Source organism: Peromyscus leucopus, chromosome 2, assembly GCF_004664715.2.
Source record: "Peromyscus leucopus breed LL Stock chromosome 2, UCI_PerLeu_2.1, whole genome shotgun sequence".
In the NCBI taxonomy this organism is placed as follows: domain Eukaryota; kingdom Metazoa; phylum Chordata; class Mammalia; order Rodentia; family Cricetidae; genus Peromyscus; species Peromyscus leucopus.
In genome coordinates this window covers 72,204,504-72,276,592 of record NC_051064.1, presented here as the reverse complement: position 1 = coordinate 72,276,592, position 72,089 = coordinate 72,204,504, and the positions used below count along the sequence as shown (strand labels likewise).

General features: G+C 44.9%; 1 protein-coding gene across 2 annotated transcripts; it reads left to right on the top strand.

Moving 5' to 3' along the window:
- Positions 1-47,305: 47,305 nt before the first annotated feature.
- Tex48 (testis expressed 48) lies at positions 47,306-70,802 on the top strand. 2 transcript variants are annotated; one of them, XM_037202663.1, is made up of 5 exons: positions 47,306-47,384; positions 55,989-56,080; positions 56,557-56,676; positions 59,233-59,343; positions 70,474-70,802. In XM_037202663.1, the coding sequence occupies exons 2-5, from the start codon at positions 56,077-56,079 to the stop codon at positions 70,575-70,577; spliced, it is 339 nt and encodes a 112-aa protein (XP_037058558.1). In that variant the 5' UTR covers positions 47,306-47,384; positions 55,989-56,076; the 3' UTR covers positions 70,578-70,802. The 2 variants fall into 2 exon arrangements, with proteins under 2 accessions (XP_037058558.1, XP_028748496.1); XM_028892663.2 differs by lacking the exon at positions 70,474-70,802 and adding an exon at positions 60,465-60,805.
- The last annotated feature ends 1,287 nt before the right edge of the window (positions 70,803-72,089 follow it).

Sequence of the window (72,089 nt, the reverse complement as noted above, 5' to 3'; positions counted from 1 at the left end):
GACTGGCGCAGGAGTCGGTCACAGGTTCTTGGTCCACATGACCATAAGGATACAGGAAGAAGTAGCAGAGAGGAAGGGAGGTATGGTCTTCAGAAACTCTGCCTTCTTCTAGACCTTCTTCCTTTCCTACCATCCCACCTTCTTCAGATCCCACCATACATAACATAAGAAGCCAGAAGGAGTAGCAAGACCCTGCTCATCAGTTACAAAGTCAGAGCAGGGGACCGCCATGAAACAGGCATTACAACCCATACCTGAAGATGCTGTATTTTGTAACTCTTGCTAGGGTTCCCAAAGAAGTGTTGTCGCCTTGGCATCAGGGGTCAAATCCATTCTCTAAAATTCAATCCATCTCTATTGAAGGGAAAACACCAGTGAACTCTGTCCACCGAAAACAAGGTCAGGGGTCCTAGGAGACAACGACTGACCTGATGTTTCTCTAAGGGCAGACAGTTGAAGAAGCAGGGAACACAGCCGAGAACACAGGTCTGTTTGGTATGTGGAAGGCACAAGCACCCACCCCATGTCAGCTTGAAAATGTCTCTAGGAAATTCATGGTCTTCTTTGGCATCTCCATATCCCAAGAAAGTAAAACTGCAAAAGCTCTCTTTTGTAGGGGCAGGGCACCCCCTTTCACCACTGTTAAGTGCAGGACATTAACTATAGGCACGATGGTGTTGAGTAGGCTGAATGAGCTTCAGGGGCCGTGTGACTTTCAGCAAGTAGATTAGCCTATCTGTACAGCCTTCGTCTCCCTAACTATTGAGACAGCACCTATGTTGCAAAGTTATGTAGGAATTAGAAAATCCACAAATTCAGCTTCTATTGGTGACAAATGGACTTGCACAGACGGACCCTGAACCACTGTCTGAACTCCCGCAGGGCCCTTCTCTGTGACTCCAAGCTCCTCACACACAGGGGCGCCCACTAACTTTCGAGAGCTCTCGAGTTCGTGGGTCCCAGACTGAATTTATAAAGGAGGAGACTGACAGACAAACGGGAGAGGGAGCTGGCCCCCCATCACACCGAGTCTCGGGTGAGCGGGGCTTTGTCCCCAGCAAGCAGAGTTCTTCACACCACGCGACTGTCCTATAGAAAAATCTTGCTAGTGGAAGGTAAGGCACCCTTTCAAAGAAAGCTTCTGTTTTTTCTGTCTTTTTAGATCTCTGTGCACCTTGGAGGTCTGAGAAGAACTTCAGAAGGCAGTCCTCACCCTCCCCTTTCTCGAGACAAGGACTCTTGTTTACTTTTGCCTAACTGCAAGCTTCTGGGATACTCTGTCCTCCATCTTCCCTACTCTCGTGTCTGCGCTGCCACCTCAGCTTTCACAGGTTCTGGAGATCCGAAGCCAGTCTGGAATACTAGATGCAAGCTTCACCACTGAGACATTTCCCAGCCTGTGTTTTCTTTTGAAAAGGACACTTGAAGTAAGACTGATGAGTGAGGGATTGGAAGGAACATTCACATGTGACGACTTGCTGCCAGAGGTCAGGTGCTCTGGAGTGTTGCTGACGGGGCTTTAACTTCTTCATCCATAAGATGCATTCTCAGAAACATGGCTTTGAAAGGGCCTTCAGGAGAAATGTGGACAATGGGGACCCACAGTAGCATTACACTCATTCATGGATATACACATTTAGCTAAATTTTGTTTAAATCTTTTAATTGACTATAATCATTCTGAGTGTTGAGGGTATCTTTTTTTTACAAAAAAAAGAACAGGAGAAAATAAATCTTGTTAGAAAAAACAGTCACTGGTCATCTCCTACCTCATCCCCAGAGATGCTGGTAATCTATGTCTTTGGGGACTTAATTGGCAATATTTAAAATTAGCACTGGAGCGCCATCGTCCCTCCCTACTGTCATTTCTGAGAGGTATTACAGATTGAAGAATTGTCTGTAATGATGATGGAATAACTCATCTTTAAAATCATGAACTGAGAAAGCAGGTTTACTGCCTTGTCTTTGAATAGTGTAGGCCTGAAATGAAAATCCTGTCCTCTACCAAACAAAAGGGGAGAAGTAATTATCTGAGATGAAAAGCCCCCAGCCCATCACCAGGCCTACAGAAGATGGGACACATTGATTAGAGTCCAAGTGCCAGGTCTGGGTAGAAAAGAATAGAGAGCCTGCATCATTAACTTCAATAGGCTTTAAAATAATAGGATGCAGCCAGGCGAAAACACGACAAAATCTCATGTTCCCCGATCCCTAAATTAAATGCTCCCAGAATGCAATGGGGTAAGGAAATGCATTTTGCTGCCAGGAAGCAGGGCTTTCAGAGGCACTGGCTTTCTCTTCTTTCCATTGTGATATTTCAAACCCTCAGAAAATGAAAAGGATCCAATAGCAAACATTAACACACTGGTTCAGTTTTAATCCATGCTGACATTTGGCCACACACACTATGGACTGTTTTAAAGTAATAAGATGGTTGCTGACAGAGACTCCCTCACTACCAAGTAAGCTGCCCATCCCTCTTCCCTCTTCTCCAGAGGCTGCCTCCAACCTGATCCCTATATGTATAGTTCCCATCTACCCATCCATATGCATATGGAATATATTGTGTGTATATATATGGATATATATTTCACATATATTCATATATGCATATTTCCCTGTTGTGGTATATATGCAATATCATAAAATTGAACATTGTAACTATTTGGGGATTTTTTTGGTTGGTTTGGTTCTTGGTTGTTTTTTACACACTGGACAGTGAACCTAAGATGTCACACACTGGTCAGATGTTCTACCCCTGAGCTACTTTTCCCAGTGGTTTGGTTTGTTTCTCCTCGGTTTTATTTATTATTATTATTATTAGTGTGTGTGTGTGTGTGTGTGTGTGTGTGTGTGTGTGTGTGTGATATGTGTGTGAGTGTGGGTACCCTCATGATATGGTGAAGCATGCAGAGGTCAGAGGACAACTTTTGGGAGACAGTTCTCTCCCTCTACCATGGGATCCTGGGTTGAAACGCAGGTCATCAGGCTTGCACAGCCAGGGCCTTTAACTCACTGAGCCATTTTGCCAGCCCAATCATTTTGAAGCACACAGCTCAGAGGCACTGAGCACATTCACAAAGGTGAACAGTCATTACCACCATCTAGTGATGGAAATGTCACAGTACCATTGGGAGGAAACTTCATACCCTTTAAGCTGTAATTCCCCATTCTTTCCTCTCCTCGGTCCATGGTAGCCATGAATCTGTTTTATCCCAGTAGATTAGCTCATTCTGGATAAGTCATCCACTATGTGACTTTATATGTCTGGCTCAGTTCACTCAGCAGGATGTTTACTAGGTTCATCCATGTATGTAGAAACCTTTTCTTCATTGATACATCCAAATAATATTCCATTTGCTAGCCATACCACATTTTGTTTGCCTATTTATCTGTTGATGGACTTAAGACATTCCTGTTCCAGCTGTTATGAAGAATGCGGCTATAAATATTCACAGGAAATCTTTTTGTGCATGCGTGTTTCCAATTCTTTGGGGCAGCAGAGACCTGGGAGTGAAAGAGAGGCCTGATCTGGTATCTCTGGGTTTAGCATTTTGAGGAGCAAGCATATAGACTGTTTACAACACTGTGTGTTTGGAATTCATGTCACATCTCATTTTTCCATTCACCATGAAGTTTTAGAGAGCCCCCCATCTAGTATGCAGCTGTGGTCAGTCTTTATGGTGGTACAGAGTGCCATATGTGAGCAAACCACTGTTCACCCGCCAGGCCCTGCTACCGAACACCACTATAGTACTTCTGGTTTTCCAATTCCGGGACTAACAGCGCTGTGTTAGCTCCTCACTGTTGTGACCACTGACAAAGGCATTGAGTCGGGGAGCAGTTCCAGCTCAGGGGTAAGTCGGGACGTAGTCTGACACCATGGGAGGAACAGTGACAGAAGCAGACAGCAGACCAGGCTCTACAATCTGTTCACATTGCATCCACACTAACACACATTCACACACTCAGTTACTCACACAAACACTTGTACACTCACTTGCTCTTCTACACTCAGACATCAGTCACACTCACAGACTTACACTCACACCCAATTGCATATTCTCACACATGCTCACATGCTCACACACACACATTTACTCACTCACTAACTCACACTTTCTTACTTACATACACTCATATGATTGTGCACACAACAGGTTCACACTATCCTCATTAACACACATACTTTCTTACTCACATGCTTACGTACCTTTACTTTTTACTCTCACACCCACACACTCAAAAACACATATCACATTCATATATGCACACTCATAGTAACATTCAGAAATACATATTCACACACTCAACAACATAAATTCTACCTCAGTCTTACACACACTCTCACACACTGATGCACTGATAGCCACCCACATAGTAATACCCCCTCACACTCATCAACACATAGTCACCATTTCACAGTCACACTCATACACTCAAACACACATTCACACATTCATACACACTAATACATCAATACACATACTGACAAACGAATTCACACACACTCACATTAACACACTAACACACATTCACACTCTCACACATATTCAAACTAACCCAGGTACTCATACACACTCACCACTTACTAACATACAGTCATGCTTTCCTGCTCACACACTTGCACACACAAGCACACTTTCACTCCTGCTAGCTTACACATGTACATTGATACACTCATAAACACACTCATATGCACACACTCAAATGCACAAACTCACAAAAATACACACATATGCACTCACATAAATCAGTCTCACACTCATAACTTCACACTTGCACACAGATACACTCATTCTCTCTCTCTCTCACACACACACATACTCTCACAGTCTCTTACATATTCATGTACTCATACTCACAAACATACACACATTCACTAACTCACACACTTTATTACACTCACATGTACACTCACACTCTCACAAGGTCACACACCAATACTTATTTACACACACAGTCATGTACATATTCAAACATACACATTCACACACCCACTCAAACACACATTCACACACTCACAGTAACACACTAACTCATATATCTTCTCACGCACGTGAACACTCACATAGTATCATATTCACAATCTCACATAAGATCACACAGCCACACATTCAATTGCTGTGTATTTTTATCTCAAAAGTTGGGCAGATTCCATGAAAATGAGTGGCAAGGCCATCATCCCTTTGAAGCTTGCAGTCTGCTGAGTTTGGAGATGACAGACAAGCAGATCACGGCATGGTGAACGTGCAGAGGGAAAGGATCCCAGCTGTAGTTGTCCATCCACTGAGGTTCCAGGACTGACTTCCTGAGAGAGGATGCTGGACAAGAAGTGTCAACCTTCAAGGCAGGGAGAAGGCGGCTCCAGGGTGAGGGGTTAGCAGAGCAGACACGGGGAATCCTCAGGAGCAGGCACTGTACAAGAGGAAATCCAGGAAAGCGGGAGCACCTATCTTTCTTCCCATCTGGAAACAGAGTGTCTCACCCTGGTCTCATGCCCTGTTTGTGAAATGATGGAGTTGGGATGGGAGCTGAGACACTCCTCCTGGGCTCCTGGGATCTGAATCCAGATGCCAAGATCTTTTCCTTCATGCATCAGGACCGAAACATGCAGTCCAAACATGTTCCCATCACCTCTCTGGGTACTAGTTTCCTGGTCCACAAATAAGGAGAAGAAAACTGATGGGCTTGCATTGGCTGAATTCTGTCACTTTGCCAACCCTTTCTCCTATAACCTCTTCTAAAAAGCTCTTTCCTTTAACCCAAGGTCTGGAAGTCAGCCCTCTTCAGGCAGAGAAGCCCACCACTTTACAAGGCTCCCTGGCCCCACCCCTCTGTTAGACTCTCATTCTGCTTAATCACCTCTTTAAAGATTTTAGATACAGTCATACTCTGAGACTCTCAAGGTTAGTACTACAGCATATGAATTGGAGGTGAGGGACATCTTTCAGACCAGAGCTTCCATCACATGACATCTGGCACACAGTAAGCACTCAGAAAGTGGCACTAAGCATGAACAATGATGGAGATGATGGCTCTCTATGTTGGAAACCCCTTCACAAGGTGAGAAGGCCCAGATCAGTGCCTATCAGGAAATTCCCCTGAGACAATAGGAAGAACCAGGGTTCAAAGGCCATCCATTCCCCAGACAATTCATGGAGCCACATAGGTCCAGACCCTCTAGGCAGTACAGCCATAGATACTGTTGACTTGGGCATCAGTGTTACTCGGGGATTAATAGGATAGATGAAGAGGGCCCAGCAGTGACAGTTAAGAAGAAAATTCTTACTCTCCACATGTGATGCTAAACCAGAGGTAAGCCTCAGGAGACTGCTCGGTGGTACGTTGGTTGCCTTGCATGAATGAAAACCTGAGTTCAGTCCCCCCAAAATCCACATTAAAAAGCCGAGTATGGTGGAATGTGTTCATAATCCCAGCAATGGCAAGGTAGAGATACTTGAGTTCCAGGGACACACTAGCCAGCAAGCCTGGCCTATTTGATGGATTTCAAGATAGTGTGTGTGGGGAGGGGGGGGGGAATGCCTCAAAAGAAACAGAAGAAAATGGACTGTGACTGAAGAAAAACCACCCAAGATTGTCCTCTGGCCTCCACATACACACAGGTACACATGTGAATGCACCCACACAGACTTACATGCAAGTGCACATACACACACACACACACACAGAGAGAGAGAGAGAGAGAGAGAGAGAGAGAGAGAGAGAGAGAGAGAGAGAGAGAGAATGACATGTAAATAATAAAAACCAGAGGCTAAGCCTCAGTCTGGCAACTGAGTGAATCACTCTGGGCCTTTTCTGCTCTCAGCCATGCAGGTTCTTGATCCTGGACTTCTATCCTCAGAGCAGAGCTGTGTCAACAGTGAAAGGCTGCTGTTTAAACCCCAGCCAAGAACACCACCTTCTCCCATGTGCTCTTGGCTTAACCGTGACTGCCTCCTCTCTTGGACCCCCTAGCATCCTGAGTGGCGATGAGGGCAAAAACCACCCCAGCACAGACATCCCCAGCATCCTCTGAGGTGTTGCCTCTTGCCTGCTTTCTCCCTTTCCCCTTTCTCCTTTTTCTAATCTGCCCTCCGATCCTTAAATGCCTTCAATTCTAACCTCACATCCACTTATTAACTTTCTCCTGACCCCTACCTGGCATCTCCAGCCCTTCCTTGGCCTTCTCCAATCAGGAGTGAGTGTCCTCTTCTTTCCCAGACCAGAACATCCTGTCCCTCTCAACCTCCCCATTTATATCCTAGACATTCCACTGTCCAGCAGTGAGACCATCCTGAAACACATCTTCAGGTCCACTGTCTCTCTTCTGGACAATGGAAGACTTCATGCAACTCACAGCTTGAGGCCACAGTCAGCAAACAGTTGAATAATCAGAAAGTATGGCTCAACTCCTCTAGCCACAGGATTTGAATACTTGGCAAGAGTGGCCAATGTGAGTCATGAAACCACATGAGCCCCATCGCTTTGTTTTTCTTGGAACTGGTGTGTGGGTGTGAGCACTCAGCAAGACCTCTACAGCTCAGCAGTGCATCCTAAGAGAAGGGAACCAGCTGACCTGCACAGGGCAACTGTAGTTTCCACAGAACTTTCCCATACCTGATTCACACCCTGGGATGGGGATTCCAGATTACCACCTTGCCACTGGCCTAATGGTAGTATGTCTTTCTATAACACCAACATACCACAGGGGCCAAGGCTTCTTCCTTTAATTGCTTCTATAAAGGCCCTGTCTCCATCAGAGTCACTTTGGGGATTAGGGCTTCCAAACACAAATGGGGAGAGATTCAGTCCATGGCAAGAGGGTAGAGGTGAGATGGAGAAGGAGAGGATATAGGGAAATGGGGACTGGCATTACAAGTAGTCTTGCAACAAACACTAGCAGAAGGGTCTCCACCTGGAGGCAAGATCCCTGTGCCCTCCTCTGCCTCCACTGGAAGTAGATTCTGACTCACCCCATCTCTGGGTCCCATTTTCCTAGTCCCCATAGAGACTTATTATCTATAAGATCTATAAGATAATATTAGGCTCTCTAGAGGGAAATGGTCCTGGAGCTGGAGACCAAGGGAAGAGTATTTCAAAAGGCCTTCAGTGGTAAAAGAAAGCAGGACAGAGGGCAGTGAAAGTGGAGGCTTTAAACCCTCTCTGAATGACACCTGAGTGCCTCAGCAAGCTCATGAACAAGGGCAGAGGCCATCTCCTCCAGACCTCAAGAACTGCGTGACTGTCTGCCTCCACTTCACTCCCAGACTCGAACTTGTGAAGTGTTGAGCTACAGACACAATCTTGAGAGCCACTCAAGGCAAAGACTGACTTGCTTCTTTGCATGTTTAAGAGAAGGCTGTTTCCATGGGGTGGGCCACTGTATCTCACATTTCCATTGGTTCTATACCACATCCACAGAAGGGTAGAAGAGACCTAGGATGGAAGAGACAGGCAATGCCAAGAGAAGGTGGCTTCACAGAGCCAGTAGAAAGAGGGAGAGTCTGGCAGGCCTTAAGAAGAACTCCTGCCTAGCTGAACTAGGGGTAGGAGAGGAATTGACCAGGGAATGCGTAGGGCATCATTCCTAGCAAAACCCTGGAGGAGAGATAAATGCTAATATACTTGAACTCTGGTCCAGGGTTGGAGAGAAAGGCATGGGAAGTTGAGGCATATCAGCAAGGGAACTCTATGGTAAAGGGTGAGCTATTTCTGGAAGGCAGTAAGGAGCTCATGAAGACTTTGAGCAGAGCAGGAACTTGATCCAGCTTATTTTGTTTACTCCTTTGTGTTTTTGAGGAGCTGGAAATTGGACCCCAGGTATAGAGAATATATCCGTGGTCTTGTTCATCATCATCCACCTTTATGAGCTCCCCCTCGCACTCTGTCTCCCACCTTTGATTTACTTTTTATTTGAGATAATATAGTTTTAGTGCTCAGTTCCACCAAGCCTCCAAGGCACACTTTGTAAAAGGAGCTTGCAGCCATTGTTTTGCAGAATCAAACAAGGAGCAAAAATTAGCTCTCTCATTTTGGAAACCTGTTATAACCACGATACTTAAACATGACTGAGATGCCAGCGTGAAATAAAATCAAATTTAAATAAAATCAAATAAAACAAAGTTAAATGTGGACATAGTTTTTTTTTTATCTTAGCTAAAAGGCTGGCAATTTAAATTCAGCAATGTAGAAAGTATCTGAGTATCAAGGAGTCTCACAAGATTTCCTTCATATAAGCCCTTAATGGTGTGCATCTGTCCTAGCCAAACTATGTCAGCCAAAATTTGTATACTGAAGCCAGAACTCATACTACCTCTGAACGAGACTGTGTTTGAGGATAGCATCGTTAAAGAGATAACTAAGTTGAAATGAAATGGATCCTAATTCAGTGGAGCTGGTGTTCTTGTGCATTTGGAGGGGGAACATCTGTAGAGACATCAAAAGCAGACTATCTCTGAAACAATCATAGAGGCTTCTGGAGAAACCAGCCCTGCCACACCTGGATCTCAAACTTCCAGTCTCCAGGGCACCGAGGAAATGAATTTCTGTTGTTTAAGCCATTCAGCCTTTGGAGTTTTGCAATGGAAAGTTGACCAAGCTGGCAGAATACAGCAGTAAAAAATAAATAATAAATAAAAAGGGGATGGGTCAGGGAAGTGCTTGCCTCACAAGCAGGAGAACCTGAATTTCAGTTCTCCCCGTAACCCACATAAAAAGAAATCTAGAAATGGAGGCATGTACCTGCAATCCCAGGTATGGAAGGACAGGGGATGCAGACAGGACCCAGGAAGCATGAAAGCCAGTTGGCCTTGCCTACTTGGTAAACTTCAAGCCCAACAGAAGAGTCTCTCTCAAACAAAAGGTGGGAGGTTCCTGAGGAATGACACCCAAGGTTGACCTCTGACCTCTACACTCATGCTATACATATATGCATGTACATATCAAAAGTAGAAAGCCTATGCAAGGCATTAGGGGATTATCTCAGTTGGCAGAGTGCTTCCCTAGCATGTATGAAACCCCTGGACTGCATAAGCTAGCTATGGTAGCACACACCTGTAATCACACCCTTTGGGAGGTAGGAAAGGCAAGATCAAAAGTTCACGGTCCTCCTTGGCTGTATAGTGAGTTCAAAGTTAGCCTGAGATACATTGAAAATCTGTCCCAAGAAGAAAAGAAATGAAAAGAATGGAGGAAGAAAGGAAGGAAGGAAGGAAAGAAGGAAGGAAGGAAGGAAGGAAGGAAGGAAAGAAAGAAAGAAAGAAAGAAAGAAAGAAAGAAAGAGAGAAAGAAAGAAAGAAGAAAGAAAAATCCAAATAAATCTATCAGTATACAAAAAAAAATTTTTTTCTAAAATCTAACTGCTTTGGAGACTTTCTGTGAAGGATAACAGACCTAACAGTAAATCCTAACTGTATGATGAATTTTCACCAATTCACAATTATCTGACTTTCTCACTTTGCCAGGCTAGTCATGGGGTAGCGATTCATTATTGTGTTCACGCTCTCTTTGGAGTGTGAGTCCCTGTTCATATACTGATGAGAAAGTGGCTCTTTCTGTAAAATGTTTATTTGTCCAATTCTCAACTGTACTCCTTGCCTTTTTCTTAACAATTCATGAGGCTTCTTGTTTGTATGTTGATTTGAAATGTGACATCGTAAGTGACAGCCTGTGGCAACAGAGTCTCTTAGTTTCAGCATGATTGACATTTGGCCAGATGTTCCTTTGCTGTGGAGTTGTCCTGAGAATTATGGATGCTCACACAGCTCAGTGTGACATCCAAAACTGTCTTCAGAAATTGCCAGATATCCTGGGAGAGAGGGACCAAAATCTTCAACTGACAGCTATGGGTCTACGGATTATCAGGGAGAGGCCCATGGTATCTACATCCATGATTAGAAATGCATCATTTCCAATAAGAATCCATCACTCTTCACAGTAGGGTTTGGGTTTGAAAGGTTTTCTTCAGGAGTCTTTGACAGTCCTAGGTTACAAAAATGTGTGACTGTGTGTCTGTGCTTTTTGTTGGTTTCATAGCTTAGCTTTTCACATATAAGTCAGCCTCAGAGTTAGAGATAAAACAGGAATGGAATTAGACTCTGATGTAGGTAGTCAACCCATCCTGCAAGTCACCTGCAAGTCGCTGAAACCTTCCTCATGGATCTGTTATGACATATCTGTCATGCATCAAGGTCTTACATACTCATGGATATCTCTGACTCTATACTCTGTCTCATTGAGACACACTTCTAGCTGACTTCAGAATGTATCTTACTGTTGACCCAGGATGGCCTCAAATTTCCTATGTAGCCAAGAATAATCTTGAACTTCTGATACTCCTGCCCTTATATACTGAGTGCTGGGATCACAGGTGAATGCTGGGATAGCAGGAGTGCACTACCACACTGGCTTTTTGCCATGCTCAGGCTTGAACTTCATGTTAGTAATTGAACTGCAAATGAACTACATCCCTGGTTATATTTTACTGTGTAAGAGATGAATCTCGGAATCTAGCCCCGGGCCAGGATACAGTAACAGCCACAGCTTCCTGCCATGCCATGCAGCTGGCAGGGTAGTACTCACCTAGGAGTAAGTGAATACAGGATGACGATATGAGAGAGAGAGAGGGGCAGAACGAGTCATGTATGTGGGAGAGAGGCAGATTTGAAGAGACAAGGGTGGTGAGGAATGGGTTCACAAAAATGTCCTTCCGTCACCCAGGGGCCAGATGTCTGTGTCTGGGCTCCTGCCAAGGGCCATGCTTGGTCGGTGATCCTAATGAAGGCAGAGAGGATAGGGCTGTACAGAGTTGGCCCTGCCCCTCACCGGCTGAAGCACTCAAGAGAGAGGGCCCTACACCTCACCTGGGCAGCAAAATAGAGCTGACCCTGTTCTCAGGGGCGTAGGGGAGTTGGCTCTGAGGGCATGAGAATGGGAGAGCAGGTTACACCCCTCTCATCTGACATGTGGCAGCATGGGTGAGGGAAAGATGCCCTCCTCCTCTCACCCTCGACACCTGCAGTAGATGCGGGACCTGCCCAACCCCTCACCAGCAGCTGCAGCACTCAGGGAAACAGATCCCGCTCATCACCTGGACAGCACAGTACAGTTGACCCTGTAGACGGAGGCGCAGGGGAGCCAGCCCTGAGGGCGTGAGAGGGGCATACCTGGCATGGCCGCTCTCATCTTCCGTGCAGGGGTGGAGATGAAGGAAAGATGTCCTCCCCCTCTTGCCCCTACTGTCCCCAGCTGGCGAGGGAGCTGACCCATTTATCAACTGCAACACTTGGGCAAGCGGGCCTCGAACCTAATCTGGACAGCACAGCAGAGCTGACCCTATTGACGAGAGAGAGCACAAGGGAGCCAAGCCTGAGAACATGAGCACGGGAGACCTAGTCCCACCCCTCATCTGCCACATGGTGGCATGGGGGAGGGAGATGTCCTCCCATCAATGCCTCGGGCAGGTGGGAGAGCTGTCCCTGCCCCCAACCAGCTGCAACACCCTGAAGAGCAGGTCCTGCACCTTGCCTGGGCAGCACAATAGAGCCAACCCTATCCGACATGCGGGTGAGCCAGAAGTTGTGAGCATGGGAGAGCTGACCCCACTACTTGTCTGTGATGCAGCTGTGTAGGTGAGGGAGAGATGCCCCCCCTTACACTTCGCCCCTCATCACATGCCACAGATGAGCGAGCTGACCCTCCGCCTTACAGCTGTAGGACTCTGGAACGTAGACCCTGCACCTCGCCTAGGCAGCACGGTAAAGCTGACCCTTTTGATGGAGGTGTGGGTGAGCCAACCCAATGTTGTGAGCCTAGGAGAGCTGACCCCATTACTCATCTATCATGTGGCAGCACCGGTGGGGGAGAGAATCCCCCCAACCCATCATCACCTGAGGCAGGTAGAAGAGCTGGCCCTGAGGTCACAAGAGCAAGAGAGCTGTCCCTGCCCCTTATCAGCACTGGGAAGAGTGGCCCCTGCACCTTGCCTGGGCAACACAGTGGAGCTGGCCCTGAAGGTGTGGGTACACCCAACCCTGAGGGTGAGAAAGCAGAAGAACTGGCCCTGCCTCTTGCACATCTTGCACATTGCTCCAAGGGGTGAACTCGCCAGGGCAATGCTGGAGAGTTCGCCCTGGTGGTGAGGACAGAGGAGAGCTGGCGGGCTGACCAACCCTGAAACTACCCAGGCCCAGAACCAGGGTTATGTGTTGGCCCACCCCAACATCCACCCCATTTGTGATCTGCTGGAGCATGGGGAATAGGTATCGCAGGCCCAGGGCTGCAGGATCTCCATGACACAGAGCAGCAACAGGATGTCCGGTAAGAGACATTGGGCCCGGCATCGAGGGTGTAGCAGAGAGCAGGGGCGTCTTCAAATCAGACCAATGGCTCTTTGGGATGAATGCCTGCAGGTAAGAATGTATGAATAAAGGGTCTACTGTGTGACTCACGGTGTCATACTGCAGCTCCCATGATGAGATTTTCTTTCTCCCCTTTTAATCCTTCTTTCACTTAAATTTTATTTTGTTTTATTGGGGGGGATGGGTGGGATCAGGAGGCATGATGTGAAAGATAAAAAGAAAAAATAAAAAAGAAAGTAAACAAAAAATAAAACAAACATGCTTTCTTATCTAAGGATTTGAGAAGAATGTGGTGCTAGATAGTTTAATTGTAACCTTGACACAATTAAGTGTCACCTTGGAGGAGGGACGCTTACTTGAAGAATTTCCTTCATCAGATTCTGGTCACGTCTGTGAGAGATTGCTGTGACTGATGTTTGACATGCGAGGGCCCTGCTCACTATGAGCAGCACCATCTCTAGGTAGATGGGCCTGGGTGCTGTAACAAAGCTAACTGAGATGGAGCCAATGAGACAGTAATAAGCAGTGCTCCTCTATGGTTCCTGCTTCAGTACCTGCTGGCGTTCCTGCCCCGACTACCCACAACGTAGAACTGTGACCTGTAAGCCCTTTTCCCCCCAGCTGATGTTTATCACAGCAACAGAAAGCAAACTAAAGCAAGTGTGAAGTGTTCAGACTTGAGATGGAGTTTCTAAAGTGAGTCCATTCAGGAGAGCACCATCAACAACTCCACCAGGAGCTGTGCTAGCTGGGTCTTTAGGATTTTTCTCCTGAAGCATACTTTCACTGCACAGAGACTAAAAACTCCCAGTGTCTCATTATGAACAATGCTCAGGACCTTGGGCCCCTGTGGGACCTCAGTTAATATTTCCTACCAGCAACTGTGTTTCTCCTCTCATCTTTTCCCACCAACCCTACTCCCAGAAGGTGGGTCCACCTCCTGCCCTTCCTTGATCTGGTAACACTAGCAATGTATAAGACCTACCCAGTGGCCCCAAATACATCAAAAATGTATCAGTTCATTTCTCTAGTACAGACTATTTATCTCCTGGAACTTCACCCTCACCCCATATCTAATAGACATTCCCATTTCATCCTAAGCCTACCTAAAACACTCCCTGTGGTTTCCCACAGCCATCCAGGAAGGTACTCTTCTTTACATCATGTCCTGAATACCCAGTTCCATCCCTATGCCAGTTTGAATACAAAATCCAAGCAATTTTCACATTTTGAAATTTTCTCTCAATCTTTATTTCAAGTGAACATATTTATAAAACAAGATGAGGAAAAGGGTGTCCAAAACAACCTTCTATCTGGATGTATCTGCCTCTCCTATGGCTTCAAGTCTTGGCAGATGACCTCTGTGGCACCTGCCAAGAGTACATCCCCAGATAAATGTGTCTAATTTTCAAAATTTATGGTTAAAAACATTTTCTTCTCAATATTCTGTTTGAGATGTAATTTCTAGTATGATCTGGCAACTGTTATCTTCCCTGTAAATTCTTCTACATCTACCTATCAGCCACTCTCCTCAGCAATAAAGCACCCTTTTTATTCCCCCTCAAAAGAGATGAATCCTTTCTCTTTTAAAAACTTGACCCACCAGTATATGCCCTTAATCCCAGCACTTGGTGGGTAGAGGCAAGTGGATCTTCACTACATAGACTAGCCTGGTCTACATAGTGAGGTCCACACCACCCAAAGCTATGATTGAGACCCTGCCTCAATCAAAAGACCCAGATATTTATGAATCTTATTTATATAAATAAATATATATTTATTTGCCTCAGAACAAGTCTTTCAAGCTTCTCAACCCATTCATCTGGAATTCACATTCAGTTTCAATGAATTTATAAATTAATCTGAAAGGATTTGACATCTTCAAAATGTTACAATATTCCATCACGAACATGGAATATCTCCCCATTTATTCAAGTCTTCCCTTTATGCTGTTTAATTGAATTTAATTTTTTCTTCCCCAGAGGGCTCCTTGACAAATTGATTCTGGTGAACAGTGTCTTACATTCTATTATGTTTCATGATTGGCATCTGCTGACGAGGAGACACGCGATGGGTTCCGTAATTGCTTTTGTGTCTGACCATCATGCAGAAACATCTTATTAGTGCCCACAGAGGGCTTACTGGTGTGCTTGGCTCTCTCTGTGGTTGACCCTGGCCCTGGCATGTAAGGATAGCTTTATCTCTCCCTTGCAGCCCTCACACCTCCTCATGAGTCTGCTAAAGCTGCCTTACCAAACTTCCACAGATTAAGTGGCTTCAAGAGAACTTTATTCTCTGACAGTTCTGAAGGCTGAAAGCTTGAGATCAATGTGAGAGTGTGCACCTCTTTTGATTTAATGTCATCTCCATGTGTCTCTACAATATCCTATCTGTATCTTAATATCTTCTTACACAGATATTCTTAAGGGAAAACATAAAACTCAACTTTTTTTAAGGATGCTGTCTTCAAATACAGTCACATTTTGAGGTCCTAGTGATTGAGACTTCCACACATAAATCAAGGACACAGTCTGTCCATTACTGCCTCTTGCTGCTTGTTCACAGGTAGAAAGGATTGGATTGGTGGCTGATAACTGTCTGGACCAGGGTTCTCAAGGATGTTGGGATGCAAAGAGAATTGGGATACAAGAGTCTTGTGTTTTATTGCTGTAACATTGTCAGTGGAGGTGCCCTTGCCTGAGATCAGCAGTGCGGACAGGGGATCACAGTTCCTCAGTTCATATGCACAGACTCAGCTCTTCTTCTAGTGATGCCACTGTGTCAAGGAATGAAGACACAAGGGACCAAGTGAAATGAGCTTCAAACAGTATCACTATGTCAGCCCTGGGAGTAAGGAACTGGTAAGACAGAATTGGCTGAGTAGAGCCAATCAATTCCTTCAGCCTAAAAAAGTCTTTAAGGTTCCTGGATGCATTTGGAGTAGGGTGGGGCCTGAATGTCCTACTTCTTGGGATGAAGAGAGCTCCTGTAATGAATTTCAAAGATGTCATGAACAACTCAAGTACCAACAACACAAGAATGAATAATTAGTGATGTTGCTCCACAATGAATGACTAGATACTTTGAAAAATGGTTTGACAAGGGCACCTATGGGTAAAATACCATGTTCAATGAAATATCAAAAAGGCGGGAAATTAAATCATACTTATGACATGAGATAGTTTAAAATACTGCAAAGCAATGCTTGTGGGCATATACATGCTGGTGCAGTGATAGGTTAAGAGATGAGCAGGAATGATAAAGACCTCCTTCAAGAGTTTGCCACCTGGTCTTGTGGGGTGGCTATGTGGAGGAGAATGGAATAGAAAAGAGAGTCATGGAAATTCCTGAAGTACTAGAAATGTTCAGTGTCAGGTTAGATTGGGTCACCCACCTGGCACATTCTTCGGGTCTTGTGCCCTTTGAAAGTTATTGCCTCACCACTTTTTGCAATCAGGTCTATATCTTAAGCTAGGGAGAGCATTCATAGCTCCCCCATTAGTTAATAATGTTGTCTACCCCCACTGAGGTGTGAAGATGCTCCTCCTTGAAGCTTATGATGCCAGCTTTGGAGGTGTTTGTTACACAAGAGAGAACTCTAACAAAGAATAGTTTGAGTGCTGTTGAAAAAGGCAGGGACTGTGAAAGTGATATTTCTCTGGCTCTTGTAGCCTCATGAGGACAAAAAAGCCACCTTTAGTTTTGAGCTGCAAAGCCCCAGATGGCTAGCCCAAACCAGGAAGAGCCAGCTTCTGACTGTGTAGGCAGAGTGAGTGTTAGCTTGTGCTTTTCGTGTAGCCTAGGCCAGCCATTTCTGACCAACTCTTCACCTCTTTCAACCAAATCAACTTGCCTCAAGAAGACACCCCTAGGGGAGTAAGAAAATAGACTCTTAAGCATCTCTGCAAACCTCCAGAAATCCATCAAGAATAGAGAAAGGGTGTGACATCTCATAAAAAAAAAGAAGAAAAGATCTCCCCCTGTGCAGCTGGGAAGCAGATACGATGAGGATAAAGCTGATGTTCCCAACTTCGCAGCAACCCTTGTAGCTGGTATGATCCTGCTCCTAGTTGGATGTCCCGTATAAAAACCACACTTCCTGTGATCACAGAGGGGTCTGGATGGGAAGAGATGGCACTGGGTAAAAGCAATAGATTCTGATAAGACAAAGAGAGCAATCTCTTGCCCTGGTGCCTGTGTCCAGAACTCTGCTGGTGGTGAATAATGGACTTTTCCTCAAATGAGCTTTTGAAATGGATAACTGTGTGAGGGGGAGGGAGGGGATTGGTCACAGAAAGAGAGACAATTCCTTAAGTAAGAAACATGTCTCTTCCGTCTGATTTGTTGTTAGGAGCTCAGCTCATGAATGGAGTGGAAGACCTGGGACCAGATTGAACGGCTTTTCTCCACAGCTCCATTTATCTTCTCCACTGCTGCAGGACAAAGAAGAGGAGGAAAAGTGTGAGTCTTACTTTAGTAAGAAAACATGTTATCCCCCAAAAGGCTGCAGATAATAATATTGTTTGGGAATATTTTTGCATCTTACAAGGTCTTTTAACAGATTACAATTTAAGAGCAAAGACAGACCTCAAATTTGACCAGAAAGCAGAGAGGATTTTATTCTCTTAGGAGGCCCCCAGAGACACCCTCTTCCTGAATAAGTGGGAAATGGTGGAGCCAAAGCCACAGCAAGATCCTCGTCAGGAGTGGAGAGAACCCAGGGACCCACGGGGTGTAACATCTTGAAGCGCTGAGTCTGAGCTGGCCCAGCTGATCTGTGGAACAAGCATGGAGAAGAAGAATGGTACCCTAGGCAGCATCCTCTTAGCACCTGAGGAAAGAGCCTGGTCACATGAGGTACTGAGAAGGAATGAGATCTGGGAAACAGGAGCCAGTGGGCCCAGAGCACACAGGCAAGCCAAGCTTCTTAGTCTCTGAAACTGAGTTTGCTCAGGCCTGGACCAGCGTGGACTTCCCCAAACTCTGGAACTGAGGTTAAGTCAGTAAGCCCTGCTTGCAAGAGAGAGCACCCTAGGAGGAATGCCAGGGCAGAGGCAACAAGTGGGTCGGCTCAGTGCCAGTAGCCTGGGACCAAGGCAGCCGTGGGATCCTCGGCAGCTCGGCATGCTGCTCTACCCTCCACCTCCTCTGTTTAAAGTGAAGAAACATGCATCTTTCAATGAACTCAAAGTGTAAATATTTTTAACACTTGAATACTGGGAAAATGGGAAACACCCCACACAAAAACAGAGACACAAACCTGCCCACACAGATCATCCTTTCATCCTCTTTACAGTTTTAGCAGCCCTAATACATACCCCTTTCCTGATAACTGAAGTTCTAGACACACCCTTCACCTTGACCATCAAACCCACATGAAACATCCCACCAGACTGCCCCTTGGCTCTCCAATGGGCAAGACAATGTCTCAATGGATTTGGGTACCAAAGTGCCCTACCTCACTGTCTTAGTGAAGAGATACCATGGCCAGCAACCTTTATAAAGAAAAGCATTTAATTGGGGCTTGCTTACAATTTCAGAGGTTTAGTCCATTGTCATCATGGCGGGAAGCATGGCAGCTTACAGGCAGACATGGTGCTGGAGAAGTAGTTTAAGAGTTCTACATCCGGATCTGCAGGTAACAGGAAGAGAGAGAGAGACACTGGGCCTGACTTGACCTTTTGAAACCCAGTGCCCACCCCTAGTGACACACTTCCTCCAAAAAGGACATGCCTCCCAATTCCTGTCAAGTAGCACTACCACTCCCTAATGACCATGCACTGAAATACATAAACCTATGGGGACCATTCCTAGTCAAATCACCACACTCACCCTCATCTATACTTTCCCTTGCCACTCCAATGACACACACACACAAAAACAGTGAGCCTGGGTGTGGGTTCCAAATCATGCAGAACTGGGCTCAATCCCTGCTCCTGTCTCTAGCCGTCTGAGTGAACTTTGTCTCAGACAAAATACTAAGTTTCCTAAGCCCTGCTTCCCCATTTGTGAGGCTTCAGTGATAACAAGTGCCTGTTTTGCAGGGTGGTGGGGAGTTTAAGAGGAGAAAGCACTGCTGGGTGGAGTCCACTAAGAATCAAGTGGGCTGCCCTCCCATGGGAGGGATAGGTGAGGAGTCTTGGAAATTCTAAAAATTTCAACTATTACAGAAAAACAAGTGCTTGTCAAAAGTCTGTTTGGGGATCTGCAGGATGGTTCAGAAGGCAGAAGAACCTCCGTCCAACCCTGATAACCTGAGTTTGATATCTGGCATCACATAGTAGGAGAGACAGATGACTCACATGATATGCTGGTGCAACAGTGGTACACGGTTGTGTGAGTAACTATTGACTGGATTTAAGGCCACTCCATGAGATACATCCCATACCTGACATTGCTTAGGAGGCCAAGAACCTAGGACTAGACAGGCCACAGACTTATGGGAAAACCAAACACTATTGTTCTGCTAAAGAAATATAGCAATATAATGACTCCTAACAACATACCCAGAGATCAGTGTCTTCCTCAGCCATCTTCAAAGAAGCTTCCTCCTGGAGTTCATGGGAACAAATTCAGAGACCCACAATTGGACAATGTGCAGAGAATGAAAGACCTTGAAACAGCCAGTTACAAACAGATTATCTCCATCAAACCTCTCCTTGCAGAGCTCAGGGAACTTTGTGGACAAGAAGATAGAAAGAATGTAAGAGCCAGAGGAGGTGGAAGGCACCAAGGAAACAATGCCTTCTAGACAAAACAGGTCTGACAGACATATGAACTCATGGAGACCGTGATAGCATATACAAGGTCTACACAGATCCAAGCCAGATGGGGTCTCAGTGCTCAGAGGGAGAAGTGGACACCATCTCCCACTCCTAACCAAGAAGCTGACTCCCACTGACAACCACTTGCAAAGGAAAAAATAATCTCTCCAAGGGAGTCTCACTGGGTGTACAAACCACACTTAAGGGTGGGTTCCACACACAGAAGTAGATGGTAAACACAAAACGAACTCAAGGGGATTCAATAGATTTTCTGCCTCCAATTGCTTTGTTTGGGGCACTTTTTGTCTTACTGGTCTTTGGTTTGTATATTATGGTTTCCAATTCTGTGTCTTTATGAGTTTTGTTTTTGTATATTGTGTGTCTATGTATCTGTGTGTTTCTTGTGCTTTTTCTTTTTTGTTGTTTGTTTGTTTTATTCTGGTTTGGAGAGCTGCTTGTTTGCCTGTTGTTTTTTAAGAGAAAGAAAGAAATCATAGAGTTGTATTTGTTTGTTTGTTTGCTTGCATGTTTTGTTTTCTTTTGTTTTGTTTTTTAAGAGAAATAAAATCATGAAGTTGGTTGTTTGGGGAGGTGGGAAGTATCTGGGAGATGGGAAAAGGGAAACTATGATCAGAATATATTGTATGAAAAAATTATTTTCAACTTCAGAAGGGCGGACTCATGTCCAGAATATGTTGGATGAAATGAGTGGCCAATGTAAAGAGCTTTACTAAAGCATCTAGAATATGGTAAGTGTTTAAAACGTCAGGGTTTTTTGTTCTACTTTTTTTTTAGATGCCCTTGAAACTCAGGAGCCTTATAGTACTTGGCTATTTGTAGCTAATGCTCTGTCTTATGTCTTATGGCATGGGATGTGAACTCCTAATTCAAAAATATGCACATTCCAAAGCCTGAAACTTCTTGGGTTCCACCATGACCCTCACGAGTTTGAAATTTTGTAGAATCTTAGATTTCAGATTTCAGATAGCTGAGGGATGTTCACACAGCAGAGTCTATGCAAATAATCCAATATGAAGGAATTCCCAGTCTGAAGCACTGCTGGTTGAAAGCATTTGGATAAGGGACCCTCAAGCCTGCACCTTCTAGTACTATTTTTGCTATTGAGAAACAATGGTTCCTGAGTTAAGGGCTGGTCCAAGTTCCTACTGAAAATAAATAAATAGAAGTGCGGGTTGTCTGAACCTCACACTGAAGAGCTGGTCTCTGGCCTCTGGCCACCCCAGCAGCGGGGCAATAGACCAAGAGGGCAGATCCCATATAAACCTGAGGCAGCATTCAAATCTCAGTGCTTTTATAGAGGACTAAGTGTGACTCAGTTTCCCTACCCCACTCTCTTACAGCCATCTAAGCCTGGGCCTGGGTCCACACTGACAGTTGACTTCAGTGACAGCCCCAGCCCACTCACCCCCAAACCCCTCCCCCATACATACACTGCCATAGGTCTTCATGTTTCCTTCACTGTTTCCCTAAAGCTGGTGTAGTCAGTTCTAGTTAGGCAGATCTGATGCCACAGGAAAGTCAGAGTCCTTCGCCCACCATTTCCACGATCTGATGGGGGTGGCTGCTCCTCATTGCTGAGGGGATGATGGTTCACAGCACAAGGCAGCATTTACTGTTAACTCACAGCTTCCAGCACCAACCCGATTAGCCACGCCCCTCCTGTTCCCTTCAGATACAGGACCTCTGTCATCACCAGAGCCCCCATCAGGTATGTAAACAGCACATCTGAAGTCTCTGGGCAACTGGGACCATGTGTCTAGACCCTGCGATTTAGAGACGGAAGCCCCTCAGACTGTAGTCCAGGGACGGGCACACTTCTATAAGGAACTTGATTGTGACTATGTTAGCATTGGTGAACCACACCTAGTGTCTGCCCCATATTTTGTTCTGCTTTCACAAAGTCCTTTAAGGATACAGAAAACAATCTCAGCTCAGGGGCCAGACAAAATCAGGCCGCGGTTTGCAGCCTTCTGCCCCATCCAACCCTCTCTCTATGCCACACAAGTGATAAACGTGAGCTCACAACAGTTTAAACACACTTGTCAATGTGATTAGAGCTGCCAGGCATACTTAGAGCTGGCTGGGTGTAATCCCCCTCCGCCGCCCCCACCCCCCCCACCCCCGTCCCGTGCGCCTCCAGAATTTAAAACGTCCTATTTTATTCCACTTCTTCCAAAATTTCTTAACCTCTGGTTCTTAATAAAAATGCTTAATAAATTGTTTTTTACTAGGTTCAATCATGTAGATATCAAATATGGTGCCACAGGAGAAAAAATAATTTAAAATCAAAAGTAGCTGCGGCTGTCCCTGCCTTCCAAAGAAAGACGATGATGAATCTGTGCGGGCCCTTTTGTCTGGCAGGGCTGAAAGAAGAGAGGATGGAAGGAAATGGCCTTCCATGGCCTTACACGGGTCTCGTACTAAGTACAGGAATGGGGGTGTTAGAGAAAACTGCCTAATGCTTTGCAGAGTTTGGGGTGTACAAAGCGAGGCCCCACACTAGGCGACCTGCAGCATCAGCCTAAATTACTTGGAAAAAAAGGAGAGGGGCTGGGAAGTCTGAGAGTGAGAAATCTGGGGAGACAGAGAGGAGAGAATGGTGGCAGATACCACGCGGTACTCAGTTCGGACCAATCTTGGCGTTCAGTGATTTGTATTAAAAGGATCTGCACTCCTCCCTGGCTCCTGGCCCTCTAGTAAAGTGTGCTGCATACATCTACCTCAGTATTTTCAGGTTTTCTTTGCTTTCGTTGTTTTGTTTTGTTATTTTGGAGATCACACAGAAAGTTGCTGGGGAAACCAGAAGTGGACAGGGAAGGCTCATGGTGATGGCTGGTTGCTGAGTGACCCATAGAGAGCTCAGCATGGAGGCAGCCAGGCACACAGCTTCCTCTGCCCACTGCAGTCCCCTTCCCAAGCCAGTCCCCATCTTGCCATCTAAACTTCTGCTCCGTTTGGAGCCCTAAACTGTCCAGCTGTGTTCAAGATTCTGTATCCCAGTTTCCCTTGCAGCTAAGATGTGCCCTGTGGCCATAGTTCAGATCGACAAGACCCCGGCAGGTGTTACAAAGGAATTCTAGAAGACAGTTTATTTGATAAAAATGAACCAATGTGGCTCATGCCATTGCCTTCTCTCTTTGAATATATATGTCTTCAGCTGCTGTTTCACTGTTTCTGCCATGATGGAAATGTCCCCATCTTTACTGACTCATGATGGAGCCACAAGTCACTTGAAAAGTGCCAGTGTGACTGAGCACTAGATTATTTTTCTTTCATTTCAATTCATCTAAACTTAAATGGCTGCCTGTGGGTGGTGGTTACCTCATTGGGCAGCTCAGACTAAAGAATGACAAAATCTCTGACTCTGAGGTTGGTCCATCAATCTTGACTCATTGTTACATGGGTAAAATAAATCCTCAACTCTCAAATCACTATCGATCAAGTTGTCGGGTCCCTCAGCTTCATGTACTGTTACTGATACTGCTAGGGAGGGAGACTGGAATGCCAGGTGAAAGGGAGGGTGGAACAGAGGCCATCCCATCCCTCTCACACCCACATCCTCTCTGACTCAAGGCACAAATTTCTCAAACAACCACAGCTACAGTAGATGTAGCCAGGGGCTAAGTGGTTAAAGCTAGAGGTTCCAAGCACCGACATGTCCTGGCTAGGTGCCTCTCCTGCCATGCCTCCTGGACAAGTCATTTTCCCTCTGTTTGTGTGTGTTGTTTGTTTTTTTGTGTGTGTGCGTGTGTGCGTGTGTGTGTGTGTGTGTGTGTTGTTGTGTGTGTGTGTGTGTGTGTGTGTGTGTGAGAGAGAGAGAGAGAGAGAGAGAGAGAGAGAGAGAGAGAGAGAGAAGATAATAAAGTGTCTCCTATGTGACTGAAGGAATTAATGTAGAGCTCACCTCAAAATGGATAGAAACACAGGGGCAGGTGAGGAGAATTCTGGAGTTCATTCAGTTCAGGGAAGATGGGAGCCTTAGAAAGTGCCCCCCAACTTCTCTGGGAATCCGAGACCCCTAACATTCTACTCTGACTGGGTCCCTAAGCCTGGGTTTTTTTTTCTTTTAGTCATAGAAGGTTCTGCCAGCCTTGGGGATGATGCTGAGGGAGTTGAACTCCAATGAGCCAGCAGGAATCAAGCACAGCAACCATCACTATGCATGGCCTTCTCTGTTGGTACCTGAAATGACTGTGGATTGATATCCTCAGACACCACCACCAACACAGCCCTCCCTCACTGCTCCACAACAGCAGATTCACCACCCCCGTCCTGATGGAGTGAATCTGAACACACAGGACGATGAACAGAGCTTCTCGGATCCCTCAGAAGCAGGGCACTGGAGAATGGTTTCCTCTGGGGAAAGCAGAGAAACCCAAGAGTCCAGAGCTATGACAACTGAAGCCACAAAGGAAATAGTTGGGACCACAACACAGCTCTTGGGCTGGAAGGATGGAGGAAAGTTGCTATGACAACCTGCTATCTGTCACGCACTGAGAGTGCCAGCAATGTTTGTGCTACAGTGAGCTACAAATTACTAAAGGATAAATTCTAAATATAGACTCATCAAAATCAATGCATGTCAAAGATCGCTTTATCTCTCTGTAATTGTGTGTATGTTGTATGCATGTGTGTGTGTTTATGTGTGTGGAAACAGGGTCTCTCGATCAATCCGGACCTCACCATTTTGGTTAGACTATCTAAGCAACGAGCTCCAGAAAAAGGATGGGGAAGAAGTGATGACTCTTTCCCTGTGTGTATCAGGGTTTCAGTGGGCCAATTCACAGAGAAGGCCTATCCCACAGCATGGGACAGAAGTCATTTACCTTCAGCATTCTCAGGGAAAGATGAGTCATTCTGCTTCACTCAGCTATGGGGACGCAGCATATATACATATGTGTGTGCATACATAGAGATAGCTATGTGTATGTATGTATATATATATGTGTGTGTGTGTGTGTGTGTGTGTGTGTGTGATGTATGCACACATACAGATATACTTCTATGTGAGTGTGTATGCATATTCATGTATATAAATATATGTAGATGTGTATACATATATGTCTGAACTATACATACAGGCATTTATGTGTGTATACATACATACAAATTTATATATGTGGTTGTGTATACATGTAGACATATGTGCATATATGCATACAGATATATAAAGACATATATACACACATAGGTACACATTTATATACCCATACATATATATAAATAAATAGATATTTGCTTCTTACCCACAATAAGTTACAGGCTTCCTTCTGACTCAGATCCACTTCATCTGGAGAGAGTTCTAATCTAGGGTCCTGGTTTTAGCGAGCTCTAGTCTCAGGCCACAGCTCCATTCCTTGTGCCAAGCTAGCCCCAAAGAATCTTAAAACAGCAGAAATAAAATGAATGAAAAGCTAATACAAGAGTCAGCTCCTCAGGAGGGACTCCAAAGCAGGGCAGAGGTGGTGGGCAGAGTTGGCCAGGCAGCAGTGGAAAGCGCCTCACAAACTGAAACCTCAGCACAGGGAACCCACAAAAGAAGATGCTGAGCTGGTGTCCCAAGTCAGGGTGACCTTCACGCAGCCCAGGGCTGGGCTCTGTGCATCTTCCGATTCTTGATATGACTGTGTCTCTGCTGCATAACCATGTGGCGAGGAGCTCAGCCCATGCTCTGCCACTTTCCAAGTGCAGGGGAGGCCCCTAGTCTCTCTCAGCAGAAAGTTCAGAAGAGGCCCTGGGCCATAAAAGCTGTAGGCTTTGTTGTGTTTTCTTTTTCTTTTCTTTTCCAACTCTCACCCTCACACCACTATATGGAAATGAGTCCTTTCCCTTTTCTGGGAGCGAACTACAAAACACACAGAGGCTGGCAAGCGGGGAAGCCCAGGGCTCCTGGGGCACAGGCACAAGCAAGTAGACTTTCTATTTAATTCATAGGCTGTAAATTGACACTGCCGCACGTAGTTTACACATCGGTCTCTTATGAGCCCGGACAAAAGGGCTTGCTGCCAAGGGAAATCACTCCCTGGCATGGAGAAAATGCAGGATGTGTGGACTACAGGCAGTCAAGTCAGCATCAACAACCAGCAATGAGAATAGGAGGCTATGCCTACCAAAGGACAAACGAGAACATTGCACAAGTCCACAGGCTACAGAGCTGTGCACAGTGTAGAGCCTGCGAGTCACATTCCCTGAGAGTCTTAAGCACTGCAGTTCTCTTCTCCTAGGCCAGGACCATTTTTAATGGTTTTTGTTGTTGTTGTTATTATTATTATTAATTTACATACTGACCACAGCTTCCCCTCCCTCCTCTCCTCCCAGTCCCTTCTCCACCTCCCCTCTGACCCTGCCCCCATCTCTCCTCCTCTTCTGTTTCTCTTCAGAAAAAGGCAGGCCTCCCATGGGTATCAGTCGGGCATGGCATATTAACTTGCAGTAGGAATAAGCACCTCCCCTCATATTAAGACTGGACAAGGCACCCCTGTATGAGAAATAGGGTCCCAAAAGCAAGCAAGAGAGTCAGAGACAGCCCCTGCCTCCACTGTTAGGAGTCCCACAAGAAGACCAAGCTACACAACTGTAACATATAGACAGAATGCCTAGGTCAGCCCCATGCAGGCTCCTGGTTGTTGGTTCAGTCTCTGAACCCCTATGAGCCAGATCAGTTATTTCAGTGAGTTTTATTGTGATGTTCTTGACCCCTCTGTCTCCTATAATCCTTCATCCCCCTCACCCACAGAATTCCCGGAGCTTTACCTAATGTTTGGCTATGGGCCTTTGTTTCCATCAGTTGCTGAATAAAGCCTCTCTGATGAAACTGGGTTAGGTACCAATCTATGAGTATAGTAGAATATCATTAGGCATCATTACATTGATTTTTTTCCCCAATTGTATTTGGTTCTATCCTAGATCCCTGGACTATGCAGTCTCTGGGTGCCTGCACCATTTCTTACAGGGCATGAGGGAAAGATGGCTTTGCAGTGAGGCGAGCTATATTCAGATATAACTGTGCATCTATTCTGTTCAGCATCCGGCTAGCAGCTTGTTCTAGAGACTAGGACCTCCCCCACACACACACACAAGCCCCTGGAATGACACCTACATAGATATGTCAAAGTAGCAAAGAAACCAAAAGAGAGTCCAAAGCCAAGCCTATGGGACTTGGGGATCTCTGAAGACTCACTATACAACCAGCACCTGGGGCGCCTCCCAGAAGACAGGGCAAGGTTGGCATCTTCATCCTACCAATAGGAACGTGGGAGAACTGAAGCGATGGCCCAGTCCAGAAACAAGTGCTTGTCTTGCAAGCATGAAGAATTGACTTTTCGGTACCCAGTGTCCATGTAAAATCAGAGCTCAGTGGTCTTCCCTTGCTGTCACCCCAACACTGGGTGGGGGCAGAGACAGGTGTACCCACCAAGCCTGCCGGCCAAGCCAAACTGTGAGCTTCAGATTCAGTGAAAAAGTTGGTCTCAAAAATGAAGGTGACGTGATCATCTCATTTGATACGGAAGCAGCCTTTGACAAAATCCAACATCCCTTCATGATGAAATTCTGGAGAGACTTAGGATACAAGGGACATACCTCAACATAATAAGGGTGATTTACAGCAAGCCCACAGCCAGCATCAAGCTAAATGGAGAGAAACTCAAAGCATTCCACTAAAATTGGGAACAAGACAAAGAAATCCACTCCCTCCATACCTATTCAATATAGTACTAAGTCTTAGTTCACTAGAGCAGTTAGGACAACTGAAGGAGAGAAAGGGGATACAACTAGCGAGGGAAGAAGTCAAAGTATCTTTTTCTGCAGATGACATGGTTGTATACATAAGTGACCCTAAAACCACCGCCATGAAACTTCTACAGCTGATAACCCCTTTCAGAAAAATGGAAAACTACAGAATTAACACAAAAAAATCAATGTCCTTCCTATATACAAATGGCAAACATACTGAGAAATCAGGGAAACAGTACCTTTCATAATAGCCTCAAAATAACCTTGGGATAACTCTAACCAAGCAAGTGAAAGACTTATGTAATAAAAACTTTAAGACATTGAAGAAAGAAATTAAAAACATCAGAAGATGCACGGGGCAGTGGTGGCACATGCCTTTAATCCCAGCACTCAGGAGGCAGAGCCAAGTGGATCTCTGGGAGTTCAAGGCCAGCCTGGTCTACAGAGTGAGATCCAGGACAGGCACCAAAACTACACAGAGAAACCTTGTCTCAAAAAAACCAAAACCAAAATATATATCCCCATCAAAATTCCAACACAATGCTTCACAAAAACTGAAAGGGTAATTTTCAGCTTCATATGGAAACACACACAAAAAAAAAAACATGAAAGCTAAAACAATCCTGAAAAATAAAAGAAATGCTAGTGGTATAGTCATCCCTGATCTCAAATTGTAATATAGAACTATAATAATAAAACAGATCATGGTATTGACATAAAAACAACCACATTGACAATTGGAATCAAATGGAATACCCAGACATAAGTCTGCACACCTATGACACTTGATTTTTGACAACAAATCCAGAAATAAACACTGGAAAAAGGATAGCATCTTCAACAAATAGTGATTATTAAACTGGATGGCTGCATATCAAAGAAATGTAATAGATCCCCTGCACAAAACTCAACTCCAAATTGATCAAGGACTTCAACATAAGGTCAGCTACTGAGTCTGAGAGAGAAAGTGAGGAATAGTCTTAAACTCATTGGCACAGGAAAAAGACTTTCTGAACAGGACACTTACAGAACAGGCACTAAGCCTAGCAATTAATAAATGGGACCTCATTAAATTGAAAAGCTTCTGTATGGAAAAGGTCACCATCATCTAGACAAAGTGACAGGCTACAGTATGGGAAAAGATCTTTACCAATTATACATCTGAGAGAGGGTTAATATCTAAAATATAAAAAGAACTAAAAAAACTAGACATCAAACAAAACAAATAATTAAAATGAGGTACAGAACTAAACAGAGTTCTCAAAAGATGAAAAGCAAATGGCTGAGAAATACTTAAAAGAAATGTTCAACATCCTTAGTCATCACAGAAATCAAAACTCCTTTGAGATTCCATCTTACACCAGTCAAAATGGTCAAGATCAATAAAACAAATGGCACCTACCTCATGATAGTGAAGATGTGGGGTTAGAGGAACAATTATCCATTGCTGGCAGGGATGCAAACTTGTACAGCCACTATAGAAATCAGTGTGGCAGTTCCTTATGAAGCTGGGAATAGATCTACCTCAAGACCCATCTGTACCATTGTCTTTATTGGGGTTACTATTGTTGTGATGAAAGACTATGACCAAAAACCAGTTGAAGAGGAAAGAGTTTATTCAGCTTACACTTTCACATTACTGTTTATCATCGAAGGATGCCAAGACAGGAACTCAAACAGAGCAGGAACCTGGAAGTAGGTACTGATGCAGAAGCCATGGGGGAGTGCTGCTTACTGGCTTGCTCCTTGTGCCTTGTTCAGCCTGATTTCTTATAGAAGCCAGGACTGCCATCCTAGGAGTATCCCCACACACAATGGGTTGGGTCCTCCCTCATCAATCACTAAGAAAATTCCCTACAGGCTTTCCTGCAGCCCAATCTTATGAAGACATATTCTCAATTGAGGCTCTCTCCTCTCTGGTGATTACAGCTGTGTCAAGTTGACATAAAACTAGCCAGCACAACTGCTCTTGGGCATATATCCAAAGAACTCTATGTCCTACTGCAGAGACACTTGCTCAACCACGTTTTTGCTGCTCTATTCATAGTAGCCAGAAATTGGAAATAGCCTAATTGTCCATCCATAAATAAACAAAAATGTGGTACATTTACACAATGTAATATTATTCTGCAGTTAGAAGAAATCTTGAAATTCACAGATAAATGGATAGAATTAGGGGGAAAAAATCCTGAGTGAGGTAACCCAGTCGAACACAGAGAAGTCAAGCTGGTACCTAACTAGAGCTTTCACTCCTACTGAATAATGTCTACCAGAGGAGAAAGGTAACCACCAACCCTGCTGCAAACCCTATAATCTACAACGATGACCTGCCTGTGTGATACACGAGTGCAAAAGCGGCACAAATGTTGTGTGAGCAACCGATCACTACCTGATTTGATTCAAGGTCCACCCCACACAACAGACCACATGCCTGACACTGCTCAGGTATCCCGGAATATGAGGCTAGTTGGACCACAGATGTCCAGATAAACCAAATACTGTTGTTCTACTAAAGGAACATAGCAATGAATTTTAAGTAAGTGAGCTAACAATGCTTTTATTTGGTGTTTAAGGTTCTGGGAAATTTGCCAGAATCACTCCTACTTCTGCCACAGAAGGAAAGAGATTCAGTGGGCTGTGAGTCTTAACATCACCAAAACAAATGCAAGTCGTTTGCACATCTTGGAGGAGATCTGGGTTGTCCTCAGCACTCTCTCATCAGTTACACAACAATGTGGATTATAATCATCAACTTTCACATGAAAAATGTTTTCCTTTCACTTCTACACCAGCTGTCATTCTGCAGCTTGAATTTTCACAGTGCTGTCAGTATACGACTTCTGTGGATGTAAGAGAATTATTGTGAGGACATTTGAAACAATTAACATTGCAGGATCTTTAATATATGTAACAGAACACTGAGTTCTTACATGTATTGTCACCAGAAAAGTCTTTATCCTCTTTAAAATATATATTATCAGGAGCTGGAGCTGAAGATCAATGCACGAGTGAAGCCCTAGGTTCAATCCTTATCACGACAAAAAAAAAAAAAAAGTGTGCGTGCGTGTGTGTGTGTGTGTGTGTGTGTGTGTGTGTGGGTGTGTGGTGTGTGAACAGAAACTCAAAGATCCATGAAGTCTAAAAAAAATTAACTCATTTTTCAGCTTTTCCTCTTGCTAACAGGTTCTTGAGGGTCTATGAACTGCCTAGAAGAGTCCTATATCTCTGATGCTGTAGTCATGTTTTTATATGACATAACAGAGGTACGACTGTCATACCTGTCTTTGGCATCCTGGTTCAGTTCTCAGGGCACAGTATGACTGTGTGTTATGAACACAAAGCCTCTAAAGGGTTCTCATTTCTAAAATGCATTCTTTCCAATCATGGGGTGAAGTCTGTGAAAGTTTTCACAATGACTCAGAAGTGAAGGCCTTCTTCAGGGAAGGAGCAGATCACAACCCACACAGCCCACAGCCTGGGACTACAGCACAACTCTAAGCTTTCCCTTTGGTGCCGAAGACAACCTCCAATTCCAGATAGCCCCAGATATGCCATGCACACCAGAGCCCAGAAACTGCCTCTTTATCCCTTCTATTGGACACAACCAGCAGAACTTTCTTATTTTTCAGCTCTCTTTCTGTCTGTCCTTCCATTCAGTCATCCACCTTTGATAGACTGGATCCATTTGGGCCTCCATTCCCATCCCACCCTCTTCTCAAGCTTTTGCCAAATAACAGGGAAGCATCTCCTGTCCTAGTCTATCTTGGGGCCTGGCCACATGACTTTGGCCAAAAGGATATTAGCCAAATGGCACAGGAGAGGCAAGAAAAGTTACTTGTATGTTCGCACTTATCCCTTGTGGCCTCTTCCATCACCATGGGTTATCCTACAGAGAAACAGGGACAGATGAAGCACAGGAAGCCACCTTCACTGACCCAGCCACAGGGACTTCGCATCACCCAGTAGAGAGCCAACTTGTTACAAATGTGATCAGGCCCAGCTAACCCCCTCAAACATCGATGTAGCCAGAAGCAAGCATGCTCATAAGACACTGAACTTTTACAGTTACTGGTTACATGTCATTATTGAGGCAATGAATCACTTCCACATTCCAGCCAGAATGCAGAAACAAGAACAAAAGATTATTTCCAGAAGCTATTCAGGACACTGTTGCTTGTCTGTGGTCAGCTAGAACTCAGTCTCATGGACAACTGCAAAAAAAGACTGGAATTCAAGTCTGTGTTCATGACAACTATACATCCAACCACCAGCTAGAGGTTCTCTTTCTGTGGGAGAAGTGGAGGTCAAAGCTGGCAGAGGGCAGGAACAGAAGTCTGCTGCACGTGCTAGGAGACTTTGAGCAAATCCCTTACTTCTTAGGCCGTGTCTCTACCTGTACAAGAGGGACAAGAAAGAGATCCCCCTGCATGATTGGTAAGCCCCTTCCAGCTCCTTCTAGAAGTCAGAGAGTGAAGTGGTTGGAGGTGTTGAGCATCATTCAGATACAAGCAGAAAAAAAATATCTATTTACACATCCAGATGACAGCCCCCTCCATCTAAAGGCAAGTGTGTAGGCTTCTACAGCATCCTACCACAGCCCACAGCCCTTGTCATGGACAAAGAGCAAAGATCTGACTGGCTGTTCAGCTCCTGTCTAAAAAAAATCTTAAAGCTCAGAACATTTGGGAAGGGATTGGTTGGGTCTTTGAACAATTCAACTCAATTTACCTCCATTTAATTATATAGTCCGTGCACGTGATTTATGAAGAGGGAAGAAACCTTTGCTCGGAGTCTAATTGCAACCTTCAAAAAGGCTTTAAAGCCTCTCTGCTCTGTAATAAAAGATATGACCTGCTCCCTTGTGCACTGGAATGATATTGCTGGGCTTACCGATGTAAGAGCACGAGTGTCTTCCATCTAACATATGTCAAAACAAGGCAGAATCTTCCAGAGCAAACCTAGGTCTAAGGCTTTCTCTTTATCTATTTAAAAATCACAACTATTAAATCTGGGGATGAAATTATACTTTAATTTACCACCATTAAATTATATAGCTCATAGGTAAATCACATATGGGGAGGATACCTTTGCACAGAGTCTAATTATGGCCTTTTAAAGATCTTAGAAAACCCTACAATTCTATGAAGAAAGAGAACACCCACTGTATATATTATACTCACTTAATTTACAACTCAGAAATTCTTCCTTTTCAAATCAAGTATTTATCTCTCCCCTTGAATAAAAAAGAAATCATAACGACACTGAAGCCCCGACCCCACAGAATGCTCCTCTGGCCACAGACACCATGGCTGCCCTGAAATGTATAAGCTGTAATGTCAGAACAGCGACACTAGGGTTGGTGTGCGCCTAAAATGTTGAGTTCAGAAAGTCTATCATTCCTGTAAAAATCATTAGTATTTGGATTCCATTTACAGACATGGACACTGAAACTCAGAAAAATGACTTCTCCAAGGTTACACAGGTAACAAGGCTGAGCTAGGATTCATTGCAGGATGGATGTCTCCAGAACAAGGCATTCAGTATGGCCGAAACGGCTACTGTTATGCTTGTACCCTGACAGAGATTCTTGCCTGCACTTGAACAAGGGTTTGGAACTGAGATGCACAGTGCACAGCTGCCTTGCTTAGGAGCATGTAGGCTTCCCCCACTGCCCTGATCCAGACAAAAGGCAGGTCTCACTTCATTGCTTTCTGAGAACCTTGATCTTGTCTGTTAGCATCAAAGAGGCATGTGGCTGTCTAAAAGGGACTCAGAGTGACAGAAAAGGCACAGAAGTCCTTCTGGGATACAGGATGTGATTCAATGACATCTCTTTTGTAGTGGCTTGTAGCATGAATCTTAAAGGTACTTATTAAAAAAAAATGAAACCTGAGGCCAATTATTGGGGTGAATTCTGGAAGATCAGAGAAGCAGAACAAGCCACAGCTACCTCACCTCGCCAGCTCCTCAGCTGATCCTGTTTTCAGACTGGAAGCCTCTGAGTCCTTATCCAAATGAATCTCAGCTGAACTGCTTCTCGAAAGCCTGAATGCTTAACCAGCTAAAAGCTACTAGTTTCTGGTCCTCATGCCTTATATATCTTTCTGCTTTCTGCTATCACTCCCTGGGATTAAAGACTTACTTTCTGGGACTAAAGGCATGAGTCACCATGCCTGGCTGTTTCCAATGTGGCCTTGAACTCACAGAGATCCAGAGGGATCTCTACCTCTGGAATGCTAGGATTAAAGGCATGTGCTACCACTGCCTATCCTCTATGTTTAATATTGTGGCTGTTCTCTTCTCTGACCCCAGATAAGTTTACTAGCGTGCACAATATTTTGGAGAACACAATACCACCACAGTGGCTCTTTTTTCTGCAATAAATAAGGTAGGACATGTAGGGGTCACTTTAGAGATGACGATGAGAAGTGGTTTGATTGGGCAGAAAGGGCAGAAGTCTGAATCCAGCCAAGGATGGGCTTTTTGGACCAAAAACAACTTGGGATGATAGGAAAATGTCCTGAGAAAAAAACAGGGAGCCTGCAGGTGGGTCTTCAGCCACACACCCTTGCTCCTTTGCGGGCTCTTTCCTCACAGCTACGGTTCCAAAGATGGAGAGAAGAGCAGTAATGCTGGGACCAGCAGGTGCCACTCACCAGGTATTCCTGAAGGGCGGCTGGCCACCATAGCAGAGCTCCACAGATCACCCAGTGGCCACCATAGCAGAGCTCCACAGATCACCCAGTGGCCACCATAGCAGAGCTCCACAGATCACCCAGTGGCAGCACGCTCCCTTGAAAGGGACCAACCTTACCAGGGGAAAGTAAGATCTTTCAAGGCTACCCCCAGAGGATACAGAATGCTGCTACATGGCCAGGCTCCTTGACAAACACCACCACTGTAAGGTTTCATTACAGTAAAGAAATGATTCAGTAATTACTCAGAAACCATAGGACCTCACCGGTGGCCTCCATGACCACAGCATACATGGGGATATGAACTGTGTCTACCTACTGCAGCCTTTACATTTGGTATCAGATCTGAGTAAGGGTTTGCTTAAATGACTGTGACAGTACTCACCCTTCCCTCCTCCTCATCCCCACCACACTCAAAAGTCAGTCCATGTGGCAGTCACAATACCCTTCCGCACACAGTGAAACTCTCTCTATTTCCCACAAGTCTCAAATTGATACTGGAAATGTTCTTCTCTGCCTTCAGTGAACATGTATTTTATTGAGCAAAAATCCAAAAGTCAAGCCTATTTTTAGAATGTGAGATTACAGAGGTGGCTGTTTTTTTTATTTCCAAAAGGTTCATGGGTATTTTTTTAACTTTCTTTTTATTTATTCCTTGTGTCTTTCACATCATGTCTCCACATCATGTCTTCAGATCTCACCCAACTTCCCCTCCCCCAAAATAAAACAAAATACAATTCAATAGAAGAAAGGAGGGAAAGGAAGAAAGGGAGACTCTCGTTGTGAAAATTGCAGTGTGACACAGTGAGTCACACAGTAAACCCCTTTATCCATAGATTTTTATATGCATGCATTCATCACAAAGAATCATTGGTCTGGCTCGATGTTCCTGGTCTCTGCTACACCATCGATGCTGGACCCTCACTGGGACTCTTCCTGGACATCCTGTTACTGCTCTGTGTCATGGAGATCCTGCAGCCCTGGATCGGCAGGATCTACCACCTCCCCACCCCACCCCCACGCCCCAGGAGATCACAGATGAGGTGGATGTTGGGGTGGGGCAACACATAACCCTGGTTCTGGGCCTGGTAGTTGCAGGGTTGGTCAGCCTGCCAGCTCTCCCCTGTCTTTGCCACCACAGTGAGCTCTCCAGCATTGCCTTGGCTAGTTCACCCCTTGCAGAGATGAGTAAGGGGCGGGGCCATTTCTCCTGCTTTCACGTCCTCAGGGTCAGCTCTCCCATACCTACACCTTCAGGGCCAGCTCTACCATGTTGTCCAGGCAAGGTGTAGGGGCCCTCTCCCAAAGATTGCTGCAGCTGATAAGGGGCAGGGACAGCTCTCCCACTCTTAAGCTCCTATGATCTCAGGGCCAGCTCTCCCACCTGGCTCAGGTGTTAATGGGGCGGGGCATCTCTACCCTGCCCATGCTGCCGCAAGACAGATGAGTAATGGGGACAGTTTTCCCACGCTCACAATGTTGGGGCTAGCCCATCCACACCTCTGTCACCAGGATTGGCTCTCTTGTGGTGCTCAGATGAGGTACAGGGCCTGCTTTCCTGAGTGTCGCAGTCCGTGGTGCTCTCCCGCTCTTATGACGTCAGGGCCAGCTCTCCCACCTGCCTCAGACTGGAAGAGCCTTGAAATGTTTTTATTTGTGACAGTCATCTGGGGGCTTTGAAGGGGTTCAAGATCCTTTAAATTAATAAAGCAAATCCTCCCTCCTAAATTATGGATGGGGTAAGTTTGTACCACAGCAATTTATGGCTTCTTAGGAGGAAAACAGTACTATTCATCCCATAACATTTAAGAGAAAGGTCATTGCTATCATGATGTGATAGTTAATTTTATGTGTCAACTTGATTAAATCACAAGTTATCCAGCTATCTAAATGAACATTGTTTCCAATTACATCTAGAGGAGGTAATATTGGAGTAAATGTGGCAGGCATCATCCATTCTATTGGTGGCCAGAATACAAGTAAGTCAAGGAAAGGAGGATTCAATCACCACAAGCCTGACTTTGTCCTCCTGGTTCTCAGGCCTTCAAACTTACCCTCCATTCCAGGTCATCATCTCCTCTACCTTCAGACCTCAGAATTATACCACCAGCTTTCCTAGTTCCCCAGGTGATAAATAACAGGACATATGATTGATGGATGGATGAATGGATGGATAGTCAAACAAACAGATAAAGACAGATAAAGAGATAGATGATAGGTTAAATATTAAATAGTAGACAGATAACAGATGATGAATAGATTAGATGATTGAGAGAGAGACAGAGAGAGGGGGGAAAGGTAAAAGATGATAGATGGGATTAGAGAGACAGCTCAATGGTTTAAGAGCACTGGCTTCTCTTCTAGAGTACCAGAGTTCTATTCCTAGTGCACACATGATGGCATACAACTGTCTATAACTCCAATCCCAGGGGATCCAATGTCCTCTTCTGGTCTGCATGGGTACTGCACATACATGGTGCACAGATATACATGTAGGCAAAACACTCATACACATAAAAATAAATAAATAAAAGAAGGTAGGTAACAGATTATAGATAATATATATATAGGCAAATAGGTAAAAGATAGCACATATATAAAATCAACAGATGATTAAATGATAGATAATAGATAAATACAAGTAAATGACAGCTAGGTAATGATAGATGATTTGTAAGTGAGTATGTAGACAGGTGGACACAGATAATAGGTAGGAGGGAAAGAGAGAGACCAGGAGACAGAAGAAGGGAAGCCAGTCTCCAATTAGTTGTAGAGAACTCTGACCAAAACAATGACACACATCACATCAGTGTTTCCTAAACTCTATTCACACATACATCATCGTGACTCTGCGCATAATAATTATAAGTGTTACAGCTCAGGAAAGGTATCCTGGCAGCCAGGAGCCAGGGAATACCACAAAGTCATACCACATAGCAAACCTCACACAAGAGATTGGGAGGGGAGAAAAAGGGGGTGGCTGTGTCAGCTCAGGCAACAAATGGCAGAGGACTGAGCAGAGAACAGGGTTTATACACCTTGGGAGGGGCCAGAACCTTCCAGGGCAAAGCTTTCTGCGGTGGAGATTAGTGGGATTTCAGGTCCAGAGCTTGGGCTTTTTACTCTGTAGGACGGGGGCTGGATCCAGCTGTTAGGGCAGTTAGAGTGTTCTGTGGGTGGAACCTGACAGTTAGAAGTCCTCAGGGGAGGGGCCTGGACACTTGTGTGCCTCAGGGGGCTTACAGTGATGTTATTTTGCTAATATTTTTCTTAAAAGCATCTAATTTTCTTGCATTAAAACACATATACATGTCATTGCCATAATAAAAAGTGCCACACAAAAAATAACCATAAGAAAAATAAAATAATGTGCTGTGATTCTATCCTGACAGTTACCTGCCGAAAGCCCTGCACCCACAGGCTGGTCTCTTGAAGGGAGGCTGGTGAGTTCCTAAATGGATAGCACCAGAGAACTTCTCCTTTATGGAAATGAAGGGCTCAAAACAGAGTCACTCCATGATACAATATGATATGATAAAATTTCAAGTACATGTTTGGCCTTAAATCATCCACTTCCCAGCAGACAACTGGGCCCAGGTTGTGAAGAATAGTTCCCTAATGCCTCTACAGTTTTTCCTGGTCACCATGGAGATTAATTCTAGGACTCTCTGATTGGATACCAAACTCCATAGGTCCAAGTTCTTTATATAAAATGATACAATGCTATCTTAGTCAGTATTCTATTGCTATGCTATGATTAGGCACCATGACCATGGCAACTCTTTTAAAGGAAAACATTTAATTGGGATTGACTTACAGTTTCAGAGATTTAGTCCATTATCATCATGGCAAGAAGCATGTTGGCACACAGGCAGACATGGTACTGGAAGGTAGCTGAGAGTTCTACATCCGGATCAGCAGGCAGCAGGAAGAGAAAGACACTGGGCCTGCCTTGAGCATTTGAAACCTCAAGGCCCACCAACAGTGACACATTTCCTTGAACAAGACCACACCTACTCCAACAGGGCACACCTCCTAATCCCTGTCAATGTGTAATGCCACACTCTAATGACCAAGCATTGAAATGTATGAGCCTACGGAGACCATTCCTATTCAAACCACCCCAGATGTGGTGTTTGTATATGGCCTATTCACACGTTTCTGTATATGTCAAATCATCTCTAGATGACTTATACTTTCTAATACAAAGTAAATGCTATGAAGGCAACTTTTGTATTTCACAGTTTAGACAAGACTGTGTCTTTGAAGGGTGGGTTAGCCAAAACTAAGGTAGGTATGAAGAAGCTAAATAGAAATTCACCGGTTTGTAATTAAATAAGACAATGTATTTTTTCAAGGGACTTTGAACGGAAGTACACTCCATGGATGGACAACAATAGTCCTAGAAGATATGGATTGCTGAATGAAAATCTGTGTCAGGTATGGGTTACCACCTTACAAGTTATTTATCAAGGAGGTCCTAGAGACACCTAAAACAACACAAGCTACCGCCATTGCTCTTGGTTGCTCACCATAACAAGACAGGAAGACCCTATTGCTGCAGATATGACTCACTTTAGTTGCAGGAAATAGAGCAATCCACATCAACTGACCAAGAAACTCGCTTTCTGCTGGTTAGCTTACATGGGGCCAGAAGGTGCCATGCAGCTACAAATGGAAAAAAGGCATAAATGGTCTCGTCTAGCACTGGATTTGAGACCTGACCCACAGGAATGAATTTTGAAGGGACTCTAGCCAGCTCCAGCATGGTAAACACGGCTCTGGCAGACCTTGCCCTTCTCCCTCATTCCCTCTGCTAAGAACCATTAGATTACATTCCTAAAACTAGCCCCCCAAAGTCTATTCACTCATTTGGCTACTTCCTCTTCCTGAGGCTAACTACCAAGGTCCAGCTATCAAAGTGTTGAAGTCCAGCAATCAAAATCCCCCGTTGGCTCACCTAATTAACATGCCCAACTAAAATTAAACACCTCATCCTAACACAGGGTTTCCCCTTTTACCTTTATAAACTGCCATTTTCCTGTGGGCCATGTCTGTCTCCCCTCTGTCCAGAGGCAGTCCTTTGTCCTTCTGGGACAAATATTCTTTCCCCTTCTCCCTTGTTCTTTCCCTTTCTCACTCATCCTCTATCTCCTGCTTTTGTCTCTTATTCCACGCCCTTTGACTCTCTGGAACAAATAAATCTCCTTTTTGCTGAGAACTTGGTTTTGGGAGCCCTGAGCTGATACCCATCCTTTCAAATTTCATGCCTGGAACTGTAAACCTAGTCAAAATCCTAATGACTGGGGAGATCATAGGCTCAAAGGGGAACCTACTGTTGTTATAGTAAATGGTCATGCTATCAAATTGCCTTCTAAGCATTTAACTTTATAACCATTAATCTATATCATTAAAATCTTAGACAGTAGCAAGTGCTGTCAAGGATATGAGGTGGTTACAGCCTTCACACATTGCAGGCAACATTATGGAATAATGTAGCCACTTTGGAAACAGATTGACAATTTCTCAAAACGTTAAACATAAAATAACAATTGTGACCTGGCATTCTCACTTTGGGGTATATATTCAAGAGAAATAAAAATGTATTTCTACAAAAAAAAAAAAAATGTGGGCACCGATAGTGAAAGACCCCTCAAGGTAGAAGCAACCTGGATATTTGTGAACAGATGAGTGGATCTACCAAAGTGGTATATTCATACAGTGGAGTGTTACCTGGCAATGTAAAGGAAGGAAATGCTAATGAACATTACACTGGTTCGTTTTATCCTTCGAGGTAACACAATCTACAATCACCTAAGAAGAGAGTCTTACTGAGGAATTATCTAGAGCAAGTTGGCCTGTGGGCATGTCGTTGGGGGGCGGGGATTGTCCTAACTGTAAATTGATGTAGGAGCACCCAGATCATTATGGGAGGCACCATTTCCTAGGCAAGGGGTCCTGAAGAATATAAAAGTAGAAGAGGAGGAGGAGGAAGAGGAGGAAAAGGAAGAGGAGGAGGGAAAGGAGGAGGAGGAGAAAACCAACAACCAAGGATCCATTCATTTATTTTCTGCTCTTGACTATAAATGTGATGTTTCAAGTTCCTGCTTTGACTTCCCTGCAGCAATGGACTGTAGTGGGTAGCCATTCCAGCTTGGTTCTGGAAGTTCCAACCCCCATTGAGACTCTGGCAACTGTCACGCCTACGAGGCAAGGCGAGGGGAGGCGCCTGGGGACCCAAGAGCTGGATGTGCCAGCGCTCTCTCTGGGCGCTCTCTCGGTGCCGGGACGCTGACTGGTGGAGATTGACTGTGCAGAGCTCCGGAGAACACCGCTGGACTGCGTTACACCTTCCCCAGACCCTGCGACCTACCCATTACTTAATTTGTGAGTTACGCCATTAAATAAATATCCTTTTAACTACATGGAGTGGCCAAAATAATTTCCCCAATATCTGGCGCCCAACGTGGGGCACAAACCCATGACCCTGAGATTAAGAGTCTCATGCTCTACGACTGAGCTAGCCGGTACTGAAATTGTAAGGTGAATAAAATCTTTCTCCCCTAAAATGCTTATTGTTGGGATATTTTTATCACAGAATGAAACTAGAATACATGCTATACTATGAATGGACTTTGAGAACACTGAACTAAATAAAAAGAAAGAAGATTAAGTTCACAGGAAATGTCTAGAATAAGTGTGTCTATAAAAACAGACAATAGATTGCTGTTTGCCTGGACTTGGAAGAAAGGGACTGCTAATGAGTGTGGAGTTTCCTATTGAGATGACAAAAATATTCAGGAATTAGATGATAATTGTAAAACTGAGTATTCTAGAAACTAATAAATTATATATGCTTGGTGTTTTTTTTTAAGATAGGTTCTCACTATGTAGCCCAGGCTAGCCTCTGAGTTAGCTAGCCTAACAAGCACAATGATTGCAAGGGTGTACCACCATGCACATCGTAAATTCTAAACTTTAAAAGTAAGAATATTGGGATATATTAGTTATATCTCAATAAAATTAACATTTTAAAAACTGCAGTACATGAAAAAGACATTCAACAGCATCAGTCATTAGAGAAATGCACATTATTTAGACCATGGTGAGATTCCAGAATGCTTGTACAAAAAGAAAATGGCAAAAATACATGAATGGACACAGAGAAACCCAGCCACTCAGTCTGCGTGTAGGGAGGGATACAATGAGGCACCACTACTCTAAAGGATAATTTAGCAGTTTCTTTCTAAATTTAAAATAGTATTGCTGTACAGACTAGGAATGGGATGATAAATTCATCCAATTTCACAGAATAAAAGCTAATTTTGATATGTAAACCAATATGCAGATGTTTGGGTCACAGAAGCTTTGTGGCCAGTCAAAAACTGGATTCTATCCAAATAGTTTTCAGTAAGCATGTGCCCCAAAAGACCTGTGGTATATCCACTCTGCAGATTATTACTCAACAATGAAAATGGAGTATGAGTTAACCATCATTAATGCACGTTCTAGCTGAAGTGGATCACAAAAGTAGTGTGCTGAGTAAGAAAGGCCAACCTCAAGCACATAGCACGTTTCCGTTCATGTCACAATTATGAAGTGACATAATTATGGGAATGGAGAACGGGTTCCTAAGAAGAGAGTAGGTGTGTCCATAAAGGGCAAGCACAGAAGACACTCATAATTTGATATCTTTTCTGTGGGGTAAATGTAGGAAATTGCATGATGAACTTAGAAACCACTATTCCTCAACACACACACACACACACACACACACACACACACACACACACACACATACACACACACACGAGAACATGTATAGCTATAAGCTTTGCTTGAGCTCTGTAGGTCACACCAGTGTCATTTTCCTGCTTTTGGATCCTGAAGGCATAACGCAGGAAGCTGGAAGAAGTTTTCATGGTTCTTCTCTATACACTTCCTTGCAACTTCCTATTAACTTCATAATCATCATGAAATAAGGGGTTGGGCTTTGGGGTTTGTTTTGGTTTTTAGGTTTTGTTTTTGTTTATTTTTGTTTTTTTCCCACCGAGAAGTTTATTTTGAGGGGAGGGGAGAGAGAAGGAATGGAGGAAGGTGGAGAGAGAGAGAGAGAGAGAGAGAGAGAGAGAGAGAGAGAGAGAGAGAGCAGGTGCACTCCTCATGGGACTAGAGAGAAGGAGAGAGGGAGGGGGATTGTTTTTGTTTATTTAGTTCATAGCATTTGTTTCTTGGGAAGTAAAAACCACAGGCATGGTACAGATAATGTGTGGGAATGGTTCTCTCTCCTCCCACTGGGAGGGTCCTGGGGATCAAGCTCAGGTCATCTGGCTTGGAGTCTTCACCCACTGAGCCATCTCACCAGAATAAAGGGTTTTGTTTTGTGTTTTGTTTTGTTTTCTACTTATCCTCCTCCTAAATTTGTTCCTCTTTCCAAATTCCTTGATTTCACAGCCCCAGATGTGAAAGACACAGAGACGTCCGTTCAGGCTCTTCCCTGTCCCTCAGTCTCATGGTGGTTAATATTACCAACATGACAGGATCTAGAGACAAACCTCTAGGAATATCTGTGAGGACGTTTCTGAAGTGAGGTAACTGGGGTGAAGAGATCCACTGTAAAGATTGACACCAATCCAGGGCTGGAATCCTGAGCTGCATGAAAAGGAGAAACAGAGCTCAGCATCCACCTCTCTCTGCTTCCTGACTGTGGATACAATGGGACCTGCTGCCTCTTTCTCATACACCACGCCTTCCCTCACACCATGATCCAAAATAAACCTTCCTTTCATTAAATTTATTTTGTCTAGTTCTTTGTCATGGCAATGAAAAAAGTAACTAACACGGCTCTTGGTATCAAATAATGATAATAAGGCAATAGCAACAACTTGTATTGAGTGTGTCTCCTCTCCCAGGGTCTCCATTTACAGTTTTTCATGACTGGTCTAACTTGTTGCTCATATCAGCTCTATTAATTATTTCTATTCTAAACTGATGATTAGAAGGATTAATGGTTATGACCAAAGTCGAACAGTAATAGATAATAGGCTTCCTAGCCAGGTGATCTGTCCCCAGACCTGGCTCAAAGCCACCACTCATCCTAATTCAGTGACTTAGTTCAAGATTTCACTACTCACTGCCTGAACCAAACTAATCCAGAGACTTCTAGCCAATCCCACCAAACCTAGACCCAAGGAGAAAGAAATAGCCTTATCATACATCCTTGAGCGGTAATAGGACCTTAAACAGAAGGCAATGTTCCAGTTCCAATGCCCAGGCTTAAAGATTTTGATTTTTTTTTTTTTCAGTATTTTCACCAACTTGTGAAGTGTTCATCTAAATGGTTCTATTATTTAAAAAAAAAAAAAAAAAAAACTCGGGAGTCAGGTATTTGGGTAAAAACCTGATAGATCAAGAAAGCAATGGAGGAACGGCCAGCTGACCCTCTCTCTCCACACTTCCCAGTTCAGAAGGGCCCCAGGAATCTTTCCAAGCCCTTCCCTACTCTTTCCTGTGCCTCTCTATAGTATCATATCCTGGTCCTCCATCATTGACTCCACTCTGATTCAAGGTTAACTTTATTAACAGTCTCAGAATGTCGCAGTACGATCAAATGTTCTGCAACAAACTTGAATATATGAAAAGTGCTGTGGGTGAAACTTGAAACACCAGCTTACAATGATTCAAAGACGTTCCACATTTACAACCACATACTAAATCAAATAGTTTAGAAATGTGGCTCTCTTTACTCTTCATGTCCCAAAACACTCTCACTCAAACGCTTCATGTACTTCCGTTAACATCAGTGCTCACCATTTCGGTAAACATGGATTTCCATGGTTTTCAGCTCATGTATAATGCTGTCCATGCAAAGTTCATCTGAAAGTGCACATTCATATGACACCAGGAAAATGTAGGCTCTTCTAAAAGCTGTTTTGACAAATGATATGAAAATAGGAGGGGAAACTGCTGTCGGGAAGAGTTGAGCAGGCATGAGGGCAAGGAGGTGGAGAAGAGAGGGTGTAAGAGGGCTAACCAAAACTTCAGAAATTAGAAAAAAAAGGCTTATGGAAACTGCTGAGAGCCATTTTCTTTGGGATTGGATTTGAAGGAACTCATATCCAAAAGTCCATGCCTGGGGAAGTCAAAAGGCCTAGGGAAGAAGTTAATATTGTTGCTTTACTAAACAGATGTGGTGTCAAACTGCCTTTTAAATATTTATGTTTATACCCACTGACTATTGTTGTCCTCATCCTTAGCCAGAGAAATTTCTTGTTGTGTGAGTAATAATAAATGCAGAGACTCATCACTTGTCAAAATTCTCAGAATAAGTGACTACTGAGCGCTGTGTGTGTAAGACGTCTGTACCGCCCATCCCAAGGCTAGGGGACAGCATGGGAGGAGGAGACAGAAAGGATGTTAAGAACTCACAGTGGATATAGAGCTATAAAATGCTGTCTCCTGGACTTGACACACTCATTGCACTCATAAACTCACAGAAGCTGTGGTTATCTGTACAGGGCCGTCAACATTTCCTCACAGATGAGGGAGAGGCTCCAGAGGCCCCACCCTTCTGAGAAGCCATTGACAGCTAACGACTACCAAGGATGGAGAAGTCATTTTCTTCAGTGGTAAAGCAACATGTTAATAAATAGCCCCCAACCCATGCTCATGGAAACAGCTTTAATTAAACTCAGTAAGGTACAAAAAATGAAAAGAAAGAAAAGAATGAAAGCAGGATGGCGAACATTGAGGGAGAAGGAGGTTCCTCGTGAGTAGGAGGAGGATGATAATGGGGGGTGTATGTGATCAAAATCCATTATACATGTATGAAACTGACAAAAATTAATAAAATAAAAAATTTAAACTATTCTGTTAGCCAAGCTTTCAATGCTGTTTGAAGAATTTTTAAGCCTACTAGTGCCTGGATTCTACTCCACCCTTACACACACACACACACACACACACACACACACACACACACACACACACACACACACACAAAGTGATCTTACTGAGCTGGGTACAAGAACTGGCATCTTCTAAAGCTTCTCTGATGGAGTAAGAAGTGGCCTGAAGTTGAAAGCCACCATGTAGGTACATCACAGGATTCCCATGATGTAATTTAGTGCTTTTTTTTTTTTACTGTATGTACAGATGTATGTAAAGTCCAGAGGATACCAGGAGTCTTACCCCAGAAACAGCATCTGCCTTGGCTTTTGAGGTTTTGCTGTTGTTGTGCATTTGTTTGTTTGCTTGTTTATCTTTTTAAGGCATTCTCTCCCTATGATAATAGGCTGGCCTTGGACACAGAGATTTGCCTGTCTCTGGGAGTCCTGGGATTAAAGTCATGTACCATCACATTCAGTTTATCATCTGCCTTTGAGGCAAGGTCTCTACTGGCCTGGGGCTCACCAGTTAGACTAGAATAGCCATCCAGCAGCCCTTTCTCCACACACACACACACACACACACACTCCCAACACTAGGATTAAAAATGCACACTACAGCACCCAGAGTTTTTTGTTTTGTTTTGTTTTTAAGTAAAATGGTTTATTGCAAGTTAATAAGTTCCAATACTAATTGTTGGGTTTTTTTTTTCAAGGCAATTAATGACTGCTGCGGGAGAATTAGCTAGGTGAGCCCCTAGCTGTTTATGCAGTACAAGGTGGTCAGCCCTGAAGCCATGTGTACACAAACAGCAGATGACAGGCTCGGAAGATCGTATTTGCATATTTGTGCATCTTGGGAATCGAACCCATGTCCTCACACTTGCACTTTATCAACTGAGCCATCTCCCCAGACCCAGTTTAGTTCTTGATCACACACAAAGCTCGCCAGGAAAGCGTTGGAGCCATACTGATGTCTGGTCTCTGGAATCTCTAAGATTCTGACTATCTAGGAAAGGACCGCAGACAGTCTGAGCTTTGACGAGGGTGTAAGTGAATCTGATTGGCAGCCGGGCCCGAGACTCCTTGAGTGTTGCCACTGGGCAGTGGTGTTTGCAACTACTGCTTTTAAAGGCTTTTGGATCCCCGTTACCCACAAGCACACAACCCCAACACTGGGCTGCTTGTGTTTTCTTCTCCTTCTGCTGTACCGTGACCTTGACATACATCCAAGGACAACACTGAGAGAGGGGTTTGACCTAATGTGACTTCCCTAAACAGCACCGAGATGTTCCAAGTGAGGGAACTGAAAGCCCACCCCACAGGGTGAGACATTCTGCAGGAATCCACTAGGAATCAATTCCCCTTTTTCTGGAAGACGGGTTTCGAGGAAATGTCCCTTTTTACACATGTTGTCACTACTCCCCTTCCATGGAATGGTCACTACAGATTCATCACTCTGTTCATCACTCTGAACATCACCCAATGTTCATCACTCTGGTGCCATTTCATCTTGGAAATATATAGAGGGCACATAACTACTATTCCTATTTTGCAGAAGGAGAAACTGAGGCATGGAGTCCATCTGCCTGAGGTCACTAGCCAGAGACATTAGGAGACAGATCCTATCCCAGGCCTTCTGCATCTAGTGCTTTAGCGCCCCCTTCTGGCCTGACACCCTCAAAGTAGTCCACAGAGCCAGGACTTGCATTCTGGTGCCCTGAGGGACAGCAACCGTGGAAAGCTTGGCATCACGGACAGAGGGATGGACCACTAGAGGGAGGGTCAACAGGTAGCAACAGCCTCTCTCCTCCCCGCCTTGTGGTCCAGTCCAGAACCCGTCACCAACATTCCCTGGTTTCCAGCTCTGTGACATCACAGCCTCCCAACCTCTCTGCCAGCAACAAGTGAGTGAGGCTCAAAGGTAAGACCTAAAAGCGGGAGTGGTGACCGTTCTGCACTAAAGGGATGGCAGTGTCCTCACACTTGTGGATGCCTCTTCATTTGCTACCAGCAGCAGACACCACCCACCCCTCCCGGCCTCTGCCCTCTGATTGCCATGTCCCCACCAGAGCTGATTGACCCTAAAAGACTTCTCCAGCTCTAGAATCCTGCCTCTTTCACTTCAGTGACCTTGATTCACCTGGTCAGCCTGTTTTCTTTTTTAATTTTATGTATTTATATTTTATGTACAAGTGCTCTGCATGCCAGAAGAGGACATCAGATTCTATTATAGGTGGCTGTGAGCCACCATGTGGTTTCTGGGAATTGAACTCAGGACCTCTGGAAGAGTAGCCAGTGCTCTTAACCACTGGGCCACCTCTCCAGCCCAGGTCAGTGTGTTCTAATGTTCCCCCCAGAGACCTGAAGCTCACAGCTTCCTGGTGACAAGCCAGGGACCTCTTCTTTGACTCCTGCCCCCATCTAGAGGCGGGCCGTGGTACTGCATGAAAGCCTGCACAGACTGTGCCCCTACTTCCCCTCAACACGAGTATCCTTTTACATACTGAAGCTTCACAGTATGCCAGAAGGCTGTGCTGGCCACTTCCCATAACACAGTCCTCACAAGCCCCTTTGCTCTAGACAGTATTTCCCATTCTACAGACAAAAAAGCTGAGGTTATAAGAAGCTATTCATTCTGTATTTTTCTATTAAGGAGATCTTAAAGACTTAACACCCCAAAGGGCTGGGGATGTAACTCAGTTGGTAGAATGCTTGCTTGGCCTGCATGAAGCCCTGGGTTCCATCCCAAGTACTGCATGAACTAGCAATGGTGGTACCCACCTGGAACCCCAGTACTTGGGCAGTAGAAGCAGAAGGATCAGAAATCCAAGGCCATTTCTAGCTATATAGAGTTCAAGGCCAGCCTGAGCTACGTAAGACCCTGCCTCAGAAAAAGAATTATTTTCCAAATAATGTTCTGGTAAGTGCATTGCTGGTCTCCATAAAATTCTGAAGAGGAGTAGACAAATACAACTCCCAGTCATCGAAATTGTCCGGGAAAGACACAGAGAGTGCAGCAGCCTGCAGCTAGAGTAACCTCCCTTCTAAGTTCCTGCCGCACAGGCAAAGGCTGTGATCTCCAAGGTCTATTTCCAACTGAAAAGGACAAGGTCCCAATGCAGTGTGCACTAAACCGCTGTTTAAGAGAGGGAGTTGGAGTACTTGTATTTTCTTGTATGTGCATAAAGAACTTTGTGGGAGCAATTCCTGTTCAGCATGTGAAACAGAAATGAGTTTGTTCCCAGTTAAGTGGAGAGCTGTGTTTGCACCACAGAGCAGAGCCTAAGGGCCAGCGCATGAGGGCCTGTGGAGGCACTAAGGCTACAGACTGCAGGAATTCCAGAGGCAAGGGGTGCTTGGGCATCTGGGACCTTCTACCTAGTGTGCAGGTGACACCAGTGTGCAACTCTTCACTCAGATTGGCCAGTGGCAGTTTCATCAGTTGAGGAGTCATGGCAATCTGTCACTATGTTCACAGGGAATGGGTCTTTGCTTGGATTTGTGGGTACCCTCTTCCCCTCTCTGTCTCACCTCCCCTACCTCCCTCAATCATAGCTGTAAGAAGATCCTCTAAGCTTGTCCAGGTCTTCACCACTGTCACTGACTGTCCTTAGAAATAATTTCATCTTTCCATTCATAAAGATCAGGTTTTCAGCCTGAGAACCAAGAGGCATTGTTCCTTTTTCAGCTTTGTTTTTTAATCTCTTGCTGTACTATGTGTCGGACCAGAGGTACCTAAGAAGCATGTGACTCTAAACAAGCACATACTCGATGACAGGAAACCAACCATGATTTAAATATCTTAAGAATCAGAAAACCTGTAAACACAGCAATCAAGAAGCTGAGGCAAGAGGTTGGAGAGTTCTAGGGTCAGCCTGGGCTATATAAGCAGATTTTCTACACACACACACACACACAGAGAGAGAGAGAGAGAGAGAGAGAGAGAGAGAGAGAGAGAGAGAGAGAGAGAGAGAGATGAGCTTTGTCTAAACATCTAAACACAGTCATCTACTTCCAAGACCAGGCTGCCTACTCCTTTAGCTGAGATCCAGGTCAACTTCACCTGTGAAGATACAATGTGAAGCGTTGTCAATGGTATAGGCACCCCAGTTGGTCAAATTAAAATCCAAAGGCATTCTATAATACAACCCAGAACTGCCAAGCTTTTAGGTTGACCAGTTGTACATCAGGGTGTAGGCTGCATGACTGTGTCAGTTACAGTGAAAAAAAAAATGAGTTAGATGGTCAAGGGCACTAGTCCTTCAGACTGTGTAAGAAGACACAACTCACTAGAGGTACTGGGAGTCAGCCACTTACAATCACCTAAGTATTTGTTGCACAGAACAAGTAGCCCCTGATGGCATTGAAAAGACTGGCGTTTGGCCTAAGAGCTTTTGTGCCTTGTCCACAAGTGAGCATTTCCACTACCCCTCCGGATTACACAAGACTATTAGTTTGGAGAGAAGTAGGAAAGCACTGTGTCTCACAGTCTCCTCAAGGGAGTACGGCTGGGTGTAAGCAGAAAGCTCCCACGTCCTCTGACACAGTGCACTGGCTCTTCCAGTAGACTTTTGCTGTTAATAAGTCCCTTTACCAACAAACTCCAGATTCTTAAAGAGCGGGTGTTTTGATTTCAGGTGTCATTTTATTAGGAAGACCATAGCATCATTTCTAGGTAACATTCGAGGGCTCTTGGAAAACAAGCAGGTGTCTATGACGATGCTTCCTATTCTGATTGATTTTTTTCCTGCATTCTCTATGCCTTAGTCAGTGTTCTATTGCTGTGAAATACCATGACCCAACAACTTTTATAAAGGAAAGCATTTAATTGGGGCTGGCTTATGTTCTGGGGGGCGGTGGGTTAGTCCATTATCATCATGGCAAGAAGCATGGCGGCACACAGGCAGACATGGTGCTGCAGAGGTAGCTGAGAGTTCTACCTCTGGATCAGCAGGCAGCAGGAAGAGAGTGACACTGGGCCTGGCTTGAGCATCTGAGACCTCAAAGCCCACCTCCTAGTGGTGTGCTTCCTCCAATAAGTCCACACCTACTCCAACAAGGCCACACCTCCTAATAGTGCCACTTCCTGGTGACCAAGCATTCAAATCTATAAGCCTTTGAGAGCTATTCCTATTCAAACTACCACATCCTACTTTAGACCTGAACTTTTTATATTTGTGTGTGTGTGTATGTGTGTGTGTGTGTGTGTGTGTGTGTGAATATATTTTATAAAAACCTCTTGGTCACCCCAGAATATTCCTCAAAAGTGCTTGGCATATTGATTCACTTTCATTTCATTTGTGACTCTGGGTCTTTGTCCTCAAGAGAGGCTTTCAAAAAGGTTTCTCAAGTCTTTTTTTTTTTTTTTTTTTTTTTTTTTTGCTTTTTTAATTATACAAAAATTAGTTATTTAGATAGTCTGGTCTTTTCCACCCTGTTTTTAAGTACTTTTTCCCCATCATTGATGGTCAAGCATTCAATAAATGTATCAGCACAGATATGAAATTCCAGGGCAGAGAGTGAAATTAGCCTGAATTAGGTACAGTCACTTTCTGCTGCTCTGAAATTTGAGAAGAGTCAAAATATTTGCACTCTTCCAACTCTTTTCTGGAGTTTAATCCCTGGATTAAATTGTCTGGATCCATCATCCGGCATAGGAGTTTTAGGATTGTTGTGTGTTAAGGTTGAGCTATTATAGAAAAGAGAGCCACTGAAGAGAGTAGGCAGCCACAGAGAGCTAGAAAAGAAGAGTGAGTGGGTATGTAGGAACAGTTATGTGGGGAAAAAGAGGGAAAGAAAGGAGACTTCAGGAGGTTGGAGTGGGAGTGTGATCTTTCACTCTCTTCTCTTCTCCATCCTTTGTTTTCCTTGCCAGAGAATGCCAGTCAAGGAAGCCCTGTGTGGAGGAATTAGGACTTGGAGTTTTCTTTTCTCGTGTTTAATGTCCCTCTTGAAATCCCTTGTTTTTAGTATCCAAAGTTCATCATAGACCAGTAGTTGGCACATGGCTTTAGTTCCAGCACCTGGTAGGCAAAAGTAGGAGGATCTCTATGAGCTCAAGGTCAAGCCTGGTCTACATAGCAAGTTCCAAGCCAGCCAGGGCTACATAGTAAGACCTCATCTCCAAAACAAGAAACAAAACCAAGTTCCTAATAATAGCCATGGTAATTCCACATCATTTGGTGCAATTCTTGACATTTGTTAAGTAAACCTGAGAATACAGAGTGAGAATGAGTATGAAGGAGCTGTATTTTCAGAAAGAGGTGACAGATCCAATGAGGAGGGACTATGACAAACAGGAAAGATTACACTATGATCACTTTAAAAGATTGATGACCGGTGCAGAGTCTTAAATAACTTAACAAAGTAGGATCTAAGAGAGACCACGTGATCTGTGACCTGGCAGTCACTCCAGGGCACAGGCTAAGGGAAGTGACTTTGTTTGTGATTTAACAAGACGGTGTGTGTGTGCTTAGGAAGGTTTCAGAGATCCCACAACAACACGTCAACAATCTCCTATCAGCAAACAAGGCCACCAGACTAGCAGAAGTTCAACCAGGGGTTCTCCAGGCTGACAGGAGTTGGGGGCTGGTCAGACCTTTGTGTTCACTGTCCTTAGAAAGCACTTCTTCCACAGGTCTCATGTGCAAGGCACCATGGGACAAAGCATCTGTATAGATGAGGCAAGTGTCTGGATAAGTGAAGAAAACTGAAAGTAAAACAATTGGCAGATGAGGCAGGTTAATGGCAAGGGTGTCTGCTAAATATCGCATCTCCTAAACACGAGAGCTAACCATCTTACATACACTTCTATTGCTGTGAGTCCTGGAAAAGCAAAATCCGTGGGAGAGGGCCCAGTGAACTACACCAGAGCTCAGATCTTGCCAAAAAAAAAGAAAACTTCTACAGGCAGCAGATCCAAAAAGATTACTGGAAACGGGGTAAAGCTCATCACGAGGTTTCCCTTCTGGTCCAAGGGTTCCACACCATAAAGACATGTGTCTGTCCTGCTGCATGTATCTCATGATGAGGAATCATGTGCAAAAAGTTAAAGATCAAATGGGAGAAGGGAAAGAAGGTCCGTGTTTGTTCAAATATTTGCAGGCTACCAGGGTGTGTACTGAGGACAGGGGCAATAAAGATGGGACATGAAGAACCTGTCACCCCTGCCTCCATGTGAGTAGAATATTTGTCCGTTTTTTATTTTGATCATTGCTGAACATCTAGCACCAAACAGTACCTGGCACATAGTAGGTTCTCAAAAATAGATACTAAGTAGGAAAACACTCACGGGCTACTGTACACATAGTTGACAACTAAACAGCCATTTCCAATCAGTGTTTTCAACATGTAGTTATGTAGCAACCAACCACAAGTTAAGCAATCACTATATACTAACAGACTGTGACATGAACTACATGGCAGGTGGAATGCGGAAGTACTATTAAAGCTCATCCTAATGGTAAAAGGCAGCTTCCTGTCACTCCCAGGGAGAGTGATGAAATTTGATGAGCAGGGGCATGAGGTTGAGCCATCTCAGATTTCAGAGAACAGCGTGTGAACGGGATCCTTGAGGAGAAGTATGAATAGGGAACTGCCCATACAGCGTTGCTGCTGGATAAAGGGTGGTGAGCAGAAACCAGAGACACCCATTCTGAAGAGATTAACTAGAGAGTCACAAACAGAATCGGACCATGGGCCTGGGGAGGCCCTCTGAAGGCCTTAGCACAGGACTGATAGAATCAGAGGTGCATGTTGGTCATGTAACTCCAGCTTGAAGTAGGGGGATCAAGCCAAAGAGAAAGGTGGGGCAGTGGTCCAGGTAAGGGTGACAGTGGCTGTGGCTTTGGTGAAGGGAAATGGCAATAAATGATGGCAGACAGATTGAGACTGGGAAATCAAAGTTCAAAAAGACTGATGGGTGTGGGGGATTGTAGGAGGTTGCCAGGTGTTGGGCTCTGGAGTCCACGTGAATGAGAGGACCATCGTGCATAATGGGGAGCACAGACACTCAATAAATTTGATCCACAGTGGGTAGGGAGGGAAAATAGCTTCCACCAGTGAACAGGTGATGATGCTCCTGGAACAAAAATTACTACCCAATTTATTCCTTCTTCTAGAGCTTACAACCCCAAGACAAAGAGGAATGAATGGTCATTCAGCAATCATTTACTGACTTTCCACATTATACCATGTACTGACACTAAGAAAAGGACACTGAGCCAAGTTCATTATTCCTGTGATGGGGCCCACTGAAGGGAGGCAGCTGTAAACACAGTGAGTTGAGGACGAGTCAAAAAGTGGGAACAAGAATTAGAAGTGGAAGATACAAATTTTCATTGTGGTGAATAAAGGGACATGTTACTGGAAAAGGTAACATTCAAACAAAAACTTGAAAGACAATACATTTCCAAGAACATCCTTCCAGTCAGGGGGCAATGTAAGGACAAAGTCCTGAGCTGGGAGCTTGGTGGGTTTTTAATGAACAAAGTAGCCAATATGCCTTGAATGAAATTAGTTGAGAAATCACCGGCATTGACAGCAGCGAGCTTTTTGAGGTGGCTGAGCATGGAGCAGCAGGGAAATGTGACAGTTTGATTAAGACCCAGCTAAGAACTTTGGATTTTCTTCTAAGAAACCTAAGAAACCACCAAAGACTTGTTAGGGGGAGAAATTAAGGGCGGAAAGAAACTTTTACATAAGGCTCCCACACAAGACTTTTTATTGTTTCCTGTTCAGCCCTTTTTTAGAAATATATTTCCAACCCAATCATGTTCTTACAAACTTTCAGCATTTTGTTATAGTCTTAGTCTTCTGAGCCCAAATTGTGGCCTTGTTTATTTGTCAATGCATTTATTTCACCGTATTGAGAGACATGCGCAGCGATGCTCTGGGGCTCTCACTTCAGCACTTCATGGTGTTACTCCGTTGTCTTCCAGCTCCAACTGTTTCCGATGCAAAATAGGTTCTCATTCTTTTCCTTCCCCCTCAGATGCAAGGGAACCTTTGGATTATTATTCTGATTGCTTTTGAAGTTTAAATGTTTTTTTTTTTTTATTTCTTCCTTTCATTTTTGGCTACTTGACTTTTATGTGCTGAGGAGTAACTTTACAGTCTTATGTTTGGTGAACTCTGAGTACTTAGGACAGTGCTCTTCAACTTGGGGAAGGGGGCGTCTGTCATTCACTTTTCAAATGCTTCCACTGCCGCCTCCCTGCCTCCTGCCCTGAGTGGGTCAGCCTCTGTTCTCGGCTCCCTGCTGCTCTTCTCACTCTTTTAAACGTTTTCCGCATTCTATGCTTTTGAGTGTGCAACTTCTGTTTGTCCTTTTTATTCCCTCAGATTCACAGTATCTTCCGCTGTTAAGTTTGTTGTTGACCACTTCCTCTACATTTTTCTTTCAGATGCTGTGTGTGTGTGTGTGTGTGTGTGTGTGTGTGTGTGTGTGTGTGTGTGTTTACAGATCAGAAGACAGCTTGTGGGAGTTGATTCTCTTCTTCCATGTGGGCCCTGATTGAACTCAGACGGTCAGTCGTGGACACAAGTGCCTTCACCCACTGATTCATCTCTTGGGCCCCAGTTGCTATTTTTTTATAACTAGAATGTCTACTATTCCAGGATTGCCATTTCTTTCTTCAACACCATATTTCTTCATCTATTATGTCCATTCCTTTCTACCACTAGAAATATTGAGCAAAGGTGTGGTAAAACACATATTAACACGGGAATCCTAGATTTTGCATTAATCATTAATGGTCAAAGAAACAGGAAGACAAAGTTAGGAGGCTATTGAAATAATTCCTACAAAAGATGTTAGTAGTTAGGACCAATACAGCACCTCACACGGCGAATTGAGTGTGATGACAGACACCTAATCAATACTGTGGTAACAATTCCTTAAAAGGAGGGTTTGACTCAAAACGTGAATGGGACATATCTAGAGGTTTTAAAAAATTGACACATAAAAGGAGGTTGGAACTAAAACAAGACTTTATACTCTTGTACCATTGGCACAGGAAAGATTTTTGGAGGGATCACCCAGATTAACTTCCTCTTACCATTGAGGGGCTTACCCAAAGCCATGGTCAATGTCCACACCATGAATTAAACCTACATGACTGTATACTTCCTTACCATGTTCCTGTGAGACCAGGGAGTTGGGATGACTTAGAGGCAAGGAGCCTGGAATCCAGAGGCATGAAATGACCACTGGCTCAGTGCTTACTGCATGCCTCCACCACAGAGTCACCCTGCATGTATTCAACACTTTGCTTCTGTAAAATAGGCACCGCCATTCCATTTCCTCCCAGGAAAGAGTGAGGCTTTAGAAGACACCCCCCCCCAAAAAAAAAACCACCAAGAACATGTCCCTAGAAATGGGGCAGAGCACAGAACCATCTGAAACCTGATCACCAGTGGTCTGCTTCTACAGGAGCGAGGACTCGGCTGCAGCAGGTCCTGGCTAGGGTACAGGCACAGACGAAGGACTAGCCCTTTTTAGCTGTGGTCTTATATGTTCATCTAGGAAACAGCCCTGCCCGGTGAACACAAAGTCAACACCAACGATTCCACTGCAGACAAAGCTGGCAGAGTAAAGTCTTCAACTCCTCTCTATGGGTAAGGAAATTTTGTATAGAACAGGAAAATGTGTCCTTCCCAGAGGGCTTCTGGGTGGGGAAGATGGCTCACTCAGTAAAGTACTTGCCATGCAAGCATAAGGACCTGAGTCTGGACCCCAGCATCCACATGGAGCATGGCAAGGAGTGCCCTAACCCCAACACTGGGGATGCAAAGACAGAAAGATTCCCTGGGAGTTGCTAGCTAGCCATTCTGTCCAACTTGGCAAGCTCCAGGTCCACCGAGAGACCCTATCTCAAAAAATGAGGTGGGGGATGGTTGACACAGATATTGCCCTCTGGCCTCCACATATTCACACACACACACACACACACACACACACACACACACACACACACACACACAGCAGCTTAGAACTAGCATGGACTTCCTGAACACAGGGAGTCACAATTTCTAACAAATACATGAAATGCAGATCCAAGGATCCATAGTCCCTATTCTTTTATCTCCTACAGCAACACACCAAAACCTGGCCTCAAAGATATTCTGTTTATGCTGCCAGGATTGTGAGGAAGCTGTCATTGAGAGCTCCAAGGATCCTAGACAAACCCAAGGGAGCCAGCCAACAACCTACAGTAGGTATCAGAAAACAGCCCCCTAAGCCTCAGCTTGTATCACCTTCCTCCTAAAAGGACCCCAGATTTCCTTCATTATTTTACCTTTATTTTTTGAGGTTATAATATAATGACATCATTTTCATCTTCCCTTTTGTCTCTCCAAACCCTCCTTGCTCTCTTTCATATTCATGGCCTCTTTTTCATTAATTGTTACATGCATATAAGTATATACATATATATTTCTAAATACTTAAGTGCAACCTGCTCCATCTGTATAAAGCTATTTGTAAGTTTTCAGGGCTGATGAGTTGATATTGAATAACCGATTGGCGTGAGCTCTACCCTAAGGAAGACTATATCCCTTAGTTGCCTGTAGTTCTTTATGTAGGACTGAGTCTGTGTACTTTCTCCCATCTACTTGGACACATCTATCCATGTCTACCTTGTTCGGTTCATGTTTGGGCAGTCATGTTGGAGAGACTTTATGGGTGTCGCTTCTGACTTTATCAGGAGACACAATCACACAGCCAACTCCCTCTTACAATCTTTACACCCCCTCTTCCATGATGTCCCCTGAGCCTTGGGTTGGGGAGTGGTTTTGTAGATATACCTTTCATCTTTTGATTGAAAATAAAAATTCCAAGCTAAAATGAGGTGGAAGCTCATAGGTGGCTAAGCCCCAAATAGCCAGTGAGCTCAAGCTTGCGAGTTAAAGTGTAGACTGAGGTCTTGCGGCGCTGACATCACCAGAGAGCTTCTTGGAATGCATGTTTAGGGCTGAGGATGTAACTCCATTGATAAGAGGGCCTGCTTAACAAGCCTTCAACCTTAGGTCCCATCCTAGTCCCACATTTAAAGCAGAGTGTGCTGGCTCATATCTGTACTCCCAGAACTTGGGAGATGAAGTCAGGAAAATGAGAGTTTCAAGGTCATCCCTACTACTTACTGAGCTGGAGGTCAGCTCAGGATATATGAGACACTGTCTCAAAATCAAAAAAGAGCATCTTCAGACCCTGTTACAGGCCTATGAAGTCAGAAACTGTGTTTTAGTGTGTTCTCCAGGCAAATCTGGATGTACTTTGTAATCTGAGGAACAAGGCTGAAGACTATAAGATGATAGTTAAGCCCCCTGCCCTCAGCCTGCCACAGAGGTTGGGTAAGTCACTTAATCTGTCTGTGCCTCTGCTAGCCTCTGCTAGCCTATTGTGTAAAATGGGAGTATTAATAAATACACTTAGGGAATCATGGGTATGTGAAATAAAGCAATATGCTTAAGTGTCTAGAACAAAAGAGGTGGAGAAGAAATGGAGATGGGTGAGCTCAGGAAGACTTGGGCAAGGCCTTCTGTAAAGAAGCCTTGGAGTTTCAATGGTCAAAGTCCAGGCCACATCACCATCCTTCTCATCTTCATCCTCAGAAATATGAGACCTCCTTAGTTCTGTATCAGGGAACAAAGCAGAAACAGAGAAGGCATCTCAGCCTCCAGTTTGTATCACAGCCTTCTTGATGGCCCAGGACAGAAAAGACAGGGTCAAAAACAGCAATTTCAGAGGAAAAAAATAAAGAGCAATATTATCAAGATCAGGCAAAGCTAAGACTCACAGAGACATAGCAAGACAGAGAGCTGGTGGAAATCTGCCCAGTGGGACTGGACAAAGGGCAGGAAAACATCCTCACAGCAGGACAGACAGAAACCTAGCAGGACATCCAGAAACCCACGAGAGCTTTTGAAGGGTTTCTGAAAGTAGTTTCACAATAAAAGTGAACAAAATCTTAACACAAATTCCCCTCCCCAGATGATAAGGTAAAGTGTAATCTCCGGTTTGCCACCACATGTGCAGCACTGTTCAGTTTTGGTGGACCCCCCACCCTGCCACAGGGTACTTGTGACAAGCGTTTCTCAATCTGCACTGCAGCTTGAAGGTGAACACTATTATCCAAAACAGACGTACCATGTTGCAGGTATGGGTAGAGGAGACGATGTCACACATCCAGTGACAAAGCTGTCACACCTGCTCCAGAGAACTTAGCCTGTCTCTGAAGTTCTTTGTCACCATTCTAGAAGTGCATAAAGGTTTAAATATAATCCATGCCTTTCTTTGCAGTAGTAAAATTAGAAAAAGTCTAAACACACAATAGTCTATTGGTTAAATAAACCTTTAATTATCCATGAAAGAGAATACCATACAACTACTACTATTTCATGTAGTGGCATGGGATAAAAATGTTTATACTGTATATGAAGAAAATGAACCACATACATAGGACACACAATCTGATAAACTATGTTTTAAAAATGCTTAGGGAAAGATAGTATCTGGGAGGAGAGGAGTTAGATCATTTTTCCTTTTCACAATGGATATGCATTTCATTTAAAAATAGGAAAAAAGTTGATGCTTTGAAAAAAATACATATTTTTAAATTTAGCACCTGCTTAAAGAGGAATAGATTCAGATTTTGCCCATCCCAAAATAACCATCGTTCACCTATGTGCTGCTTCTGTTGGCTCAATGCCCTCACTTCTGTGATTGGCCAAGCCTTCCCACATGACCCCCATGGAATTCTCGTTGTCAGGTTCGCAGTCCCAGAAGAATGAGTTAAACAAACAAAATCCCAAGCACACTAATGCACAGTCCTTCTTTGGTCAAGAAAAGAGGTACTCTTCCAGCAGCAGTGATTTTGAAGGTGAGTCCAGAGTGAGGTCCTGACACTGGCCTCTGGGAAGGGGGGGCTCTGTCCTGATGGCCAGATCTTATGGGTATGGGAATTAGCTGTGTTCACACTCCAGAGGACTACAATGCCTGAGTCTAGCTCCATTATTTTCCAAGTTAGGCATTGCATACGAAGGAGTGGGTCTGGGATGAAAGGATGTTCCATGTCCACACGCACTCCTCTGGGCACCATAGTGTGGTCTTTTTGTGTGCATTTTGTGTGACTCTGCTTAATCTCTACTTTGGAAGCTACACACTGAGCTCCAGACTGACAGGTCCACATAGGTTCCAGAATGGCAGGTCCACATAGGTTCCAGAGTGGCAGGCCCACATTGGTTTCAGAGTGGCAGGCCCACATTGATTCCACACTGGTGGGTCCACATTGGGTTTGTTTTCTGATGTTCCCCCAAATCCAGCCAGGTACCTATCAAATGAGCACTATCTGAAAATGCTAATGGGCACAGCTGGGATGACATGTCTGTGGGTCAAAGAAGAACAAATGTCCAACCTAGTTCGGTAGCACAAACCATGAAGAAGAAAGGCAGCCATGCTGAAGGAAATCTATCCTGTGCCCAGACGGCCTCACCCAGCCCCTTGTCCCCTAGGGGCCACTGATAGATAAGAATCACTCACACTTCCCCACTGCAGAACCCACCTGTCAGTCAAGCCCTTGTTGCAAACTCGAGCCCATTGAAGGGTACATTTTCCTGCACCAGCGGCCTACCTGTTCTACTTGAACCAAGAGTGAGGAGCTGAGGGCCACACTGGCTCGCCCACCCCTCCCTTTCTAATATTTCACGCCAAAGTAGGCTGAGATCCGCACTGGGAAAGGGACTTTGCAGCAGCCTACCAGGAAACACCACCATGTCTAAGCCAGGACGAGCCCAAGTTTCCCGGTTCTTATGTGCTTTCCAAGACATTGTTGTCAGCAACTCCACCACCGCAGAATAATACCAGGCCTCCTAACTCAGCCGGGGTATGCCTGGGCTCCCACGGAACTCCTGGAATCTGGGAACCCACCCCAGAGGAATCCAGCCACAGCAGTCCATCCGAGTCTAGCTCAAAGGCCCTCACAGCATGCTTTCCTTCTTTCAGAGCTGACCGCATACAACATCCAAACAGGATACCCTAAAAAAAATCTAAACCGCTACTACCAGGAGCACTGGTCCTTCCAGCCGTGCCTCATGGGGAGACCCTGAGGGTTCTAGTGGTGGCGTCGGTGGCGGCGTCACACAGGCTCTGAGCTGTGCGGCTGCTGGAGGATCTCCAGGAGGGTGAAGAGAGTGGTGGACAGGAGTCATGAAGACCGATTCAGAAACTCCACCGTAGGAAGGAATGGGCCCGAGCCATCCTGTGCCACCTGCATGAGTCACTCCAGCCCCTGACGTGGCCAGGGAGGGAGGCTGCCCTCGATTAAAGTCCTTGGTTGCATCAGAGGACGTGTCCCTCCTTTTTGTCCCTCCCCCATGCCTTATAAATAGCTTATCAGTTCTTATACTGTCACTTCTAAATAACCTATAAAAAAAACTTAACGTTGTGAATAGCTTTTGAAATGATTTCACATTTACAGAAAAGTTGTCTCAATATAAAAAGGAAAAGAAAAGCTAGTTCAGATTCACCAGTGGTTTGCACATTTCTCCTGTTCATCTTACCAATTTTCCTTTGTTTTTCCTGAATGACCTGAGAGTGAGCATCCTGCCCCCTTCCCTAAATCCTTCATAGAGCAATTCTTATAGACAAAGGACATCCTCCTTTAACTCCACCAGGTACCAAAAAGTGAAGCATCTCATACTAAGACAATCCTATTTAAATTCCATCAATTGTCCCAAAATGCCTCAGCACTTTTTCACCCAAGGCCATGGATTCCACGAAGTCACCATGAGTTTCACACATTTCAAGTGTTCAGTTTAGAATTACCTGGTATTTCCATTGGCTCACAGTCAAGCTTCCCATTTAGGGCAGGAATGGCCCAGGAGGAGCATGGTGCCCTCCCTAACAGGTGATATCAGAAGGTACAGAGTACATAGGGTTCCATATGAGTGGAAATTTAGATTGCTTGCTGAAGGGATTTCATGTGGATGTCAGCGACAGGTCACTTGCCCAGCATGTAGGTCTAGACTTGATCCCTAATACCACAGAAATAAAAACAAAAGTCACTTGTTTGATTTAGTTCCTTGTCAAGTCTTCCCTGCTATGGGATGTTCTGTATGTCCTGTGGAAGCCTGTTCTTGGGTTCCTCATGGCTTTACCCAGCAGGTCCGCATAGAGAATGATTAGGACCACAGCCTGAGTGCACGTGTCTGAGATGGTCTGCACTTGGCTGTGCTAGGGGATGGTCTGTATGGCAAATGTGTTGCTCTGATTGGTCAATAAATACTGATTGGCCTGTGGCTAGTCAGGAAGTATAGGCGGGACTAACAGAGAGGAGAAATAAAAGAACAGGAAGGCAGAAGGAATCGCAGCCAGCCAGCCACCACCAGGACAAGCCGCATGTGAAGATGCCCGGTAAGCCACGAGCCACGTGGCAAAGCATAGATTTATAGAAATGGGTTAATTTAAGCTATAAGAACAGTTAGCAAGAAGCCTGCCACGGCCATACAGTTTCTAAGCAATATAAGTCTCTGTGTTTACTTGGTTGGGTCTGAGCGGCTGTGGGACTGGCGGGTGACAAAGATTGGTCCTGATTGTGGGCAAGGCAGTAAAACTCTAGCTACACTTCCCACTTTATTGGTTTGTTTCTTGTTTTGGTTTGGTTTTTCGAGACAGGGTTTCTCTGTATAGCTTTGCGCCTGTCCTGGAACTCACTCTGTAGCCCAGGCTGGCCTTGAACTCACAGAGATCTACCTGCCTCTGCCTCCTGAGTGCTGGGATTAAAGGCGTGCTCCACCACTGCCTGGCTGGTTTGTAATTTTTTTTTTTTTTTTTTACAAAAGATTATTAGTTTGGTTTTGTTACTTTTGTTCTCTAATGCAATTTCTGGGTTTAATGATAGGCAATCTTTATTACTTTAGTAGTATTTGTCTTTTGATTTGCATTATATTCCATTATGCATTTATTGAGATGGCGCAGGCCAGGGTATACAAACGGAGGTCAGAGTGAGTACAGCTTACAGGAATCGATTCTATCCTTCCATGATGTGAGGTCCAGGGATTAAACTCAGGTCGTCAGACTTGGCAGCAATTACCTTTACCTACTGAGCCATCTCAATAGTCACACGCTTTTCCTTGATTGTTGAATTGGGAATTTATTTCCTTCATTTCCTGATACAAGTGTGTAAAGCATGTGGTAGGCAGAATGGCCTTTCGCCCAAGGATGCCTTTCCTCCATTGCCAAGAACCTGGGAGCACATTACCTCACACTGCAGATTAAACAGGCAAGAGTGCTAATGTGTGGCTTTCGGGTGGAGACAACCCCAGTTACCCCATGGGCCTACTCCTGTCCGTGCAGACAGTCTTCCATCCAGCTCTGAACTCGCTCCTGACACAGCACAGAGGCCAGGAGAGAACAGGAGAAATGGTAGTGGCAGGCAATACAGACATCCCCTACAGGGCAGAAAAAAGAACTTAACTAGAACAAGAGATCAGACAGTGCCTAGCCTGCTAAAATATTCAGCCTCTGACTCTGTGCCTCAGTTTCTTAATCTGTAATGTGAGTACAGCAATAGTGTCTACCTGGAGCACAAGGCAACACTGAGCCTGAATTCCATTCCCTTCCCTACCATGTCTTCTTGAGTCCATTGTGCTTTGACTGGCTTAGTCAGACTGACATCTTTGGGTCACGGAAAGAAAGATGTCCAACCTAGGACAGTGGCACAAACCATGAAAATGAAAGGCAGCCATGTTGAGGAGTGTCCAGGTGGCCTCACACAGGAAACTGAGCAGGCGGGGCCGGTGGCAGGGACTTACCCCTGCAGTTACACAGTATGTCTAGCTCTCTCAGAAGAAGAACACATCCTAGCTAGCCTACTAACACAAGGACAGGAGATACCCCTTCTAACAACCTAATACATGGTGGACAGTGGGACAAACCACTGCAGAGGAGGTCCGCACCCAGGCTCCCTCCTCCCAGAACTGTGGTCCTGTCCAGAACCCCCGTCACCAGCATTTCCCAGTTCTCAACTCTGTGACATCACAGTCTCCTATCCACTTGGCCAGTAGCAAGTGAGGGAACGTTAAAGGTGAGAGACCTAAGAGTGGGAGGGGGAATATCTCTGCACTAAAAGGACGACAGTGCCCCCACACTCCTGAACATAAATTTACTTGCTACCAACAGTAGACGCTACCCCTCCTTGGCCTGCACCAACTGTTTCTCCTTCTGGCTCCTGGCTCACCCCACATGTACTGGATAACCCCAAAGGACTCCCTCAACTCTAGAAACCTGCTGACTTGACCTCAGAACCTTGTTTCATCTGGCCACGGTGGTGTGGGGTCTCTAGAGACCTCAGGCTCACAGTCTGTTGAAGACAAAACCAAAGTTCTCCTCTTTGGCTCCTATATTCATCTAAGGGGCGGGGGGGGGGACAGGTAGTACAAAAAAAAAAAAAACAGCCTACATGTCCCCTGTGTCACCATATTTTGGTGACATAAGCACTTACTGTATGCAAGACGCCTTGCTAAGCCTTTAGACCTTCATGCCACACAATCTCCACAACATTGGAAAGGTTTTATCACACCATTGTACAGAGAGATAAGCTGAGCTTCAAGAGGAGAAAACTTGCTCTAGGTCACACAGCAAGGTGTTATAGAAATTAAGACACACACACACACACACACCAACATCCACCTAAGTAAAAAGGGTGTGTGCTTAACCAAAATGTCACTCTGTCCATCTTCAGGTGAAGCCTTGATATTTAAGTGCCCCTCCATCAGCTCTCAGAGTACCGGATGCTCCTGAGCATGTCGTCATGGAACAGCCTGCAGGGTGAGGCAGGAGACAGCAGGGACTCTGGCTTCCCACACCACCACACTAACAGTGCTAAGGTAGAGCTCCATGGTAGAATTTTTGCCTAGCATGGGCAAGGCTCAGGCTCCATCCCCAGTCATGGAAAAGAAAAGAAAATCAATGGAGTCCAAGCTGTTCCTTTGGGCTGCAACATGGGGACAAATCACATTTCTGAGACCCAGCACCCTCTAACAAAGTGGGACACCACCCTGCGTCATATATACTGACAAGACAAAAGAAAAAGAAGTCTCAGATGCCAAAAGACCTGCTGTAGATAATCGATGAACATCAGCATGTCTCACACTGAGGCTGGTCCTCTTCCCATTAACTTGTATAACAAAGTCCCAAATGAAGCTGTTTCACAACTAGGGAGAAAAAAACCCACTGGCAGAAAGGAGATGGGGAGGACTGTGTGTCACTCAACAGTCAGAGGAGCTCTAGGCATTAATTTTACCAACCCAGAGAACACAGAGTGGACACCCACTCTGCCCTGAGTTATGGTGTGACCAGAGACCCAAAGGTGATGGTGACCCATCCTGTCTCTGAGAACAAAAATGTTGCTCCTGTTCAGAATCCTTGGGATTTCACACAGGACTTTACACCAGGAAATCTTCCATAAATACTTGTCCCCAGGTATCCATAGAGAACTAGTCCCAAAGCAGCCTTGGATACCAAACCACATGGTACCCAAGCCCCTGAATAGGACATAGTATTTGCATCTAACCTACAGAGGGGGGGGGAGGGAGAGGGGGAGGGAGAGAGAGAGGGAGGGAGAGGGAGAAAGAGAAAGGAGAGACCTACACCCTATCTTTTAAACCATTTCAAGTTACTTATAATGCCTAGCGCTACAGGAACACTTGTTACATTCTGTGGCTTAGGAAATGATAAAAGTCTGTATATGCTTAGCAGAGATGCACATTTTTCAGAACTTTTTCATCCATAGCTGACTGAATCCATGGATTCCAAACCCACAGTGTTAAATATATGTGCTGAACCATTTTTTAAAACCGTCTATTTCAGCTGGGCACATGTCATACATCCATCTGTAGTCACAGCAGCGGGGCGGACGGAGCCAGAAGATAAAGAGTTTGAAACCAGCTTGGGCCACATAGCCAGAACCCTCACTAATTACACAAATCCCAGATTTCTTTCACAGACAAATAACCATTCAGCAAATACTGCTGAGCACCTACTAGAGATTAGGCAGACACTGTTCAGTGACAAGTAAAGGCCACAGTTCAGGAACAGCAGGTGAATGGCACAGAGGAATCCTGGAAAGAGCAGGCTGGACCCCAGTGGGGAGTTCCCATTCTGCACAGCAGGGAGGGAGCCAAGAGCAAGCACAGGGTGACAGGTGGTGTCTACAGGGCCAGAGCCTAAAGCAGCTGGACAGGGAGCCCTTGTGAGCTCACAAAACAGTGATGGAGTTTACCATGGAGCAGATCTTCTGGCTGCAAGTGAGCCAAAATGACCAGGAGGAATCTGTGGTCATGAACCAGAGGCAGACAGGGCAACAGGAAGGGCAACAGGCATGGGGTAGCCGATGAAAGATATGTACAGATTGGAATCAAAAGGCTTTGAAGAATAATTCACTGTGAGGAGGGCAATGGGGTGAGGGAGGTTCTCCATTCCTGTCTCTAGATATAACATAAATAGGACTTGCCCCCAGAGAGGGACCAATGGAAGAAGATAAGCAGATGGGTTACCATGAAGCCCACCAATAGATGGTCAATGTACCCCCCACAAGTCATCCACAAAACCATCAATCAGCTTGGCAGATGGATAAGACAGTGTCTTATTAGTTGTGGCATTCTTGAATTAAGAATGATTCCTGCTGCTTCCTGTTGATATCGCCTGCTTATGCACAGGACCAGAGCAGGATAAATCCAGGTTCATTCACCCATTCCCCCTCAGAGGGTCTGAGCACATACAAATGACTCAATTCTAGGCAGAGTTCGAATATATGGGAAGTGAAATAAGAGTGTGGAGAGTCATAGAAGTAAGGTGAGTGGGCCAGACAAGGTTAGCCGAGGCAGCCTGTAAGCAAAGGCTTGAAGCGCAAAGGAGCGGGTGGGGAGCACCACCCGCCAGACTTCTAGGAAAAAGCACTGCTGGCAGAAGATGAGAAAATGAAGAGCAGCAGGCATGCTTGACTGCTGTAACCCAGAGAAGAGGAACGAGAAGGAGACAGCGCTGGTCAGGACTAAGGCAAGGTGAAGGCGCTTTCACACTCCTCCAGAAGAGGCCCAGGCAAGGACGGGCTCTTATCCTGCAGGGCAAAGGAGGCTCTTCTACTTCGCTTTTCTGTTGCTGTGATAAACAACCATAACCAAAGACACTTGGGGAATAAAAGGAGCTTTAGTTTACAGATTTATAGTTCATCCTCAAGGGAAGCCAAAGCAGGGACTCTGCAAGGACAACTGAAGCCAAAGACACAGAGAAATGCTGCTTATTGGGTTGCTTCCTCCTGCCTGCTTACATTGGGCCTGCTTGCTTATAGAACCCAGGACCATATGCCCAGAGGTGGTATGCCCAGTCTGGGCTGGGCCCTCCTACATCAACTAGCAATCAAAAAAATGCCCCAACAGACATGCCCACAGGTCATTCTGATAGGGGCAATTCCTTAATCAGGGTTCTGTCTTCCCAAGTATGTCAAGTTGACAGCCAACATTAGCCATCATGGTGGCTACTAGCAGGTTGCAGACAGAAGTGATATGACCTGACTCATTCAAGGAAGACCAATTGGAAGGAGCAAGAGAGCAGTTGCAGCCAATGCAATAACCCAGCAGGGAGGGAGAGGGAGAAGGAGGAGATTAGAAAGGTAGATGTGAAGCCAGAGACCAACAATGACACCACAGAGTAGATTTGGGGTATGATGGCTATGGTGGAAATTTCCAAAGTGGGGACTATGAGATCCTAGACCCAACCCTTTAAGATTCTGGTCACTCTGAGAGGCCACATCCCATATCTTGAAATCAGGTCTGTCCACCCCTACACTCCCAATTCCTGCCCCCACCACTGTGTCTCTGGGACAGAGAGTTAATAAGTCATGCTGTGCCTAACATCACCTAACTTCTAATCTTGCCTAGTACTTGGCATTTCCATGTGCTTTGTCTCATAGACTTTATTGAACTAAATCACACACAGTACAGACCCTCCTGCTACCTGCTAAAAGGATACAAAAGTCACCTATTTTCCTTTGATTGGGGGAGTTTGTTCTGAAGGTTTCTTCTCTAGGCCTCCCTGCCTCATGCTGTCCATGACCACTATCTCTTTCTTTAAGCCACACCTCTCAATGAAGCTCCTTTCTAGGTTTTAAAGGGAAGCCTCTTTCTCCCTTCAAGTCCTTGTCATGCAATATCTGATGTAATGTACTGTCCCCTTTCTAATACTCTCCCGCTTCGAGGCTTGGTCATGATCTCACAGTCTCGACCATCTCTCCTAATAAAGCCCATTCACGAAGGATATTTTCATGTAAGTTCCTTTCGCATACCAACCAACCCGTCTGTCATTTTTTTCTCTAACAAGGTCTTTGTTGTAGAGAAGAGGGTTCTAGAGCAGGACACAGAAGAGAGAAAGGCGATTAGAATATGGTAGACTTACCACCTTGGGTCATCAGAGCCTTGGGAAGATGACCTGGTCAATCATCTCTCTTGTCGATGTGGCCCTCAGGCCAAAGACAGGCAAGAACTAGGCCACAGCCACACAGCAATTAGCAGTGAGGCAAGGACTTGAATGAACTTCATGGTCCTGCTCCCTCAGACCTAGGCCCAACTGGAATTAATTGGAACCAATGAGGCCCATGAGAAAAGGGGACAGCAAGCAGAGGGAATTCTCAGGAGCCTCCACCATCACCATCACAGCAGCAGTTGACAAGCAGATGCATAATCCTGATGAGAAGCAGAGTCTCAGGTCCTAAAGGTCCACTCAGCATCCTTGCAAGCAGAAGATAACTCACCTAAAATCTATGCATGGGCTGTATGTGCTAAAGTTCTGCTGTCAGAGACCTGACAAAGAATATGTCAACTACAGTCTTGGGTTCATTGAGGAAAGAGCTAAGCCAATGAGCTGTAAGGAACAACCCCCATCACTACCTGCTGGCTGAAGGAGGAGCACCAGAGTATGGGCTTGTCACCCTTCTATTGACAGGTGAACTCCGGACAGTGAAGGAGGGCTGGCCCTCAGAGTGGTGGAACTGAACAGGTGAACTTCAGGAGGCCACAGGGAGCCACAAGCGACTTGACAGTGGGTGGGGAGGAGACCAGTGTGACCCATTGCTTAAACAACAATGGGCTTCTGGGATTGGGGCTGCACAGCCAGCTACCCAATACCTTTTCCTCTTCCCAACCCCACCAACACATGGCATCCAAGATCTTCTGTTGCTGTTGCAACAGTGTTGCCAGTGAGTCTACCCTCAACACTGCTGCTGGCTGCCTCGCTCCAACAAAGTCCCAACAGCATCACCCACGGCCCCTCAGTAAGTCCACACTTGGCACAACAGGTACAAGACTGAATTACTTCTTGGGGATTCAGTCTCCCCAGCCACTTCTTGCTGGGACACTTCCTTTAAGACTTTGTAGGTGCAGAAGGGGAATAGTTACCCAACCTGTAACCAAACCATCCACAGACAATATTAGGTATTTGATATTAGTTTCTGGGTCTTAGTTAAGATCTCTGGCTACTGTCCTACTGAGAAGTTTAAAATCAGCCACTTAGGAGCTTGAGTGTGCTGCTGGCAGTCTTCTTTCTCTGCAAAATGAAAATGACATCTTCTGTCCAGGTGGTTGTAAGGTAAACTGTGACATATATGCGCTTAGACTATGCCCCAAAGAGGTCACTCAATAAGCTATGTGCATGTGTATTAGTTAGAATCAGTTAGGTTATGCTACGTTAACAAACCATCAATCTCAAGTGGTTAGCATAATTTGGGGTCAATCTTAGCTCAAACCAGCAGAATCTATTGTTTTTATTTGGGGTATTATTTTAGGGTCTCATGTAGCCTAGGCTGGCCTCAGACTCGCTATTTAGCTGAGGTTTGACTATATTAGTTTGCTTTCTTTTTTTATTAATTTTTTTTATTTTATTTTACAATACGATTCAGTTCTACATATCAGCCACAGGTTCCCCTATTCTCCCCCCTCCCACCCCCTCCCCTTATCCCCAGTCTACCCCCCATTCCCACCTCCTCCAGGGCAAATCCTCCCCCGAGGACTGCGATCAACCTGATAGACTCAGTCCAGGCAGGTCCAGTTCCTTCCTCCCAGACTGAGCCAAGTGTCCCTGCATAAGCTCCAGGTTTCAAACAGCCAACTCATGCAATGAGCACAGGACTTGGTCTCACTGCCTAGTTGCCTCCCAAACTGATCAAGCCAATCAACTGTCTCACCTATTCAGAGGGCCTGATCCAGCTGGGGGCCCCTCAGCCTTTGGTTCACAGTTCATGTGTTTCCATTCATTTGGCTATTTTTTTTTTCAATAATTGAGTAAAACCGAAATTTATTATAAGCCACAGTCTAGTTTGCTTTCTATTATTGTGATTAAGACTATGTCAAAAGCAACTTAGAGAGGAAAGAATCTTAGCTTACAGCTTACAGTCCATCACTGACAGAAGTCAGAGCAGAAACTAAAGGCAGGAACCTGGAAACAGGAACTGAAGCTGAGGCCATGGAGGGGTGCTGTTCACTGGCTTGCTTTCCATGGCTTACTCAGTCTGCTTTCTTATACAACCCTGAACCACCTGTCCAGTGATGGCTCTGCCTACAGTTGGTTGGGTCCTTCCATATCAATCATTAACCAAGAAAATGTCCTATAGACTTGCCAACAGGCCCAACTGATGGAAGCATTTTCTCTATTAATGTATCCTCTTTCTAAATAACTGTAGCTTGTGACAGAAACTAACCAGCAAGATCACCTTGAACTTCTGATCGTCCCACCTCTATCTATATGTTGAGATTAGAGATGTGCACCTTCACATCTATTAAATGCGGTGTTGGTGATTGAACCCAGGTCTTTCTGTATGCTAGGCAAGCACTCTACCGGCTAAGTTATGTCTGCAGCCCTGATTTTAGAGTCATGAACAATCATAGGAATCCTAGGTAGAGTATGATTAGACTTGTTTGTAATAAAAGCTTTGTCCAAGCTGTCTTTTCCTCTCTTCTTTCAGATATTAACGTAAGTGGTCATCAAAAGGATTTTCAAAGGAGACTTTCACACAACTGCTCTGACAACTGGCCAGTGTTTAAGGCATGTGACCTTAGGAAACCCTGAAGGTTCTAGGGGCAACATCCTGTAGGTTCTGAGCTGTGCAGCTGCTGGAAGGTCTCCAGACAATGAAGAAAGGCAGTGGACAGGAGTCATGAAGACTAATTCAAAAACTCTACCTCAGGAGGAGAAGAGGTCTGAGCTATTCCTGTGCCACCAGCATGAGTCACTCCAGCTCCTGACGCAGCCGGGGAGGGGAGCCGCTTGCAATTAAAGTCCTTAGTCGCATCAGAGGACGTGTCCCTTCTCTTGGCCCACTTCTCAGCCTACCTCCGGGAGTCCTATGAATGTGCAATAAGACGGAGCTGCCATCTCTCGTAGGAGAGGTAGTTTTACTATTCTACGACACTTCAGCTCCTCCCAACCAACCCACAAGTACCTAGGAAAGCCATATAGTGGGAAAGGCTTGTGCAGATGGGTGCTACTGCAAACATCTCAAGCCAGAGGAGATGATTCTGCTCACATACAGTGAGCCCCATCTATCCCCAAAGCCACAGGGCATAGTGGTACTGACCATGGAGTGCCCTGCCGTCAGCGGCCCCAGGACTGCACAGTGCATGGGCAGCACAGCCATGCAGCACTGTCTAGCCTGAAACACTGTCAGAACATGAGCCCCGTGGTGGCTTCCATCTCAGGCAGAAGCCTACCACTCAGATATGGTAGGATAACTTTGAAAGCTGAGGAAGAAAGAGCATTTTATTCCTGACTTTGGGGTTCAGGGGAGGTCTCCTGGAGGAGTTGGGACTTGAAGGCTCTGAGGGTTGAAAGGGAACTGGCCAATCCAAGAAGAAGAAACAAAATCAGAAAATCTGGGATAGAGACCTAGGGGCATGGAAGGGTCACAAGCTTCAAAGTCTGTATGACTCAAGTAACACTCTGCACCGGGGTGTGATGGTAGGAGAAACGGGCAGGCAACGAAAGCCTTGTGTTCAAGGACATCCTGAAGGGACGAGGGGACACAGATGCAGAATGGCACAGCCAGATGTGTGGGTTTTGAAGCATCCGGTCTTGTCTCTTCAGTCTATTGTGATGATGTACCATGAAAAGATGGTTCATAAACATCAGGATCACGTGGACCACTCACTGTCCTAGAGGCTGGAAGTGTGAGACTGAGGAACCAGCAGGCACAGCGTCTGGTGAGGAAGCACTTCCTTATACAGGGCACCTTCTTGCTGTGTCCTGCATGGTAGAAGGGACGAGGAGTCTCTGCTGAGCTTTTATAAGGGCACTAACCCTAGTCCCGTCCCAAGGGGTCCCCAACCCCTATGTCATTGCCTCCAGAATTAGGACTTCAACATCCTGTATTCGCACACCCTGTGTCTGTCCCTCCTTGAGAGAAAGATAAAGAACCCTGATGCTTGAGTCACACAACTGTGTTCACATCTACGCTTAAAACTGTGTCACTTTCTCAATGCTGTGACAAACACTGACAAAGGCAACATCAGCAGGTCACTGTGACCTAAATAGTCCATCAAGACAGCACAGGGGGAGGCAGCTAGTCGCACTGAGTCCACAGGA

What these genes read in the sequence shown, in the direction of transcription:
- Tex48 (XM_037202663.1), top strand. An exon ending in GAGCCAGCCAACAACCTACA is followed by an intron (nt 56,677 to 59,232) that starts GTAGGTATCAGA and finishes TCTCGTTGTCAG; the next exon opens with GTTCGCAGTCCCAGAAGAAT. An exon ending in CAGCAGCAGTGATTTTGAAG is followed by an intron (nt 59,344 to 70,473) that starts GTGAGTCCAGAG and finishes CTCTTCTTTCAG; the next exon opens with ATATTAACGTAAGTGGTCAT.